The sequence below is a fragment of the Uloborus diversus genome, chromosome 1 (assembly GCF_026930045.1).
Source record: "Uloborus diversus isolate 005 chromosome 1, Udiv.v.3.1, whole genome shotgun sequence".
In the NCBI taxonomy this organism is placed as follows: Eukaryota; Metazoa; Arthropoda; class Arachnida; order Araneae; family Uloboridae; genus Uloborus; species Uloborus diversus.
The window spans coordinates 99,095,443-99,167,531 of NC_072731.1; the positions used below are offsets into that span (position 1 = coordinate 99,095,443).

Consider the following 72,089-nt stretch of genomic DNA (forward strand, 5'->3'; position numbering starts at 1 on the left):
AAAAAAAACGTAAATAAACCTATAAAAATGGCGAAGTAGCATTTCCCGTTTTTATTCGGTATTGTTTCTAAAATATGAAACTGTGTGAGCTAACAACTGCATTTATTTGGGAAATAAAATGAATGTTTGCATATTTGTAGCTTTCAATTCATGTTGCGTAATTATTTTTTTAGGAAATGCTCTACATTTTTAGCTTGTTTTTTTTTTTTTTTTTTTTTTTAGTTGTTAGCTACAGAGTAACAAAAACCTAAACAACAAAATAACTTTGCATAACACAATGAAATAAAACTTCTTTTTTCCATTTATACTTCAAAACAATTTCTTTGTTTACACTTTTTTCGCCCGAAAAAAAGCTGAAGCGAAATTCTTACTATCAATACTGGCTGCTTTAAAAAAGGATTTTTTAAGAATGTACTTTTTCTTATGCACTGTCACTAGAGCACCGTTTTAATGATTTTGATGAAGTAGAAAAAAAAAGAATAACGGTGGAGTAAAAAGAAGCGTGATTTTACTAAAAAACAAAGTAATAAAGTCAAATTTTCCCTGTACAGTTACTCTCACAGAGCGTAGTCTGAAACCCAATGCACAATATTTCATGCCTCAAAACATCTAAAGAAAATGGATGATTTAAAATTTGAAACATTGAAATGATGTTTCCCAAACATTGAAATTATGTTTCCCTCTAATCTATGTAAGCCTACGTCATTTAATGTGGAACCATAATTAGAAACCATGTCCTCTTATTGCTAAATGTGGACTTTACTGCAATATAATATTTACTCATAATCTGAAGTCAACTGGTGAAATATAGTATGGTTCTTTAAAGCGCGTTCATGAACGTATACTAATAAAAAAAAAAAAAAAATCCGAAACGTCACTGGTTATTTTTCTGAAACGTTTCGGGATTTCATAAGTTTTCACCAATTTCCAATTAAAATTAAATGTCTTTGTCAAAACGTTTTCTATACTACAAGTTGAAATTTCTTACCGCTGGAAAAATAGTTTTAACTTCCAGCTTAAAGATTCATTGAGCGTATTTATTAAGTGTATTTAATAAATACGCTCAATGAATCTCTAAAGCCAGACTACAATTCTGAAGTGTAGTCTGGCTTTAGTTCGATCACGACGGGACCAAAATGACCAAGCTCCGAATAAGAACGAATAGTTATTTGGATTTTGTAGCTTTGTGATAACTACAGGTAGGTGAGATTTCTGGTGCTTCCTTCCAATTCTGTTTTAGCTTTCCCATGGTTGCAATAATGTGTTTGGCGCTGTCTTGGCAAAACAGGAAGGCGCCAAGTTAGAACTTAAAACCTACTTAAGTTTTCTCTGAAGGTTCCAGAATTAGGCTGGCTTTAACCTGTGACGTTTCTGCATTATTTAGAAAGATTTAAGAATAACTTTAAGAAGGTGGCAAACTTTTAGCGAAAAACATTCCTGTTTACTGCAGTATATGTTGCTAGCGAAAATTGGGCACATTAGCTGCGCGTTATTTTCCAGGAACATTTCGTAATTCATTTTACAGGACATGTTCACTCTTTCCCCAATGGTTAACAACATTTACTTGCGAATGCTCCTCACAGACATTTAGAAAGCTTAGTTGTAACGAACGGTGCATTTAATCTAATGAGTATCCGTCACTAAATTTTAAAAGGTCTGTGTTTGGGAGTTTCTTCTTTTAATCAGCAAGAATTTTAATATTTTAAGATTACATGTTAATTTAGTTTCGTGCGTTTATTATTAAGTCACAATCTTATTGGATATAATATATACTCACGTACTCAAATTATACATTTCCGATGAAGTGGCCTATAGGGTTTACTAGGGCTTATTACCCTCTCGAGTCATCAGTAAGGCAAATAACGTGTAACCAGGCTGGTTATAATTCTCTTTTGTCGAAGAAGCTTCCTACTAAACAGCATTCAAATAACCGATCAATATAGTAGCAATGAACAATAACTAACTTCCTTGCAATGTTTTCTTAGTATTTGAACAAAATACTTCAACGATCATTGTTCATAAGAAAGGTTTTAAAGTAGTAACTTACATTACGTGTTAATAAAGAAGTGGGGACACTTCTCTTCAATTTCCCCGTTAAAACAGTGGTTATTTGATGCATTCTTTTAAAAATTGTCTTTGTACACTACTACCTCTGGAAAAAAAATCAAACAAGTGCACTATGAGGGTAGAATTATGAAATACAGCCACTTGTACGTTTAAGCTAGCAGGGTACGTAAGTCGGCCTTGCCCTGATAAAAATAGGGTCATTTAATTTTTGTTTTAGGTAGGTTTAAGACTTTCAATTTTTACGTATCTGAAATTGGTATATGTGGCAGTTTAACTGTGCTACATAATAGTTTTACTTCTGCAAATATTACTTTTTAGTAGATTCCAAAATTTCACATATGGATTGGGCTGTAGGAAAAATAAATCGTTGCCTTGTACTTTGAGTAGCCATGTTATTTTGTGCCATCACTTTTGTCTGAAATATGATAAAAGGAGAAATTAATAAAGAAAAACACACACAAAGAGACATAAACGTTAATAATTTAATATAAACTATCGACATATGCAATGGGTATGGTACAGGACCAATTTGAAGGAAAGCAATGAATTTCAATTGATTGAATAAACTTATGATTAAAAAAAAAAAAAATGTTGAAAAACTTAGTAGAATTGTGCAATGCTAAGAGATACATGTTTGCAATGGCTTCTGAAAAATAAATATGTTTTTCTTGATGCAATAAATATAAAACATGATCAAATACTGTAACAAATTCTTGCAATCAATAGCTGTATAAAAGCACTTCGAATGTAGTTGTGATATTTAATGAAAATCAGATATGTTACTGTCCATTATGTGTTTTTCCGCGTTTTAAAACAATATGTGAACTCTAAGTAGTTCCTAGATTTCCTTAAAATCTGCAACCAAAACACCATAACCTTTCTTTGAAGTTTGCTCTTTGGCATCCATGGTAAGCTAGTTAGTACTCATGAGTAAATTATGAGCTTTCTTCTGATTTTAGAGCCTCTGTCAATGCTAGGTCTTTTATATCTTTCAAATTTTCTAAACATTTCTTGCAAAACACCATCATATCATCCATCTCAGGAATCTGACGTAGTTCAGCTGCAACAAATATAAAATATAATAAGTTATTTCATTGGAAAAATCGTTATGCTTCGCGTAAAATATGTACCATAATTAGAAAATGTGAAAGCTGTACGATAATAGCCTACATATCATTATTATCTTTTTGTATTTTTTAAATTTACTTACAGAGCTCGGAAATGCCGAAGCACTGACTAAAATATGGATTGTCTTGTGCCAGAGTGAACTATGTGATTTTTTTTCTAAAGTTTCTACTTTTTAACATTTTGCAAATGTTGCTTTCTGTCTTAAATTAATTAAGTATAAGCAAGGCAAATATTACTTGAAACTGCTTTCCTAGTTTATAAAATACAACTGAACATTTTGCAAATGTTGCTTTCTGTCTTAAATTAATTAAGTATAAGCCAGGCAAATATTACTCGAAACTGCTTTCCTAGTTTATAAAATACAACTGTGTATTATGTGTATTTTTACATATTCTAATTCCATCTAATTTTAAATCATTTTATTAAAAAATATACTTTATGAATGATCGTTTACCCTGGAATGATACCACTCATTTTATTCATCAATTTGCATCATTAAGACGAAGGTGTTTAATGAAATTGCAATTGGCGATACATTTCTGTTTAGATACATTTTTTCTTTATATGTATAAAATATAACTGGTATTTAGTTTCTTATTTTAATTAATAAAGTCTCTTAAATTGGTGTTTTAGTTCCATTACTTAATTCATTTGTTATTTTTGTTAAATTAGCGATGCATCCTAAGTATTACAGAAAGCTATACATATTGGCTTCCAAATTAAAGCAAAATATAATATGAAGTTCATTAATATAGTACAACACTCATTCTCAGTTCAATATAAATATAAAAGTTATACGAAGATGGCGAAGGGTCGCAATTGCCCGGTCAGGTACATCCTTAAGAAAAAAATTCCATAAAACAGTTCTTGAAGCTTCGCATTTTAGTTTAGATTTTTTTAGTACACGCTAGACACACACATCTTGTACCGTTTTTAGAATAAACTAAGAACGTAAAACTTCTATGCTGGATTTCTATTAGGGGTTAATTTTCTTATACATAAGTTCATAGCAAAAACAGTTTCTTATTCACTACTCCACTTTGGTCTGACGAATACAGGAATATATAGGATGGAGCAGTACAACCGATTTTATTTATTTTTCAGAAGAAAAACCTGCGTGTTGCAAATCTAATAACTAATAATAGTCTCGTTTCACCGGTGAATTGATTAAGGAACGTGAATTTTAAGTACTGAACTCAAATTAAGAAAGAAGGGAAATTTGAACACAACAAAGAACTTTCCAATCACAAGATTAAATATGCTTGATTTCCTGGAATGTAAACAAAATAATTGAGATTCCACTACTTGCAGCTGACTCATATGAAACGACTCATATAAAATTAGTTAGACAGGGAATCAGTCGAAATACAGTCGAGCTTGCTTGTAACGAGAGCAAAGAAACTGCGATCTTTGCTTGTTATAACCGAGTACTCGTAAATAGAGTTCCTGAAAAAAACCTAAAAATAATAATAATACTAAATAGTTTTTTGTTTTCTTTTCAATAACTGTTCAGTTCTAAACAAGTTGGTTACTTTGTTTTGAGCTGTTTGAATGTATCATACTTCTGTTTTTGATGAATACACACATATATATAATTTTAATATGTTTCTTTACTCCACAAGTAAAAAAAAAAAAATGCTCTCATCGCTTGTTCTCAGGATTTAAAATTTATCACTAACTTTGTTTGACTATGGAATGTTAAAGAAAATTTACCAAAGAAAGATAAGACTTGCTGGAAGTCGACAGAAATGTTACGAATCACAAAAGTATTGCTCGCCTTAAGCTGGGTTTGCTCGTTAAAAGTGGGTTATGCTCCCTAGACTTAATATGGTACCAACCAAGTATTTCTGATATCCTCGCTGAATCCGGATTGTCGTTAAATCAGCGTTCGTTATAAGTGAGTTCGATTGTACCTCTATTCAATGCGTTCTTACCGCCTGGCATAAGTAGTAACATTTGCCGCAGAAAATGTACGCGAAAAAAATTGATTGAATAAGATGTTGAATACCATTTGTTACTCAATTGTGGAGTTTTGATCACAAGTTCCTAATTGAAACTCTAAACGCAAATATAAATGCAAAACATCCTTTGGAATGCAATATGATTTTATAATACTTTCATCCGCCCGCAATGTCTGGTTGTATAGGTAGGGTTCGGATGAAACTCGAGGGCACCTTAACTAGTGGTGTCTTCTTAATTGTTCATTAATATATTGGCGACCGATGAGCTGCACAAATTTGAACATGTTCACTTAACATATAGTATCGCCTTCAATTATCGAAAAAAACATTTTTTCCCGTTACAAATAATAATAATAATAACAAGCAGAGGCATGCACTTTTATAGGGACATCTAGTTATCTTTAAGTCAGTATTCCTTTTACTATAGAGAATACTTACTATATAAATAATGATGAGTTTAAAACGATTTTTTTCAATAAAAATCTAGATCTAATGTCAGTATGACGTCATGAGGGCAAGGTCGTGTCGTATAGATTCACAAAGTTATCTTCAGAAGAAACCTATGTTATCATTCTTTGGTAAGCCAGACGATTTTTTTTACCGCTATTCTTTTTATCAAAGAAAAAGCAGTTATAATTATGAAACAATCTGTATTTTCTGGTTTGTGGAAAAGATGGTTTCGAAATACCTATACTGTAAAGAAGTACCCTAAAGCTAATTTCATACGTTGATAGAAACAAATATTAATTCACATGTTTTGTTTCCAAAAATATGATATTATACAATGATACAGTCAATGGCTTTATGTGTAACTTATTGAAAACGCACTGCGTATCACAGTAGCGCAACCATTAAGAGCTATTTCATCATGAGGAAACTTAACTGAATAAAATAATATTGGTGAAGAGGAGTACTAATACCAGTGCTGTGACAAAATACGAGTAAATAAAAATGGGTATAAAAGATAATTGCTATGATATAATTTGAGAGCATGTTAATATGCTATTCAAAGTATAATGCTGAAAGTTTTTAGAATACACACAGTAGGATTACACTTGCAATTGTTTCACAATAATCAAAGCGGTGGGGTATAAGCAAAATACATATTTTTTTTAATAAAAAAATGAAGATAGTGAGCAATAAGGAGACGAAATTGCAAAGAAAGTTAAACTCTATGAAACTGTATAAGAGCTTAATTGACAATTACAAGATTAGATTAGGAATAAAATGTGTTGGGCAATAACTTGAAGTAAATAAATGGAAAAAAAAATGCTGCAATTTATTTAAAAAAAAAAAAAAAAAAAAAAAAAAACGAGCTGATGTGTGCATCACATGATTTTCCTTTACACCAATTTAATGTTATTTCCCCATTATTGCCAATTTAATGTGATTCAATAGTTAACTCCCTAAATATTACCAACAGTGGTCAAATTAAAATCAGATTAAAAAAAAAACTTCCAAGTTTGTAATTATGTTGGCGACAAAACTTGGGGACCAAAAGCTTGGCGATATATCACCAAGTGTCCGCCAAATTATAACACCAACTCAGTTTGCATCGAAATTGACAATGATTCCCCCCCCCAAAGGTGCAAAAGACCCCTTGAGCAACCAAACGACACCCGAATGCAACCAAAAGGAGAGGTGCACATCCAGACTCCACTCGGAGTCTACGTACCAAATTTCAACTTTCTACGACATACCGTTCTTGAGTTATGCGACATACATACGCTTATACGCACATACACTATATGACTAGGGTTTCCAATATGTCCGCGGGGTTTTGGGATAGTAAGGAGCTAGTCCCGCGGGATCCCGGGATCCGGGTCTTTTTGGTAGTGTTTTTTTTTTTTTTTTTTTTTTTTTTTTTTTTTTAAGTATTCTGAGAAGCTTGAGTCGAAACATCATCTGTTACTTCATTAGTCTTTTTTGATTTTTCAAATTTTTGTTTCTGATTGTCCTTTACTGGGGTACTTGTCAGAAGTGCAGATCTCTGTAGCTTTCGTTCTCTTGTTGTTATTGGTTTAACATGCTTAGGATTAGATCGTAAAACTGAAGGACTGTAGTAGTTCCTAGAACATCCAGGTTTAGGTGAAGCGGCGGGAACATCATTACTTCGGACTTATTCTGTTTATTCAGATCCCATGGGAGTATAAGGACGGTCTTCAATGGTAGCATTGTCTTGAGATCTTAAAAATGAAGAATTTCCAGGTTTGAATAAAGTGATCTGTCATGACCGGGCATAGTGAATATGGTATCCACTTTGCCCAATCCGTTTTGCCCTTCAGGTATATTTTTGAAGTTACTAAAAACTCTAAAAAACCAGAGCATCTAAACACGTCGTCTACGGATAATTGAAAGCTACATAATTGTACATCAAATCCTACTCATAACAAAGAACATGTCACAAACAGTATTAAAGTTATAAACGAAACACTAACCTCGGTAAACTAATATTGTTTTCCCCAAAACATACTTTATTCGGTCACTGGCGTCGCGTATCGCGAACTCGTCCCGACGTGTTTGCCGCACACGGAGTGGCAACTGGCGACCGTTGCTAGGACAACGCGACTGCCGACCAACTAATTATTTGGGAGTTATAGGCAAAATTCGCTTTGCCCGGGGTGTCCACCTTAGCCGGGTTTCCCCTACATGGGGAAAAAATAACGGGATTTGGCCCTCAATCCCGCAGGATTAATAACGCTGAATATCATGCGGGATTCGGCATCGGGATTTCGGGATCGGAAACCCTATATATGACTAAAAGTATTGGGACACTTTCAAAAATTCATATTTCTAAGGATTTCTCAAAAAATAAAATACTAATTGCTTTTTAACTTATGACACGCAACAGATATGCTCCGGCTGTCAATTTCCAATAAAAATTATACAGCACTTGCGTTTCTGGGGTCAGTAATTGTGGAAAACAAAAATGTTTTTTGATCATCATTCATCGTAAATAGCTCAGAATAAGCTGTAAATTTCAGAAATTGTTTTAGCTTACTATGTACAGTTATTTTTATACTTTTGGGATGGTAGCACTGATGTTCCCGAAAATATAAGCATTTCTTTCAAAACTACAGCTTTTATTTTTAAGGTTTTTGGTTCATAACATGCAAAGTTTTTAATCAAAGCTTACGAAACCTTCAGAAAACATAACAGCATGTAAGAAAAGCATAATACTAAAATTTGAAATAAAAACGTTGAAATTTCGAGAAAATATGGACATTTAAAGCAATTAGTTTTTCTCTGCGCATGCGCGAAATATATAATTTAAAATTTTTCATAACCTAAAGCCCAACTATCTTCTTCAACTCATAAAAAAATTCCAGTTCAATACCTTAAAATTTCAGAACGTTATCAGCGATCTAATTAGCCGAATTTCAGTAATTCTAGGTAGGCAACGTACCGTGAGGGAACGTTCGCAAGTTTCTAACATTTGCTTGCAGTCGTTTAGTGTAATTCATGATAAAAACAGCTTACTTGCGAACGATCCCTCGCAATTCGTAGCTCATCCAAGAGTTATTCATATTCGGCTCATTCCTTTGCTGATAACTTTCTAAATTTTTGAGATAGTCAACTGGAATTTTTTTATGAGTTAAGGAATTTAGTCGGGTATTAGGTGATGGGGGGGGGGGGGGAACGTTATAAATAGATATCTTTCGCGCATGAGCTGTGATAAATTAATTGCGTTAAATGTCCATATTTTATCAAATTTTCAACATTTTTATCTCTACTTTTAGTAATATGCTTCTTGTGTATGCTGTCACGTTTTCTGAAAGTTTCATACGCTTTGATGAAAAACTTTGCGTGTTATGATCCAAAAACCTTCAAATAAAATTTGTAGATTTGAAAGAAATGCTTATATTTTCGTGAATATTAGAAATACCATCTCAAAAGTATAAAAAATGATTGTAGAGAGTAAGCTAAACAATTTCTGAAATTTACAGTTTTATTCTCAGTACAGGAGCCTGTAACCCACACTGAGCGCGTCCCCAAGTGGCGGATAGGGGAGTACCTCCACAGGATCGACCTGTGGGTGGTAGGAGGGAAATAAAATACCTCCCGCGGTCCAAACAGGCAGAAGTCCAACCTCTTCGGAGGCAATGGCACCCCCTTTCCAATATAGTCTTTCTCGACCTGTCTTCTGCTTTTGACCGTGTTTGGGGACAAAAGCTCATCCACATCGCCCATGAAGCTGGCATCGAGGGCAATGCACTTGTATGGATAAATGACTTCTTGAGAAAAGACGCTTCGCAGTCAGATTCAATGGAGCAATCTCTAAGACCTGCAAAACTCGGGCTGGTGTACCACAGGGCTCTGTCTTGAGCCCTCCGCTGTTTCTCCTTTACATGAACACAGTTGATTCTATATTCATAAGAATACCAAAATCGCCTGCTATGCAGATGATATTGCCATTTGGTGTCAAGATCTTAAAACCTCCCAGAAATTTCTGAATCTTAGTCTTAAGGGCATTGCAATATGGGCTACAGATCTCAAACTTACTATTAACCCCAATAAGTCTAACTACTGTGTTTTTTCAACTGATCGGAAAAATCGTGGAACCTTCCAACCGGATTTAAGAATTGAAGATTCCGTTATTAAGCGCGTCGAAAAGCCCAAATACCTGGGAGTGTTTCTAGATCCAGAACTGAGATTTACAAAACATACGAAAATCACAGCAAACAAAAGTCTAAAGAAATTGATTATCCTCCACAAACTCTGCGGCACCAACTGGGGCTCAAGATCATCAACGTTAAAAAGTACCTACTGCACCGTCATCAGGCCAGCACTAGAGTACTGTTCTCACATTAGGGCACATGCATCCGAATCTGCCAAGGATACTTTAGACTCAGTCCAATATAGAGCTTCCAAAATCCTCATTGGTGCAGTATCCTCTGCTAATAACACCAAGCCTGAACTCGAAAGTGGTCTTGTTTCCCTCGAGAACAGACGGAAACTTGCTACTGTAAAGTTCACTAATAAAATCAGAAGCCACAATAAAGACCACATTGCCCACAGTGCCTTCAACGCTTGGACAGGCACATCAAGGCTTCAGAGATCATCAACGCTGCAGTTAGACAGGGATATCAGAATAGCCATTGGTCTTGCCCATTCCTCCCTGGACATAACTCAAGAACCACTCTCTACTTTTAGACCTCCTAAGAGTACTAAAATCAATACCTACCTACTTGAACCATGCTCTAAGAAGGAACCAAATCAAATGTTATTACAGAAAGGCGAAGACACTATTCGTTCACTTGCAAAAGAAAACAGTGTATTAATCTACACAGATGGTTCCTCTGACATTGACTGTAATAGAGGTGGAGCAGGAATCTCCATCATTTATCCCTCAGGAAATAATGTCAAGCTTAAAATACCCACTTGCCAAATCGACTCAAACTTTACTAGCGAACTTGTTGCTATTAAAGAGGCTCTTGCTCATTGTCTTTCTTCCCCTACTCCTGAAGACCTAATACATGAAATCGTGATTTTTTCCTACTCAAAATCAGCACTTGAAGCCATACGTAACGGTATGACAAGACTGACACAAGAAATTAATTTTTTTCTCCACTCACTCAAGACAACCTGCATTTTCCAGTGGAGCCCAGCTCATGTCGGAATCGAGGGAAATGAGTGTGCAGATGCCCTTGCAAAGGAGGCACGTGATCAAGACCAACCACTAACAGCCACCTTCAAAGACGTTAATGCTGTAGCCAGGCGAAGGATCTATAATCAGCTTTTCAGCAAGGCAACAATCCCTGACCTCCACTGCCCAAGAAACCTCTCTTCTGCAATAGCTAGGCTACGTACTGGACATTTCAAGGGCATGAAGATTCTACCAAATAATATTAAATCCTATCCCATCTACAAGCACTGTCCCTATTCACAACTAACCCCGGGCCATGTCTTTAATTGCCAGGCCATTATTCGCTCCCTCCTCCAACTTGGAGCACCACCACATGAAATCCTTTACAGTCATCGGGCTCCAGAATTAGCGGATCTTGTTTTTAAGACTTTTGGAGCCATTTAAACCTTTCGCACTCTGCACTTCTTTGGACACGACAACAACAACACAGCTTTATTCTGAGCTATTAACGATGAATGATGACCAAAACTTTTTTGTTTTTCTCAATTTATTACTGACCCCCGAAACGCAAATGTGATATAATTTTTATTGGAAATTGACAGCTGGAGCATACTTGTTATGTGATAAAAGTTGCAAAGCAATTGGTCATTTATTTCTTGAGATATCCTTAAAAATATGAATTTTTAAACGTGTCCCATTACTTTTAGTCATATAGTGTACATACGTACATACAGACGTCACGAGAAAACTTGTTGTTATTAACTCAGGAATCGTCAAAATTGATATTTCGGGCGTCTATACGTTCTTAGGTATACACTGATGAGCCAAAACATGACCACCCAGTCAATAAGGAATTGTGCCACCTTTGGCCTGCAAAAGAACTGCGACTCGCAATTGCATGGATGCCATAAGCTGTTGGTAGACGTCTGGAGATAGATTGTACCAAATGTTAATTTAACAGTCACGCAAAGTTGAGATATCTTTACATGGTGGTGCTTCAGCTCTGAGCTGCATTTTCATGAAATCCCAAATGTGCTCTATAGGATTCAAAGCTGGTGAATTTGGTGGCCAGGGAATTTAATTATTTTAACTTCTGCATCATGCTTCTGGAACGGCTCCAGCACATTCTAGCCTTCTGACATGGTGCGTTGTCCTGTTAGAAAATACCATTTCCAGTAGGGAAGACCGACGCCATGTACAGGTGCACCTGATCTGCCCCGATGTTCAGATAGTCCACAGCCGTCATGGTATGTTCCACCACAACTAAGGGTGCCATAACCTGCCAGAAAAAAGTCCCTGACACCATAATACCGGCACTACCTGCCTGTTTACAACCAACGATACAAGACGAAAGCAACTGTTCGCCTGGAAGACAAAGAACCCTGACACGGCCATTAACTTGAAGAACGAAAAATTGCGATTCGTCGAACCAGACAACTATCTTCCAATCATCCAAGAACCAATCTTAATGTTCGTGGGCCAACTGTAGGCGTATTTGACGATGATTATTTATCAATAGAGGCAGAAGAGTGGGATGTTCACTGCGCAGTTCCATATTCAATTGTGGAAACACTTCCACTCGCACCTGCATTGTATTGAGCTGCCAGTTGATCAACTGTCTGCATCCGATTTTGCTTTACCAAAAGGCCTAGTCTCTGACGTCCCTCATTTTTGGTGACACGTGACCTTCCAACTCCTTTACGCCTACTGTTGGTTTCACCGTCCTTTTTCCACATTGCGTAAGTACTAACAACAGCAGACCGTGAACAACTTACTACAAAAAACCTCCCAGTCGGGCAGTTTCTGACATACTCGTTTTGAGTTTTCGGGCCATCACAATCTGCCCCCTATCGAATTCACTTAGATCGTTAGCCTTTCCCAAAATTTTCAAAAGAAAGTGCTCGAATGCAGTCTGACCTTCTCTAGCCTCAGTTGTATAACAAACCCACTTCATCACGTGGTCTCCATGTCATCCATAAAAGTTCTTTAATATATTTAAAAAGAAATCAATTTAATTGTCTTATGATAACATGCATTTAAATGGCCTCATTAACACACTTTGTTTCACACAACTTGGCTTCATTATGATCCGAAAGTAGAATAAGTGTAACAGAATGGTTGGTTATGTCTTTATATCATTAAATGAACGCAATACATACTACAGAATATTAACATAAAATGTATCTTTAACTTAGTGTATCATGAGATGTTAATTAGTTGTTAAACCAATAGAAAGAAACTATTATGCTAGGTTACAAAACCATTACGATGCTTTGAGTGTAAAACAATAATAAAATTAGTAGTAGAAAATGTGCCTCTATCGCTACATTTTGATAAACAATGCTTCTTCCTAAGCATTTATTTATTATTCTTAAGTTTATATTCATATTCCTCTCTCTTTTTTTTAATAAAAGGAACTATTCACAAGTGATTTTTTTTTTGGACGCAGAAAGATTTGTATATTTTTAGAGACACTCTTAAAGTTCATTATATTAACTTTTCCGTGATAATATAAACTGTTGCAAAGGGCAAAATATTTTTAATAAGGAATTTAACAGCTAATTAAATTTTAAATCTGTCTAAAATTATAAGATAATTATTGCATTTCATTTATTTCGTAAAATACATTAATAACGCACAAACCGCCTTTTTTTGGGATCGGTATTTCATAAACATTTTGATTTTGTTCTCCAACATATAAGAATTATCTCTCACAGAGTTAAAATGAAATGTTTTGTATCTTTTAGATGATCAGGTTTTTACCTTTATGTCTGTTAAAAGTCAAATCATTAAACACCCAAAGTTTCTCGTGTTGAAAAGTTCCCCAGAAATTGAACCGAAATTATAGCAAAATTTTGATCAATCACTTATAAATAGGTAATGGATCAAAAATATTATTTTTTTCTTCAATTTAAGAACTTTATCAACATTGGCAAACGTTCAACTACTTTCGAAAATGTTCATAAATATATACTTATACAACTGACAAGAAGACTAAAGAATTATTGTTATTAAAAAACTAACAGTTGTGAAATTGTGAAGCAATTATTGTTTAACATAAAAATTCACACTTTCAAAGAAATCCTATAGATTTAAACACCTTAAAGTTTTTATTATTAAACGAGTAATGTTAAGTTTGTTAGTCAGAACATTAATTATAAACAAAGCATACATTCGTTATTTTTTGCGTTATTTTTGGTCAATAAACAATCCAAATGAAAAGAAAAAAAAAGTGCATAAATATTAATGGATTTAAGTTATGAGTAAGATATAAGTTTAGTATTGCAGGAGAAATAGAAAGATGGCATATTTCTTTTTTTTTTTTTTTTTTTGCATTTATGTCTGTTATTACAAATTTGTTTCATTTAATTAGAATGGTTATTTATTGCATTCTTTTTTTCGTGGATTCAAAAGAAAAAATATTTTCAAAGGAAAATATTACGTGCGTTGGATGTGATTGTATGAGTTATTTATGTAATTTATTTAAAACTTTAATTTACTTGGTTTGAAGTAATGCATTTTTTTCACTTATTAAACTTTAGAGTTTTAGAAAGTAGTAGCATTCGAAGTATCTCTGCTGCTGACTTTCTTTTCTGCTGAAAAATCTAAAGTCATAAGCTTCATTGTAGGTTTTTTCTTCTTTTTAAAAGTAAATGTCATATATTTGCGAGAGAAAGATAGTTCACGGAAAATATTTACAAAAATGAAGTCTCGAAATGTACTTGAAACCTACCTCTTTGAGTTGCTGTTAGAGATAAAGCGATGAAAGCGCTTGGCAGAAAACAGAACATAGCTCCCATTAGAGAATTGCGTAGGAAACCTTGCATTGCTTTAATCCCTTGCAAGCCGTTATTGAGAGCTGAAGGAGTTAGTGGTTTGTTCATAAGAGGCGAGATTAGAGAAGTTAACCAAGGCATGAATGGTAAATTAGGTAGTACCGTTTGAGCAGCAGAAGGCCTCAGAGCCCCTCCTTTCACTGGACGAGCCCACGATGGTTTCGATGGAATCGGAATATTGGACCAAGGATCCATGACGGGCGCCACGGAAAAGTTGCCAGGTCTTTCAGATGGCCGGCTATCGGAATTATTAGTAGATTTTTTAGCCACCAGGATTTTGTTGTGCTTCAGGACGGTCTGCACGTTATCGTCACTCACGTGTATTGGAGAAGAACGAATAGTTTCCGGTGGCTTCAGTCGACCTCCCAAGATGTCCGTCACGCTGTTTGCAGGAAGCTTGCTGTCAGACAGCACCGTCACAACAGACATGGGTTGTTGAGGTCGCCTTTTCACCGGCTGGTTAGATTGGTGATTGTTGACTGTGATCTCGTCTGAAAATACCTCTTCGTAAATAGGCTTTGGGGAGGGTTTTGATTTGTGGTGCTTCTTCCAAGTAGAAGGAGCTGAAATATAAAAAAAAAAAAAATAATTAGGTGCGTGATAATGTGTTTATCCTAGGAAAATGATTTATTGGTAAATTAATTACTTCCTGTAAAAATACTAAACAAGGTCTTAAAACCATTACTCTTAACACTATAATTACAAAGGGTGTCATTTTCACCCCAAACAAACTTTTTTTTTGTTGATAAATGCTCCTATATATTTCCGAGAAAGCTTAATCCTTTCTTGATTTTCTTTCAAAATCATCGTACTGTGAATTGTATAACATTTGCAAGAAAATAGTATATTTTAAACCGAAACTAAAGGGTTATACCTAAGAATGTAGGCAGGTATCATTTTGACCCGTTTAAGAAAATGGAAGAAAGTTGACTGATGCTGAAATAGAGCCTCTTGAAACAAATTATTGCATGAATACAAATCATTTATTGTTTTATACGTAGAAGGGAGCATTTGTTGTTTATGAAATGTAACTTAACTCAACTGAAACAGCGCAGAGGATTTAAAGGGCATTATTTATTTTTTATGTGCCCGATCATATTTCTTTTAAACCTCGGACTAATAAATTTGTAATTTATTATAAGAAAGTTTATTTTTTAGTATATTTTACAAATATATAACATTCTGTATGGAACAATAAATATTTATTTTCCCGAGGGTCAATTTGACCCCCCCGCCTTTTTTTCAGGTATATTCGCATTGCCGTAATTCTAGTGTTAAAGTTTGATTCGTAATAAGGTAGGTCTAGTATTTTTTTATTTATATTTTAGCTATTGCTTCTTGAATCCCTAGTATTTGTCACATTAAAACACGCTAATAAAATTTTAAAAACTAATGACATTTTTTCCTTTTTTTTTCACTTTCCTCGTTCAAAATAAGAGGACTGAAAAAAAAATATGACACCAATATCATGAAAAACGAAATTACTATCAAATTTCCCACAAAACAGCCATGTATTGAACCTAACAATATTGCAGCCTAAAATTATCGTGAAATATTTATTATTAAATGTAATTTGTCAAATCTTTTGGTGCAGTCTCTTTAATTCAATTTATGCTCTCGTAACACGGACACTATTATCTAAAACGCAAAAAATGTCATTGAATTTGGGAAAATAATGCCTGAAAGTTTAAATATTCTTCACTTTTATGATATTACCAGACGTCTGAATCTATGACGATGGCACAATACGGCCACTAAAATTAACTAATATATGATTAAACTTTAAAATAACATCATAGATTAAAAGTAGGGTTTACCGTCTGGATATAGGCTTTGATATTGAAAATAGGCTTTTCAATTATGGAAAATGTCTTGTGAAGTTCTGCGTTCTGATCTAAAGGAATATACATTTTCATGTGCTTTCAAAATCGTTTCTATGTGTTCAGTTATTTTAATAGATCAGTTTCAATGTAGGTGAGAAGTTTAAAAATAACTACTATTACTTACTATTTGATTTTATGCTAAAATTTCAAAATTGTTGTTGCGCTATCAGTTTTAAATAATTAATGCAATTTTACATTTTAAAAGTTTTGAACTAATTTAAGCAATGAAGATTTCCTAATAAAATATTTCGTAGCCTTAAGCACATTGTCTTTAAATCTAAACGAATAAAAGCAGAAAAATTAAAGGAAATGTAAAAACGTATTTAAAAAAAAAAAAAGCTGGTGTGTGCATTACATGACTTCCTTTAACACCATTTGTATGACTATAGTGCCTTGGAGTAAGCAAGAAAACACTTTAATTTTCACCTCTAGTTCGACAGGAAACGATGAGAAAAAGCGTTTTACAGAATTTAATATCTCCAATATCGACACTTTTATAACTCCCAAACTTAGCGAACATAAGCATGGTGATATATTGCCAAATGCTCACCAAATTATAGCATCAATTGAGTTTAAATTGATCTTAATACTGATTTTCCCGGAAAAAGGTGTAAAAGATCCCTTTTGGAACATCGGAACGTAACCATACCAAATGATCGTAGCCAGAAGGCGCAGGGACGGGCAACTGCCCCTTCCTAGATCAGGGCCAGGGACTCTGTGACCTTCCAAAAAATCTCTTTTGCCATTTTTTTTCTTTCTTTTTTCAAAGATGCTTGATGTCTCCTCTCACTGCATTTTGGTACATGTGAGCAACGTCATACTTTATTATTTGATAAAATTTCGAACTTCATTCGGTAAATTGAGAATTCTCCTCCCCAATTTTAAGTTCCATGAACAAAGATCAAAACATACTTAATTCGTTATATTACACTACTCCTTACACTAGTTCTTCCATTTTTATGCAAATCCAGTTTCAAACACCGTTCTTTTTTTTTTTCGAAAATTTTGCCTTTTGCGCTTTTATTTGGGCTTTTTGTATGTACTTTGTTATTATGTCTAGTATTACCTACTTACTGAATGAAACTTTAAGTTTTACAGAAGGATTAAAAAACAAATAAATAAAATACAAGCACGCATACATTCCTTCCTACGTCTATGAAAATCGACATTAGGCATCATGAAAAAAGATTGAAAAAAATGACTGCAGCATTGCAATTACTGTCTCACTGTTCCGAAATGTGTCGAATCATCAGTCAAGTTTTGTGGGCTAAAACTTTTTTGGAAGGTCGCAGTGACCTCCCGTTGTCTGTCGTCAGGAAACCCCTGTTTGCCCCTCTAACGCGACAACTTGCTACGCTCATGTATGCAAAACTGTCTCAATGTTTTCAAACTTTTCGAATCGTGAGTCAAAAATTGTTGGATAAGAACTTTTTGGGAGGTCACGAGAACCTCTTGTGACCTCTCACTGCGGTTCCTCTACGTGCCTCCCTTTATACGTGAGCCCTACATATGCTGTTTTTCTTTGTACCAAACATTTTATACCTTATTTCTTAATATTTATAAAAAAGAGTACGATGCGACCAAATATTTAAAATAAAAGCTGCACTAATAAAAAATAAATAAACTGCACAATTTTGAATAAATTGCTTAAAAAATCAAATTCCCTTTTTAAGTAATAGCGATGTTTTTCTGATTTTATTTGTTTATGTTTAATATTACATACTTCTCTCGTCCCTCGGCGTACTTACACACACAAATGCTGATTGGACAAAACCTGCATTCAGCATCCAGTACACAGCATTCCGCATCGAGCACACAATCTAGAATCCAGTCCTAAGCATACATACCCTGTCATTAATTTGAACTTTTTATATCTTGATTTTATATTATATTTTTTCGCGATGATTTCGATACTAGCCATTTGGTCTGAAAGTATCATACAGTCTTATTGTTTAAATCATGACCTATGCAGAGAAAATCTGCGTTATTTCTTCCTTATAACAGCAATGTGTTTTCAAATTAAGCTGACGTAAATAATGAAACTAGTAAGATGCTAAAAATATATTATGAGATTACAAGTGTTAGCAAGATCGAAACTTAAATAAATACACAATTCAAACAAAGCATGCTTCTAAGCATCACTACTGTATTAAAAGTTTGCTCAGTAAATGTACAATGTAAAAAAGAAAAAAAAAGCATCACCTCTTTGTTTGATTTTGGCTTTCAACTGAAAGAAGGATTTAACTTATTTGCTTTAGATTTAAAAGTATAAAGTATTTATTCGAAAACTTTGAGCCTTCTCACCCGAAGAAAAAGATTAAAACATGTTTTAGCCACTGCAAGCAGAATTTTTTGCTAATTGCTTTTAATTTATCTCTCAGCCGTGAGTGATTGTTTGGCAAATTGTTTTAGATCCAGTAACAACTACTTTAAGAAATTTAATAACGAGGTTGAAGTTGCATTTAAAGTACTTTATTATAAATTCACTTAGTTGGCTGATCTTTGCTTTTTTTTCTGACCTTCGCTCATTTCTAAGGATACATTACCTTTTTAAAGCTGTGTTTATAGATGAAAAACATTAAGTTAAAAATAAGGAAAATAAAAAGTTTTATGAATTTTTCTGTATGATCGCTTTATAGATTTTAGTGAGGGATACCGGGGATGGTTGACTAACTTTTGACTTAAGCTCATATATCTCTGATGTTTAACTTAATATGACAAAAACAACAATTGCTGCAGATAGAAGACCTATTCACGTACCTAAAACTCTATAATATGACCTATATATTTATACCTATAACACTAATTTAGCTGATTTTATAAACATCTGACGCTTGGTCAACCTACCCCATGTCCGGGGTAAGTTGACCATACGCATGCAGTAGGTTGACCTAAGTAGTAATTAGTGTAAATAAAGAGGATTAATACAAAGTAGAACACCAAAATTTACTAAATGATTAAAACTTTTTATTTAATGTAAGCAAACTTAAGTTTGAGATTCAATCTCCGTTCATAAAAAAGGATGATAAATGTAACAATTTTTAATTATCTTATTTTGAAGACTAAAAAAAATAAAATAAAAAATATAAATAAAAAAAAACTTAAAAATAGCAATAAGTAAGATAAATTCTTTGTATACTTTCTGTTCCAACCTTAATTGTAACTTGAATTATTGTAATAAATTGCTAATCAATTAGTCTACCTACCATCATCATTATTCTACCTTCCCCGAACAAAATTTGTCAACCAGCCCCTGACGCCATTTTGAATTTTACCTGCCCATCATACGCAAACTCTGGCCCTAACATAGGTGCAATACTGTGTCATATATAATAGAACTATTATATTTAATTTGGCATAAGAACACAATTGTTTCTAACATATTTATAGGCACAATAACAAAAAAAGTACGAACGAAAAAAATCACTTAACGCGACCAAAAACATAACATGTGATCTCACTTACGAACGCCTCGAGACTGCCGCGGCTCACTTCGCACAAGTTCGCAGGGAGACATCGACGCTCGTTATTAGTTGACGAAAATCACGAGATAGTTACGAGTTATTGTTGATTAGCCTACCTGCCCCTATAGCCAATCATCCCGGTCTCCGCTAAGTTAGCTAAAATGTTAATACTCTCAGTCATGTTCAATTTTATCAAAAAATATTTTCTTCTCTCTTGATAAAAAATACTTAGATTTTTAAAAGAAAATTCCAGTACTGTTGCGGTTAATAGGAAAGATTAAAATGCTTTGAAATATAATCAAATATTAATGTATTTAAACTTTAAAAATCTTCTTTTGATATTACCTTTGCAACACAAAAATTATAAATATGCTATCTTACTTATTATTATTGAAACCTAGTAAGTTGTCGCCATCATCAAAATTTCTTCTAAATTTTTCTTTTGAGTTATTGGCTCGTAAATAATCACTTACACTAAATTTTACTATGAAACAAAAGCAAAGCGTGAGAAATGAAAACCAATCTGTTCAAGTTTTGATGTAACTTTTATTTTAACTGTAGGTGGCGCCGTCGGACAGGCGCAGTGGGAAACTGATATATATTGCGTGTCTGTTTAATTTCTCTTTTTGCTATTTTGTTTCTTCTGAGTTCCTGTTCTTAGTTCATTTAGCCTTGTTTTGAAATGTATCTCTTGACTCTTGAAATCTTGGATTGTTATAATTAACTTAATTTCTTTAGTATTATTTACAAAAGTTTTAGTTATAGTTGCTTTTAATATTTTAAGTAAAATCAAAGCTGTTTTAATAAAGTTTTTGAGTTGTGGACTGAATTGCGAATTTTCGGAAAATAGCACATGTAGTTACGATACACAATCTGAACACCTTGCTTTAATTTATAACATTTTTTTTGCAAGCAAATAGAAGACGGCAGAAAAATATTTAAAATCATTGAGTTTTCTCCAGTTAATTACCAACAATTAAATCACGCGAAAGGCTTTCTCGATGAATAATAAGTGAAAAGTTTAAAATCTGATTTGTCTTTTACAACGTTGAGTTAATCTACTGTGCAACTCGCTAAACCTGTCTAAAATCAGTCCCATTTGGAGAGATTAACACCAACTTATGACTATTTGCGTGTTTCCGTGTAGTTTCACTTTTATTTCAAATTGCATCTAAATAGTAACACTACTTCTTGGGATACGACAGTCGCAACGAACAAGAAAAAGCTTTAATTGCAATTTAACTATTTTTGTTGTACATCTGTTCATTACTTTTTCAGATGTAGCAGTCAAAAGCAACGGAAAAACAATTCGAATGCTGCCCCCTTCCCCCTTTGAGAAATCGGCACCAAAATTGAGTCCCCTGGGGTCTGTATATGGGCTAATTTATGCTTGATTCCATCCGTTAGTCATTATCAGTCTCACGTAATGGAGAATTTATCGGTTGCTATATCCTCTTGGAAGGATTTAGAATTAAAACCTAATGAGTACCAATTCAGATGAAGGCACCAAATTTTTTTCGATTTCATGCAGCCACAAAGGAAAAAACTCACGCCCAAACAAACAAGTATACCGACAGAATGATACACATTTTCCAGAAACAGTCGAAACAAGCTCAGCACACCTTAAAACGAGGAAATTTATCAAAATTAGAAAATGTTCCCAGACCCAATACTTCCATATATATTAGACAAAGTTTTTTTTCAAACGCATACTTTAAGTCGTATTGCTTCTTATTTTTCATAGCATAAAATGTGATCACGTACCAAAAAAGCATCACACATTGTTAAGAGAGAGAAATGTGTACACAGACTGCTTAGGATACCAACGAGAAGGTAGACTTAAAAAATAATAATAATAAGATTCCTTGAAACAAAATTTTGACAAAATATTAAGACAAAGAATAATTCAAAGGTAAGAGGAAAATACAGGAAAATAACCAACATTACTAAAATGTTTGATTGCGAAACAAGTTTATGATAATTAAAGAAGTAAGAAAATATTTTACAAGGATATCATGTTTCCCTCGAACTAGTACTGTCCTTCCTACGCAATAAAAGCAACCTTTTAATGATCATTGCTTAAAGAAATTATGTACATCTTACGATTTTTGAATAGAAGCTAAGATGAATGTAGAAAACCGCAAAATTCGAAAAAAAAAGTTGCTGGAGGACAACTGCTGGAGGAGAAAACTTGGTCTCATACGCAAAGAAAAAAACACAGCACACAACGTCTAGCATCCAGTCCTAACCATCCAGCAACTGGCAATATTTTGGATTCTGATATCTTGAATTTGAATTATGTTTCTCGCATTCACGAATTACGATAGGACCTTCTCATTGGGTTTCTTCTTTCCACAATGAGTTTCTATAGCAATCATAATCACAAAAAGCATACTATAAATTAAATAAGTTAAAATTCAAGTTAATGTCAGGGGTTGGATGATGAATGGATGTTATTTTTGTCTGAACAGGACTGTTTAAAATCAAGTTGGTCAATTCTAAATAAAGCGGATTAATGATTATATGGACGAGAAGCCGGTTGAGTCCGTCATCACCTAAGCCCGGAAGGAGTACCTGCTCACAGTGGCTGTCGGACATTAAAATTAAATTGCGACATATTTGACATATTATTAAAAATATATTAAGTAATCGCAAAAAACGCGATGTCAACGGAATAAATTCGTAACGATTCGTTTCATATTTGTTTGTGCCAAGCCATCTGACAGTTGAAAATCGGATGGACGTTTTTACTGCAAAACAAGGTAATCTGTGCAAACTTTAGTTTCAAATTACCATGATTTTAAAATAACAAAAATACGTACGAGCATATTTATTTTCAATTTAAATAGAAAACATATGTGTAAGTAATTACACTTTTTTTGAGCCATCTATTAATAAGCAATGAAAAGCATATTCCTTTAAACTCTATATGTTTGTTTTCCATCTTAAAATGTTACTTGTAGGTAAAGGGACAAATTCATAAGCATATATGTTTATTTTCTCTTTATAATACAAATTAAAAGTGGTGTTTTTGAACTATTTAATATATTAATGAATACGTAAAAAATATGCTGATTTTGAAAGATTGTAAAAACTAATAAAGAGAGCTTTAAAGTATAACACCATTTATTTCTCTGAAAAAATGAAATAAAGCCATGAGATAATTTAAAAGAAACGACGTAAGCATCTGCATTATTATTATTATTTATTTTTTTTTTGATATTTCTAATTTTTTGAAGTAAAAAAAAGTCACTATCCAGAATGTATGAAAATACGATTTTTCACAACGCTTATGAGTGTTGATATTAAAATATTATACATTGTATCACATTTACGGAAGTAAAGCAACTATTTTTCTCCAAAGATGAATATATTTTGACAGATGGTAGGTAAACACTTCAATTAATTTCCTAAGGGAAAAATTGCAAAGAAGTTTTTATAGAATAAAATCATTAATTCAGTTTTACAACAAACCATACACGTATCCAAACCAGGAGTTTCTATATCCATATCGTTGGCTGCTTTGATAGGTAAAGTGCAATGATAATTACCGATGAATGGCTTTAGTGAATCTCTTAAAACATTTACGCAGTTAATGTTGTGAATTAAAGTTCTTTAATAAGTCAAATTTTTCAGGTCAATATTATATCGTTTCTATATTTAATTGATTATGTCACATAAATCAAGATCTGTGTTCTTTGAATTGAAAGCATGATTTTGACTGATAAATTTTCTCATATTCGAAACAACGTAAAGACGTGGCTTGAGTCAAGTTGATACACCGCGATTGGGTCAAGTTTATACTGTTCAATAATTCTACTTTCACGTTTTAAGTGCTTTTAAAATCCCAGAAACTGAAATTTAAGAAACAAAAATAGATAAATAAATAAATAAATAAATAAATAAATAAATAAATAAATAAATAAATAAATAAATAAATAAATAATAATAAATAAATAAAAAATAAAAAAAATAAAAGAAAGAGTATTTCTCTTAAAATACTTGAAAGAGCTTATTTTGAAGGTAGTCTTTCTTATACAGTGGTTCCCAAAAGTGTTCGTACCTCTTAAAATTTTGTAGTAAAACCAAAATAACGCAAACCTGAATGCGAATGTGAAGTCCAATTTTTTCCACACCATTCCTATGCCATTCTGAATAAAACCCAGTATTTTTTTTTTCAAAATATTGATAGATCTTATTTTTGAATTTGTCAAAAAACGAACAGACCGAGAAATAACACACCACAAAAGTCATCGTACACTCAATTATTTTCGAATAAATTCCTGATTAAAATTATCATATGTCGTTTTTTTTTATTATTTTTGCATTGTGTTGACCTTTAAAAGTCATTTCGCTTTAATTTTTTCTTTATTTATTCCTTAATATTTTGCTTATTAAGTTAAAATGGATAGTATTAAAAAAAAACAACAAAAACTATTCGAAATTGTTTTTTTTTTCGTCACAGTAGAGGTAAATTGGTTTGAAATGTATCTAAATTAGTGAATTTATTTCATTCAATAGTAAAGTGCTTGATAAAATAATTTAAATACAAGAATCGGATCGAAAACAAGGTAAGAAAAGGTTAACTGACAAAGTTACCAATGCATGATCGGATTGCAGTTTAAAAAAAATATGAAAAATACACATTCGATTGCTGCAAATGTTTCTGCAGAATTGAATGAAGCATTTTACGTTTAATTTTCTCCTAAAATTGTTCGCCATGTTCTCTGATTAGCTGAATTAAATGGGACCTCTTCCAGCAGAAATTTTCGAGTTCGTGTGAAAAACAGTAAGCTTACGCTTTCCTTCGCAATATCAATGATAAATAAGCTCAAAACGTTTTAGAACAACGTCTTACTTATAGATGAAAATGAATTCAACATTTTGGGTTAAATTGTTGTATAATCGTAAATAGAAGAAAATATGAGGAATTTAATCTTAAGAACTTAGTTGGATCAGTTAATCAGGACGGTAAAAGGCGCTCTAGTGTGAAGGTGCATTACAGCATCAGGATTTGGAAATTTGGAATTTTTTGATGAAATAAGGAATCATGCTGTTCATTTAAATATTTTAAACAACAATTTTAAATTGATAGCCCAAAATTTGACAATCGGAAACAACTTTGTTTTTTATCAAGATAACAATAAGAAGCACACGTTTGCGTTTGGTGCCTCAAAAATTGTCCTCAAGCTTAGAAATATCTCCTCAATTCACAGGTTTAAACTTAATGGAACATATTTGGTGATATCTGGTAGCTGGATTACGAAAATACACCATTGAAACGAAAAGCGAACTAGAAACAGTAAGACTGGAAGTGCGGCTGAACTCTTACTCAGGAATTGCACAAAAAAAGAAAGAACAAGTTCTGTCTAGAACTATACGGGCCTATTTTCCCGTATATCCATACTACTTTCTAGTACCTGATCAATATTCACAAAAATAGCTAAAATCGCAAATTGTTTCAAGCATATTTTAAAACATTTAAAGCCAATTTATAGGAATAAAATATTTTTCCCTCATCTAAAAAATTAGATGGGTAAAAAATAAAAAAAAAATTGTAAAATAAAATTGAAAAAAAAACAAACAAAACAAATAAAATAGCAGCACCTTTTAAACAAAGCAGCTAATACACTTTTTTTTCATTAAAAAAATCTTTAAGAGAAAAAATAATAATGAAAATTAATAAGCTCATTAAAATAAATACATCATATCAAAAAAAAAAAAAAAATCGTTTCTTTTTCCCCTGTTGCCAAAAATAATTTTTTAAATGAATTAATGCACTTACCAAAATAAATAAAAACAGTAAAATGTCAACTTAAAGAAATACTTTTCATTGTCAAAAAAAAAAATAATATAATAATAATCGTCTGCGCATATCTTTATGTAGAAACATATACGATTTCGAGTTTATTCCCCGAAAACTAAATACCTAAATTGAAACATTAGAGAGAAAATAAAAAAAAGAGTCATATCAACAATTATTATTTCTAATCCAGTTGATTTCGAGCACATCTTGTCAGCAATTCAAAGTCACGTAATTTGCATGGTGCTCACAACAAAACACCATCGCTACATTTTAACATTTAAACTAAGTTTCAGTATTCTAAACATAAATTAACATTTTTTGTTTAGTATTTAAGTACTTAACTTTACGTTTTTAACTTAACTTATAATTCATATAAATATGAAATCCTCACGGCGGCAGAGAAATGCTGATTTTTGCCGTTATGAGTCCAAACCCAATAAAACGATTGTCAAGGGACTGGAAAAATTTCAAGGCTATCGTTAAATCGTGGAACATATACAATCAATGCAGTCAAACTCGGACGATTGAAATGATTCAATTAATTGGGGAAGTCATAAATCAGGTATCGTTAAATTGAAGTTGTACGGTATATGGAAAATATAACAATCGACAGTATTAAACTACTACATGTTAATTTTATTTATTGTGCAAAAATTAGTTGAGAATGGGGGGGAAATTGAGTAAAAATCTGACCTTTGTGGTTGCTGAAACTCGTAGGTTTTGCTTGAGGTCTTTTCCATGTTGCCCCAATCTTTTCAGGAACGTGATGATTGTTAATCACCGTATCATGTTTTTTATAGTCGTAGTACACAGGCCCTCCAGAGTACGAAGACGTAGTCCCTTTCTTTTTGAGAATAAGCGTTGAGTTGTAAACTTGAGAATCAGCTCCGTTGTCATCAATGAAAAGAATGGGTTGGCTCCCAATGAGGTATCGGCCTGGATCAGAATTTTCGCATGTTGCGAGAGATAAAAGGCACTGGATAAAAGCAATCGTAACAAACATCTCCATTGTATAAAATGGTTTCTTTTGGATTCAAATTGGAATTACTTTTGTAAAAGTGCCAAGATTGTTGGAAATTCTTGTTTGTCTTTAAGGCCTGACGAGAGTTAAATCATTTTGAAGATGAGTGACGAGAGAAAGTCGAAGATACTCCAAAGAGTTACTTCAAAGTGTCGCATCATACGTTGATTTAAATCGCGGCAATTCTCCGAAGCTAACTAAGGAACGATCCGAGAGAGTGTTCCTCTTTTCTAACTCATTTTCTATAGCTCTGTGGGTAAATTCTCACGATTAGCGCGTACAGCTCAATCAGTGTCTCAAAATACAACCAATGGTCCAAATCCGACGCTTGATATGGGTCACTAGAACAGTAGGACTCAGAAGAGAGAAATGGCTCATCTGCCATACGCATCTGGAAGACGACTGCTGGGCCCTTCGTGTACAACGCGTGCGTTACGGTCGAAAGGGTCAAGCCGGCCAAGCATGTCACCCAACAACCATGTTTGCAGTCAAGTGGGTCAAGCCGCGATGAGCAATTCGCTTCGATGGTCCCGGTTCATGTTTGATGATAGATCAAACTAATACGATTCTTCTTCCGTCACAAAACCAACAAAACATCCGAAAAACTAATCTTTTCAAGTTCCCAGCGAAGGCATTATCGAATCTAAGGGCCAAAGGCGAAAGGATAACAATAAGTGAAACCGGACACGCAAAATAGAGCCAGCAGGCGAGGGAACATTAAGGGACTTAGAATTGGAAAAGAACTTCACGCTTCAGAGGGTCGGGAAGTTTCGTTCTTATGTGTTCAATAACCTTCAGGAAGATTTTACAAAGGGCGTAAACAGAAGCGGAACGGAACCGCACCTTCAGCATGCCCCGACCCGAGATGTCAGGCGTGGTCGGTCAGCTATCAAGGAGCTGTATGTGTAAGCAAATATGTGTTGGTCAAAAGGCCATTATCCAAATAAGAGGAAGATAAAAGGTGAATAGGATGAGTGTTATCTTAACGCTTGTTAACGGTTATAAAATATTATCTCTTTATGAATAAAGCATGTGAAAGTTCTGCCGGCAATGAATTTAAGACGAAAAATAAATAATGCTTTGCAGCGAGGAATAAAATAACATAGTAATGAGGTCTACTTACGCGCAAATTTTCTATTACGGGGAGTTAAATAATGTCTCAAATTTCGCATATTTATTTAATTATTCTCTTCAAAAATACAGGGAAACCCCTCCCCCCACCCTCTTTTTGAAATGGCATGTTTTCCGCAATTAAAAATATAAACATAACGTTTATTTTAGTTTACTTATGTATTTTATTATTTATAAGTGAGCAAGAAATAGCATTCTTATGATTGCTTTCAGTAGCATGGTAACATTTCATTCACGAGGAGTGCTCCAAGCATTATACATACGGGGGGGGGGTACCGTTTAATAGGCAACACATATTAATCGGTCATAATCGGTTAATTTTCCGATTACTTATAATCCTTCAAATTTTACCGATTAGTCATTTATTTTTTTCTTCAAAATAATATTTTTTTAAGTATCAACAGTAAATTCTGATGAATACATTTTTCAACAGTAAAGAAAAGTATTTTTCTGCAAACATTACTATAACAAGTAGAATAAAAGAATACAGAGTATAAAGAAAACAAATAGTTTAGAAACTTCGTATAACTGAATGAAATATTAAAGGATCATTTCCTAAGTTTATGTCATGATAACCTCACCCCAGCTTTTGATGATAAAGCTTTTTTTTCATTATTTGTTAATTCTAACTATACAGATGATTACATTATACATTTTACATCGTACTGTTTAAATTTTTAATATTTGATCCAACAAAATATATATATATATATATATATATATATATATATATATATATATATATATATATATATATATATATATATATATATATATATATATATATATATATATATTACTGAATTTCATTTGATTAATAAAAATATGTACATATATTCTTTTTTTTTTCGTTTACACACTAATGATTGAAGTAAAATGTCATTTTTTAAATTTACTATTTCAATTCTAAGTAAATATACACATGTTTAGCATTTTTCATGTGTCGATACTTTTCTCCTTTAGCATAGTGCTTTTACATAACCTTATATATTTTGTAAAGTATAAACATCTTGAATTAAATGGCAACTAATTATTAAAAAATAAAATTTAATTAAATGATCTCCTAAATAAGTTTGATGACCACTCACCCTAAAAAACTTTTATGTTCATGTCTAGTTAACATAATATAATTGTATTAAAAATAATACGAAAACTGGCTCGAAGAAATTGGATGAAATTTTGAAATTATTTTCGGAAAATTAGGAATGCGAAATAAAATAAATCGTCTCTCGGAAATAGATTATATATTACTTCTAAACTCGAAATTTAAATAGAACAAATATGATGTAAAAATTGACAGTGCTAAAAATAATCATTATGATTAGTCGATAAACAACAGCTGATTAATCGGTAATCGGTAATCTGCCGATTAGCTGACCGGCGCATTCCTAATAAATATAATAGCAAAAAATACAATAATTATCATTCAATAAAGATAATTAACTGCTCTAAGTTTATCAAGAGAACCCGAAAACATTTTTTTCAGCATGGTTTGTAAATCATGAAATAGAAAGTGTTCATTATATTCAATATTTACACTGTACCGAAGGTTTGAAATTAGAAAGCAATTTTTGCATGATTCTTGATAAATAAAATTATTGCTAAATCTAGCAGCGTTAATATTTTGTTAAAATGTGTTGCGTTGTTTTTCATATTTTAAAAAAGATTTTTATAATTTAGTCGTTTTGACTAGGAATGATGAAACACAAAGCTTAACGTTCGCGCAAAGCAAACAATTGGTGCTTTATGGTGTTTTTGTGTGTGAAACTTGTTTTTAAAAACTATTCTTACGTTGTTTATTTTTTTTCTTTCACACTCCATTTGAAATTTCATATTGGACGTATTTCTTTGTAATACAACAGATTTTCTTGTTTTATTGAAATACTAGCAAAAATACCCGGCGTTGCCTGGGTCAGTAATAATTATGAGAAACAATCGTTACTTGCCCTTGTTTTCTGTTTTAAGCGAAAGAATTTAAAACAAACCTTTTTGACGTGATTAAAAATCGAGCTTCTTCCTTACTCATTACTCTAAAATAGCAATAAGTATAAAGAACAAAATAATATCCAATTAGAAACGAAAGCACGACATTTAAGCATATACAAATTTGAAGAATTTCCGAAATATGAAGTTCTGAAGCTGAGAAACATTATTAAGTAGTCTTTGGGCTCAAAAACAGCGACAGTGGAAAAAACTGCCAAATGCATCAGCAACTGAAATCTTTCTGAACAAATTCTGGCGATATTTCTGCTGGTTGGTTGGATATAGTGAGCAAGTGTCGAATCAGCATAAATAATAATAATAAACAATTAACTACATAAGTTCCGTTTAAAAGTAAAATGATCAGCCAAATCCATTTATTTTTAGTCAATCATGTGGAAAAACGTTACTTTAAGATTTGACTTAAGAAAAGCCTCAAAAAGTCAGACGAAACGCAAAAATATTCAACAATACAACAATGCTTGGGAGTTGAGATGACACATTAAATAATGACTTGGGTTGATGAAAGCCTTCGAACAGGGAACAAAAAAGCTCATAACTCGTTTTTTATACAACTTAGAAACTTCGAACAGATGCTATCTTCAGCAGAAAAATTGGCGCTTTCGATGGACATATAATGTTAATATGTGCACGTTTTTTTCCACCCCCATATTGGGGCATTTATGCGAAAATTGGGACTAAAATTAGAATAAAAAGGGAACTATCAATCGGATTTTTTTCGAACTAGTCTATAAACCTTCCCAGTACCAAACTGAACAAACGGTGAAAGTTTCAGCCAAATCTGTCGGGTAGTTTCTGAGATCTTAGGGAACAAATTTACCAAACTCCATTTTTATATATTAAGATAAGGAGTAACAATTTTAGAGAGGGAATCTGACTTGATTTCGCAATAAGTATAAGCTTTCTTTTTTTTTTTTATCAAGCTATGCAGCTTTCTGCTCAGAAATAGTTTTTTTTACTACTAGGGGGCTCTGCTCCCTGTTCTCTAGCGATCACCAACCCCCGAAGATTGCTTCGCAATCTTATTTGATTCGCAAAGATTTTAATAGTCAGTTAGAAACAGATTAAAAACGCATTATGAGCTCCCTTTGGATAAAAAAGCACCCCTTCCACGGGATACAAAGTAACATGTACCAACTTGCAGAGCCGTGAGGGCTAAGGGGCTCCTGAGCATTGCAAAACTGCAGTTTTATACGCTTGAAATGTCGCTTTCATATTTGTGATCTCTATTAGTAATATATTTTGCTCTTTAGCTCGAGGCTTGATTTTCCATTACAATCGAAATCATTTTAAAGTTTGAATAAGAAAGAAGAAACATGCGATTCGAAAAGACGTAACTATGGCAACGCCAAATAAAACATTTCTAAATTTAATGGAGATGAAATTATTAGAACTTAATTTTTAACGGCTTGTAACTTTTTTTTCCCTTTGGAGATAGAAGCTTAGTTCTTCGACCATCGGTCGTGTTAGATGTGGAGTAAAAAAAGCCGCTCTTTCCAATGGTGTCAAAAAGAAAACTGTATGACAACTCCTTCGCTTTTTACTGATAGATTTAATGAAGAAAATAGTGCCTAAATTTTAGCTAAGCATAAAAAGGGTAAAGCTAAAAACGCAAATAACTCCCACCGTATTTAAGTTAGATCATTGAAACAAATTGCGTGGAACGCGGAAAATTTGGCAATTTACGCGAAATTTGAGCTTAAAAAAGTAATTACAAAAAACAAAAACTTAACTTGAATCTTAAAAAATAAAACCCCAGGGCTCAAAGTAATTTCGTTTAAAACTTCAAGGTTGTAGGTGCTATGGCGCCTCCTGGACGCAGGCCCGCCACAGTCTTCCTTCCAGAATTTTTTTGAAACCTCACTTTTATTTACTATAAAGAGATTCAAAAAGAGTATATGAGTTATATAGATTATATGATTATATGAGTTATATTATATTGATAATATGATTTATATTAGTTTCCACTCTAATGGTATCTAATGTGATTAAGCTCACAAAGGTATGAGGAGAACAAACAATCGCTATTTATAAAGCGAATTTTTTTTTTTTTTTTTTTAACCGATCCGTGATAATTACAGGAAATTAATTTTTAATGGCTTGATGAAACTGGCGCTAGATTTTGAAAACCGAAATACGTATATTATCTTGGTGATATAAGTAGCTCTGACATTTTATGCATAAGAAACCATTAGCCTTGTATTAGACAAAACTCAATTTCAGTTAAGAAAAAAAAAAATCTACTTCGCGAAAAAAACGCCTTAATTTTTTTTTTTGATTGACTTATCTTTGCAGCAATTCTTGACGATAAATATTCATAGATTTTGTTTTGCACCATACTATTTTCTTTGTCTTCAAATAATGGTGTAAAACATGCACCTCTCGATTGGTGAATTTGTTAAAGGCAATACTTCAGAGACTTCCTTAATTTATGCCTGTGGTTGTGAAATTATTCATTTCTTGAAGATACTAGATTTGGACACACATTTCTTACAATATAATGCGCTTCTTCCCATATAGAAGAAACGGAAATCAATACTAAGTTACATTCCCATGAGTAAATGGATTTGTCTTTTTGCGACGCATTATATCTAAAAGCAAACATCGTAAAATATATTTTCATTCAAAGCAGAATAATATTCTTCCTAATTCCCCGAGATTGCATACAAAATGTGAAAGTAATCTCTTAGAATTGTTCGAAAATAGTTCGCTAATAATCGGGAAAACGTATCGCTGGCATGAGTTTCTGTAGTTAATGTATTTTTCTCTGTTCTTGAAAATTTTGCTTTTTATACCTCTTATTTTGTTCTGGAATTCAAAAAACGGCTAAGGAAAAAGTCTTGCTGCATGTATTTGTGGTAAAAGCCTGAAAGTAAGTTCGCGTGAGCAGGTAAAGGACAGTAGGACAGTAACTGTAAATATTTCTTCTTCTTTTTTTTTTTTTTTTTTTGCATTTTTGTCATATCCTGTACTTTTTCTCTTTTTACGAAATTGGTTTTTTGGTATCCGCAGAAAAAAAAGTGCAAAAAAAAGTATAATTCCGACATTTCCATATTGCTAGTTTTGAGTCCAAAAAGCGTTTCTTCAATTTTAAAACTCATTTTTGCAGATACCGCCGTTTACCTACCCACGATTGTAAGGATCCACCGTATACGCTTCAACTGAAAATATCTGAACTGCTTTTTGAAAGCTATATCTTCGTATGCATAGTTTGCATTCATAGTTTTTAAATTTATGTGCACAACATGTGTGCGACAAACACAAATAATGTTTATAACAAGTGTTAAATTAAAAAATTCAGTAAATTGACTTGGGGTAAGGACGCCGCTGCTCCAAAGTGACGTTAAGGTCGTTTTTTAGTTGGTTCATTATACTTTTGTAGTTATCTTATACATGTGTTTGGTTTTTAATCCAAGCAAAAAGTTCTGAAAAACTGTTTTCATGCTTTTATTCGATCCTTTTATAGAATTTGGTTTAAATGGCAATTAAATTCCTGATTAATCATTTACGTCCTTTGCATCTTTCGGGTTGCTTAATTGTTGGTAATTAGCACCATTAAGATAAGTAAGTACACTGACTTCAGAAAGGTTTTTGTAATGACACATTTAGTCACACGCAACATCTAAAACTAAATGAGATTCAAAAATTTCCAAATTTGTTTTTTGCTATAATATATAAAGAACTTCCGTTATGAGTGTATCAGTTTTTTCAAATTCAACTTGGCCGGCTGTAGACATTCTTTTCTTGAATATAATATCACAAAATACTGGTAATAAGGTAGCCCTGGAAACGTTTACGCGGATTTTTCTCAATGAATTTGTTTAATTTTGTGTTTTAACTTGGGAAATTTTAGACATAGCGGTTTTATGAAGCAGTTAATGCAGTCAAAACTGTTACAATCAGTTATTGCTCAGCTTGTGTTTTGAACCGTTAAAAAAGATATTTTTGAGTCTAAGTCAGTTACGTAAACTAGCCCCGAAAACGGGGTCGTTTACGCATAGTTATTTTGACACCAAACATGTTCTGTTAGTGTTTTGAACATAATGGCTTACCATCGTTAAAATGAACAAATTTATTACAGACTGAATAGGGTATAAAGTAAAAGCTGAACGAGCATGAAGACAGCACTACATGAGTACTATATAAGATACACTGCAAAAAATAATTGTTGTTTTTACAGTAATATACTGCTTTTTCCTACAGTTTAATACTGCTCAGCTAAATAACAGAGAAAAACTGTAAAAATATTTTAGATTGCGCAAAACGATGCGCAAAAGGTGTTTCTTTCATACGGGAACAGAAACTAATGAATTCAAGATATTGGCAGCCATGTTTTTTGATGATTCGGGTGTGCTGAGGCAGGACTACTGAGACTGTAATCCATGTTAAAGGTAAGTGCTGGTTATATTATATTCATTCCCTTTTCCTCAAAATATAGTTTTCTTTATCATCGAGAATGTATGTAAAATAACAGTTTATTTTGAAATCGCAATTCGTATCCTAATATTCGTTGATGCTGACTTTGCAATTTCTTATAGTTGCTAAGTTGTAGCGATTGCTTTCTAGCAAAAATCCGAGTAGTTGTTGTGATTCTGAATATTTTATTGCATGTGTGATAGTTTTTAAACATTTTCTGAAACTCAAATTTTATTTAAAAATAAATCAATTCCTTTCTTGATCGTATTTAAAGCTATTAGAACATTAAACTTTGTGTACGATTATATTTTGTGTTATATACTATGTCAGTACTTAAAATTTAAATTTTTATTTTCTCTAGTGAATTTTTAACATATCGCGATTGACTTCTTTCTTCTGTTTTTTTTTTCTTTCTTATGTTCAGTTTTAAATTCTTTAACATTTTGCATTTAACCATTTTATTGAAACACTTTACGTTATAGCATCAGTAGCTTTTATACATAATTCGATGAATAAAATGAAAATAAATAAAATAACAACGTGACAGAGAGACATGCAAACAGTATACAATTTACTGATATTTTTTGTTGAAGAATTTCACACTGTGGAAATACAATACTCTGATGTCTGAACGACTCAAAATTCTCTGAAATCTGGAGCCAGCTTTCATACTTAACGGTCGAAAGTAAAATAATAATAATTGAAAAAATCATCAATAAAGAACTCAAAAAAAAAAAAAAACCTCAAAAAATAAGCATCTTAAAATGCAAACACGAAACCCTTGTGTTTTAAAAGTTTTATATTTGCGTCAGCAGGAAATTAAAGTTTTACTTCAGGAAAATTGCACTAGTACCGTTGAAACTTGGGAACGTAAAAATAATTTTAGAAACTATATTCAAAGGCACTCGATTGGAGGTCACGGGAAGTCTCTATGACCTCCCCAATTTTTAAATTCTCGAATGTGCAAATTTCATTAGATATTGTACTTAATTGTGCGTACTTAATGTGTGCATTTACCAGTATTTTATCAATCGGCAAATATTTAAGTTCCATTTGGCAAATTGAGATTATACGCCTTCCCAACATATTTAAGTTCAGGCCGTGCCTGGCTATATTTTAAAATTTTCAGCTTTTCATTTCTGATCTGGCAGTGTTTCGTTCTCGTCAAAATTACAGCTTTTAAATTTAAAGTAGAATATTTACATTATTATGCATTGTTTGTCATATTTTATTCGCTTTGAAGGGCATGCTCATTTAGAAAAGTAGATGCTCGAGAACTACAGTAGAATTTGAAACTCTTACAACCTTGAAACTCATCAGTTTCCTTACATTTTAACTTTTGAGTCTTAAATTTTGGCATCAACATGTTCAGGATGAAGACAAAAAGTATATTATAAATAATGAAAAGTGTGATTCTGTACTTCACTGTCTTTCACTGCTTATCAAAAGTAAAAATATGTCGGATTGTTATCCGTGTAAAATGAAAAAAACGGAGAATTTCGTTTAAACCTGTAACGGAGATTCAAGTCAACACCCGGTAAGATCTTTTGCATTTGAATACGATGGGTTCCTTAGCAGTTGAGTTCTTTAAAGTGGGGGGGGGGCGATTATTTTCACAATAATAGACGATTTTTCAAGAAACTCTCCAGTTTATTTCTTTAAGAAGAAAAGTGAGGTTTAAGAACATTTTGTCAGGTTTCAAAAGATAAGAGAGATTTGTGGCAAAGCTCCGATAACGGAAAGGAATTTCTGAACTCCCGGTTTGAAATTTACCTTAGCAACCAAAGCATAAGAATCGAAAAAACCAACAAATCCTCTAATTAACGAAGTAGCGTCATAGAAAACTATAAGTCAACATTGACAGCGGCTTTAAAAGGAAAAACCAAACCCTTTTTTGAGCTTTTTGAAGGAAGAAAGCCATCTATTAAACAAAACCTATTTTGAGCTATTTGGGGTAAGAAAGCCATCTATTAAACACTCCCGGGGTTTTTTTTTTTTTGGATGCATTTCGTATATTGGACTTCCAAAACAGAAAATAAACAAATTGGATATGAGAACTCAACAAGGAGTCATGGTAAGATATGCGTTTCATACGAAAGGTTACAGAATTTGGGATCTCAAAAATCGCGAAGTGACAGAAACGTTGAATGTTAAATTCGATGAAAATAAATTCTGGACGAACCCCCCCCCCCCCCCCAGGAACGAGAAACAGAGGGACAACAGTTTTATTTCACTACTGAGTAAATCTGAAGTAGAAGAATATCCTGAAAATTATAAAATAGCATGTTGAGAATTAAATGGGTTAAAGCAAGTCCAAGGCAAAATAAAGAATACAGGGATAAGTATTATTCTATTGACACGACGGTTCTAAAGTCCGAATCGTGAAGCCGAGGTTTATTGTTCTGAAAATAACATTGAATATGACACAAAATATTTTAATTTCACCTTGTGATGATAATTCAAGAAAAGTATAGAATTTTTATGAAGATAGGGGGGATAATTCAAGTATGCTAGAAGCTAACATTTCCGAGATTTAAAATTGGCAAAACGGAATGGCTCAAGAAATTCAGGTGATATGAGAAAGAAACGTTTACGTATTGGTTCCACTGAATGAAAGTTTTAGAAAGAAAAAAGGGTACAGATGTTTTTTTTTTTAATTTAAAAACAAATGAGCAGAATGAAATAATGCGCTTCAAGACCAGACTGGTAATTTTAAATACCCACCAGGTGGGGGGGGGGGTACTTTTCGAAAGTGTTCTCTCCAGTAATTTCCTTTCCTTTGATTAAGGCTTTCTTTTCAATTTTTTGTGTATAAGCTACATTGAGTCCATTTCCATGTAGATGTTTGCAATGAGTATCTATATGCGGATGTAAAAGAGGAGATTTGTGAAACAACCTAAAAGGTTTGTCCGTCCCTGAAATCTAAATTTTGTCTGTAAATTGAATAAATCATTGTCATTCTGAAACAGATTACGCCTCGAATCACGACGACCGGATTTCAATGGGGGGGGGGGGGGCTTGTAGTGTTTTTGGATAGGGTACGAATAATTGGTGGTACATTCAAACAAAAATGCGTACAACTGTCAACGATGGAAGCGGAGTATATTTCAATTAGTGAATAATCTAAGGATGTGAGTTAAAGGAATTTTAAATCAATTGGCTACGAAAAGAGTTCAGAATTTCAGATTGTCACAGTACAGAGTACTATTAATCAATCTAGTTGCAATCGATTTTTCTAGTTCTGCAATAGAAAATTGCAGAACTAAGCAGATGTTGGGGATTGATGTGGGGTACTATTTCCTAAGGAATTTGATTGATAAAAATGAATTTCGAATACAATTTGTTGAAACTAAAAATAATGTAGCTGATTGTTTTACAAAACCTTTCTCTAGGGAAAATTTACATAAAGCTTGAATTGCAATGACATATTTTTTCTAGGTTTTTTTTTTCTCTTTTTTTGAAATGTTTCAATTATTCCATTATGTTTAAGTTATAATTTGTGCACACAAACGGATGGCCTGTAATATATTTCTATTTCTTTTATTCATGTCTTAAAGTATTTCATTCCAGCCGCCGGAATTTCCTTCATCTAAATTTATTCACTAATGCAATATTATTTCTATGAGTTTAGTGGTGTGCAAATGTAAAGAACTACGTAACTTGTGACCAGAATTGAATGGATGGTCTCATTTTATCAAGATGGCAATTCGTGGTTGTGTTCCGCTTGGAATTTCAAAGAAGCCTCTAGTCTGAACGATGTTGCGATGATTCACTTAGTGACATGAATGCCGGTAATGGAAGTTTATAAGTACCTTTTTCATTTATATTTTTATGTTTCAGGATGTAATTTGTAATCACAAATGCTTTTGAGCTTTAGGGCGTTCTTAGCCACTAAAGCCTATCCTACGGTCTGTGTGCCATATTGGGCCCCTGAAGCCGATTTTTGTGTGCCCGTTGTCAGGTTTTATGTTACAATCAAGAACTATGTATTGGAACAAGATAAACTAAATTTTGTTTTGATTTAAATGTGATGGATCATACAATTCATTTACGTCTGGGTTTTTTAAACTTGTAATTCAATATTGGTTTTTATGAATAATATCATTACAAGAATCACCGGAATATAGAAATTTCTGTGAGTGCTAAATTGAATGTAATTTATTTCATTTTTTATTTATTTTTTTTATTTTTATTTTCCAGTAAATTTTGGAGCACTGATTCTTTGTTTTTACATGTTAGTAAAATTGAAGGAACCAAATCAGAATGTTAAGTACTTTATTATTTAATGTACGTATGTTTATAAAAATTTAAAGAAACAAAAACTTAAAGTCAACTTTATAATGAGAGCAACAATAAAGATTCGAGTTTAAAGTACGATGTATTACAGCGTATGAAACTTTCTTCGTATATTCAGACTTGTGACACTTATCAAACAAAATTATAGATTATTTTGATTGTAATGTAAATAAAAAGCAGTTATTTTGCAAATGTGAGCATATTTAAATTTACAGTTAAAAGAGGTGCGGTCTTCTGGCAAGCATTTCCAAGAAGGGTAGCATTGTTTACAACAAGAACGGCGGGCCAAATGTTGACTTGCAATTTCTTAATGATTAGAACTGGCAGTATCAGATTTAATCTATTTCTTGACATGTTTGTCGATTTATTCTTTTGTTAAAAACTTTCAACTTTTCTGATCGATTTTCACTTTTTACTAAATTGACTTTAACTAAGTCATCTTGATTTGGGAATATAGAATTGTTTCTTCCGAGTTTCTGGTAAATTCTGAAAAACTTAAAGATAAATTGTCTAAATCATATCAAAAGAAGTAGCACTTAAAAAAAAAAGCCGCTGGCGGATTAAATGGGGATATCGATAGCTGTTCAAAACGGGGGGGGGGAGGGGCGTCCACATTTTAAAAGACATAAAATATAAATGAAACATCTTAAATTATGCTTAAATATTAAAACAGATATAAAATAGAATGCTCTTACGGTATTATTTTATTTCAACTCAAATGATTTTTTTATGCAGTTCTTTAGTACTTAGAAAAAAAAAGCTCCAAAAAATTAAATTTAAACAATATAATAACACAATTGTGGAATAAAATATTTTAAAAATTACAAGTAAAATATTTCATATTAAGTACAGAAATCTAAATTATTTTACATCACACATTGTTTCATATTCAGATTTCTAATAATGGGCAGCTGTCGAAGAAAAAGAATATGAAGCTGGTATCAGTTGAACATAGCTCGAGCTGTTAACAAGTGTTGGAATGGAATATGAGTTAAAGAAAAAGAAAGAAAAAACATCTACGGTTTTCAGTGCCTCTATAGCAACTCGGGGAGGGGGGGGGGGGGCTAAAAGAGGCTACATGCAGTATTCATTATTTTAAATGAATACCTCAATATTTCCCAATTGGTTGTCCTAAACGTCGACCTTGCTCCATTTTCTAAAAAAAATAATTCTCTACCGCATCCTAATTATTGCTTTGAAGTAAAACATATTGCAATCCAATAATCTGGAGCCTATTATAAGAAGAAACTAGTTTTAAGTTTTATTATCCTTAAGATATATATTCTCCCAATCACCGATCACTTCAGTTATCCGATTGAAAAAAATAAATATTTCTCTTAATCAACGGTCTCCTATGTATTACAAAATCCTTCAAAACTACCGAAAGTTAGAAGGATTTTTTTGAATTGTATTTCAGAAACCAGTATAAATGCATTTCTTGACATGGAATATAAAATGTAAGATTATGGTCTTTCTTTTTTCTTTTTTGAGTTCTTATGTAAAGTATTCAGATTAGGTCTATTTTAATTAGACACTAATAAACCACCGTTTCAATTGCGTAGTTTCCAAATTGCTGCACAGCAGTTTTTTTTTCTCCTTAAAACAACATATTTAGCGCTTAACTGGTTCCTGAAATAAACGATTGAATTACAATTTAGGTATATGTTAAGCGGTTTCGAAATAAAAGCAACTCCCAAGGCAATCTTAATTTCAGATCATTCAGAGTCATAATTTTAATCATTTTAGGGCGTATTTTTATACCTACGTAATTTGATTTTTCCATGAATGTTTTTTGGTGTCCACAAGTTTTATGAGATTCTAACAATTTTTATTTTGACAGATGCTTTCATGATATAAGGCCTAATGATGGCACCTAAGTCGACAAAGATGTCACAAAGAAGAATCAAGTTTGTAATGTAAAAACATTGGATTTGAAAAAATTAGCATTCGGTTTTAAATGAATTTCTGCAATTTCACTGTAAAAACTACTAATAGATATTTATAGGTGATGTATACGAAATAAAATAATTTGGCAATTTTTAATGGTGTGAATGTTTCATTTTTTCTCATGAAAACAGTATAACATAATATAAAGTTATATAATTTTTGTAGTAGTAAAACCAATTTTTAACTTTAATACTAGTACTCATAAACCTGCAGATTTTATTATACCGAGTGAAAAATTCTTTCTGTTTAGTAGCTCTGAAATTTTAAACCGTCACATATTTATAGTTTGTATCTATGTAAATTTTAAAAGGTTAATAGGATAAAGTATTATCTAATCTATAATAATCAGTTTAGAATAAAAACCATTCTGTGCAGTCTAAATGCTGCATACTGCACATATGGTGTGAAATAAAATTAGTTTGTTACTAGTATTTTTCAAATAAAGTAGGTCCAAATGCAACTTATAACATTAAAAAAAGAAGAAAACCATGAAAATATTCTGTTTTACCATAAAAGAAAAATAAATGCATATAATTGCATGCAATCAAGTTAAAATAAACTTAAAGGTTTAATGGACTGCATATTGAAAAACATTTCTCACGTTATGCTGCACATTTTAGCATTACAATAATGCTGGAAGTGAAAAAAGTACTTTTAGTGAAGATACGATGTAGTATTTTCAGGTTATATATAAAAAAACCTTTCTCATTTTTACTACCTCCATGGATCAAAAAGTTTTGTATTATGAAAAAGCTATAACTGTTCTTAAAATAAAGCTTCAGACCATATTTTGCAATTTCCTTCAATTTGTAAATTTTTAAGTCTGCAATAGAGCTAAAAGTTTTTTGTAGAAATGAAAATGCACCACTTTTTCTTCTTTAACATGTGTTTATAAAATATTGAGATGGGGCATTGATTTATTTTGTGTACAAGGAAATTAATATCAATAAAACATATATTTAGCAGCAGTTAACTATTTTTATGTAAAAGTGTTTTATATTTCTTTATTTGTCGCTTTTCATAGCCTAAAACATTATTTTTGTTGTTGAAAAACTTAAGAAAAGGAACAGATTTCGTATGTAGGCTGATTTATACAACGTACATACTGACTCAATTGCTTTACTTTTCGATATTGTTCTTCAGCTGTAAAAGCAGTGATTTCGGCTATGAAAAGAAACGATAGGGTGAAAAAACCCTTTTGCATAAAAATTGATAACTTCATTTTATGGTTTACTGCTGTTAATTTTACTGTACAAATCATTTATAAAACCGTATACTACTGCTGCTTCTATGGCACAATTCAGTTGATTCCGCAGCATAATACTGCTAACTTTACAGTTTGATACTGTTGATTTTGCAGGGCAATTCAGTTACAAAACAGTATATAACTGTTAATTTTACATATTATCTCCGTTAAATTTACAGGTCAAATCATTCCTAAAACAGTATATTACTGCTGATTTTACAGTTTGATACTGTAAGTTTTACAGGGCAGTTTTATTAAAAAGCAGTATATTACTGCTAATTTTACAGTTTGATACTGTAAGTTTTACAGGGCAGTTCTATTAAAAAGCAGTATATTACTGCTAATTTTACAGTTTGATACTGTAAGTTTTACAGGGCAGTTCTATTAAAAAGCAGTATATTACTGCTAATTTTACAGTTTGATACTGTAAGTTTTACAGGGCAGTTCTATTAAAAAGCAGTATATTACTGCTAATTTTACAGTTTATCGCTGTAAATTTCACAGTAAAAGTCTGTTATAAAACAGTATATTACTGCAAATTTTACAGTTTAGAATTGTAATTTTTGCAGTTTTTCTTTGGAATGCGAGCTGCCAGTATTTTACTGTAAAAACAACAGCTTTTTTTTTTGCAGTGTACGAATACTATAAGATACTATACTATAAATACTATATATACTACAGTCGAGCCCGCTAAATGGAATAGGCAATTTGCCACGGAAAACTATTCTAATAAGCGGGATATTCCATTATCCGTGATAAAAATAACACCTATCAACGATGTAGTACACTGGGATTTTATTACATTAAGCGGGATATTCTATTATCTGATATTACATTCAGCAGGCTCGACTGTATAAATATTATTAATACTATATATACTATAAATACTATAAATACTATATATTAAAAATACTATAAGATACGAATTTGTAACTCAATTAAAAATTAAATGGTGATTTTCAAAGCTAAGTAGTCTGAAAATATTAAAAAATATTGAAACAGTTCAGAGCGAAAAAAAAACACTATAAAAACGATTCAGAAACGTTCCTGGAAAATAACATGCTGCTGATGTGCCGAATTTCTGCCAGTAACATCTCTTGCAAAAATCAGGAACGTTTTCCGTTAAAATTCAGTAACCTTCCTCAAATTATCCTGAAAAATCCAGAAATCTTCCCGTATAAAGCTAGTCGTGTCGCTGGAATTTCAGAATAATCTTAGGTAGGGATAATATTATAGCTCCAAAAGCTGTATTGCATACACGACAAAAGCTAAGCCAGAATTGCAAGTAAGTATCAAGCATCTCACTTCATTGCAATTCTAGCAAGCTACGTAGTCCAAAGATTTATTCTCTCCCTTTGGGAGCTTAAAGCAGTCTGGACGAGCCGCGATCGAATTAAATCTGATACAAGTTATAAATACTGTCAGTTAATCTTTAAACTGGGAGCTAAAAATATTTTTTACAACAGTGAGAAATCTTCATTCATGCAACTTGTAGCAATTCAGGAAACTTTTTGACACTGTTACTTGATATTTCTAGGAAGTGTAGAAAAACCATTGAAATCTCAAAACGTTACATGAAAATGCTCAGTAACGTTTCGATTTTTTTTTACAGTGAAGTCAGGGCACGTTTAGAAGTAAGACAAACAAGAACTTGCGTAAAGGTGCTCAGACGTCAACGCGTAAACTCGCCAAGATTGCATTTCTTTTTACCGTGCAAAAAATATAATAACATTTCAGCTCATACAAATACAATTCTCAAAAAAGGAAAAAATTCTGCTAATTTTTATATATATATATTTTCTAACTAAGTATTATTTATTAACAATGAGCTTCAAAGCGTTCAATTCAAAATTTACTCGACTTGGTAAAAAACATATTATTCTTTCTGCATGCTAGACCGAAGCTCGACTGACGCTCAAAAACTTGTGAGGATATTTTCAAGGGAGCAGCATCAATATCTTATGACTGTTGAATTTCCAGTTATAATTCGTTTTGAATGCAGGGCACTGCATAACGGTGTCCTGGTCTACCCTAAATGTCATGTAATTTCCCCATTAAATGAATAAATATAAAACCCATTGTTACAAAAATTCGTTGCCTTACAGCAGCAATAGCAATAGAAATCATTGCGAAAATTTTGAATCGAGGCTTCTCTGGAACAAGCATGAAATTTATTGCTTTCTTAGGATTTTTATCCTCATCTATGCCAATAATCGATAACGTAACGAAGTAAAAAGACAATTGATTTTGGCAAAAGTTAGAAAACAGAAAGTGTTTATTGTCAAAAATTACACAGGCCTGCAAAATTCGAGTCATGAAAAAGTGATTACGGTACTGAGTGACTTTTATTCTACTGAATGTGCTGATTTTAAGTATGACATCCATTTTTCTCAACCGTAAAGATATTTTCACAAATTGGGCTTTGACAAATAGGCAAAAAAGCCTATTTTTTCCTATTCTGCGAGAAAAAGTCTTTGCAAAATATGTGTAAGATAATTCCTTACACTTAAAAACGAGTTTATGCATCAAACATACAATTGAAAATCAATTAATAAATATATATATATTGATTTCATAGAAATAAAAACATAGTAATAATTAATCATAACGATTCAATTATAATGGAATGGCAATCTTTTCAACTAGCGCTGTTTTTGCAGCCAAAGACTACGTAATAATGTATCTCCGCTTTCATTTGACCATGTGAGAAACATATCGCAATTAAAATAATCTTTAAAACTTTTCTTAAAATGTAAAATAATCCTCTAACTAAAATAGGCAATTCTATAAACCATAAAATCCTCCATTAGTTTGTCTTTGTTCACAATTTCAAACACTGGCCAAGTTCTGCTACTCATTTCGGAAGAAAATTTTTAGTGTCATTTTATGATCACCAAAAACATCTCAGTATTTGGCGACAATATCTCTTTGACGAAAATTAGTAACAGACAGTTTTACAAAGTAGGGAGGGGGAGCATTATCTAAGGTATCCCAAAAGGATTACCTCAAATTTGATAAAATTTTAAATTTATCAAGCACCAAGAACCCACAATAATTGTAATTTCCCAAAACAACTGAAGCAAGTGTAGTGGGATTACGGGCGGCTACATTTTTTAAAAACCGTTTGTGCTTCAATAGCCATATAGAAAACTTTAGATTATGTTTTAAAAAAAATGGAAATTATTCAAATTTTTTTGCATAAATCTAGTGCTTTCGTTTCTAACTATTTCGGTCTTTATGCATATTGTTATTTTACTTTTATGGGTGAATCACTTCAATGTGGGGTGTTTTGAGTTCTTTCAGTTAAAACAGAAAACGAATGAAAGTATCGATTGTTTCTCACAATTATTACTGACCCATGCAACACCGGGTATTTTTGCTAGTAATACTATAAAAGCAATATTCCCAGTTCACAAATTTTTAGTATTATTTTACAAGATACAAGTTCTCAAAATAAGATCGAACACGTTTTGAACACAAATCACATCGTAACTCATACTATGCAGATTGAAATGTTATGAAACTTCATCCTCAAAGGTTTCAGACACAAATCTTTGTATTTCCACCGATAGAGTGTAGCACAGAACTTTAAGCTAGATTTTAAGCCCCCGTTCCAATTTTAGCAGAGGTTCAATAAAAGCGGTCTTCCCCTAGATTAAATATTTAAATTGTTTAAAGTAAAGAATCATTTACTTCAAGAAAAGTGAACTGAGATAACGTTTTTACCTTGAACATAATACTGATTTTCTAATTCAAATTATGTCATTGAAAATCAGTCATTTTCTCCGGATGGTTCTACTTGAAATTAACCTATCAGTATTTTTGCGCTTCCTTTTTAGAACTAAAATGAGTTCTGTCTGAAGATAGGATCCTTTTTCATTTCTTTGTTACATTGTAATGAAATAAATTGTTTTCAGCAACATCTAGTGTGTCAACTTGATGAATACGTACCTGTGTATCTGCTTCCGTAGGTAGGAAAGCACCGCTATGTGTTTTACCGTAACGGCGTTCTATTCCAGGGGTTCTCGGGGTGCTCTAGGAAGATTGGTCACTGTCGATTGGGCTCCGGAAACATTAGGCGTCGAGAACTTTGGACACCGGGAACACTGGGCGCCGAGCACTTTGGCCACCGGGAACATTGGGCGCCGGGCATATTGTGTGAAGGGACCATTAGACGTCTGGCATATTGGGCACCGGGAACATTGGTCGCCAAGCATTTTGAGCGCCGGAAACATTGTACGCCCAGCATATTGAGTGCCGGGAACATTGGGCCCAATGTGTTCATCGCCAAAAATGCCCGGCGCCCAATTAACGGCACCCAATCTGCGGCGCCAAATCTTCCGATTTCGTCTCGAAGAGAAGGGGGTGAGGTTGTAGTCGGAAAGGTATGTTCTGGGTTGAAGTGGTTGAAGCGCTTGATTAGTGATTGGAGCCAAAGTTTTGAATTAAGTTGTGCGCTTATTATTTAGCAAAAATATATATTGTAGATGCTCATTGTGTTCAGAATTGTAATCTCTGCAAGTAGGGGAGAAGGGGGTACAGTGGGTCAAGGGGTACAGTGGGTCAGTGAAGATATTTGCGCCTCAGTGAATAGTTTTCAGATAAAAAATTTTTTTTAAAGTAGGTATCAAGCAACTCAACTCTGTGGAAAAAGGTAAGCAGCTCACTTTGATTGTGGAGGGAAGGGAGAACCATTTTGTTTTCTGATCATCTGCAGGAAATTTGAAGTAAGTACAACTTTGTGTTATTACACTTGAAATTTGTCTATTAAATATGAGTTATGTGGTATGCTTACATAGTCTAACTTATCTTATTTCCTATGATATTGCATTTAAATGCATATTTTAATGATTTAGAATTTTGAGATGAAAAATCCTACATTGGTACGTATGGGGCACACTGGGTCACTTAAAATGGGGTACAATGGGTCAGTGACCCACTGTACCCCCATTTACATATTCATTGTCTTTCTGTAAGTTTTGTTAGTATCTTACATTTTAATGCTTGAATGACCTAAATTTAACTTATGTAGTTTATTAAGAAAAGAGCTTACACATGTTGTTCACAAGGGGGCATTTGGTTTTCCATGTGGAACAAGTAAATAGATAATACATTTATTAAAATAAATTATGGAAATTTATTTTGCAAACCTTTTTCTGTACAAATTGAAAAACCCATTAATTATTTTAAATACAGGCAAATAAATTATTTTAATTATTAACATTTATGTAAGAATTAAACCAGGGGATTGTTATTTATCTTGTTTTTGATGTTCTTTCTAGATCACGATGGTAAGAAAAAGAGAACGGAAAACCAACATTGGCCTGTCAAGTGAAGAAACAATGCGTGAAGCAGTAAAAGCTGTTCTTAAAGACAAGATGTCTATACGCGAAGCTGCTCGAGAATACAATGTCTCCAATACAACTTTACAACGGTATGTGCTGAAAAGTAAAGATGTTAACTGGGACGAAGATTCAAATGCAAAGGACATAAAATTTAAACCTAATTATGAAGTGCGTAAAATATTTTCTACAAAAGAGGAACAAATGCTTGCTAGCTATTTCATCCAGGCTAGTAAATTACATCATGGTCTTCCACCTGAAGAAGTAAAAATTCTTGCCTTTCAATATGCTACCAGCTTAAAGAAAAACATTCCAGAATCTTGGAAAAGAAGTCAATGGGCTGGCAGAGACTGGCTGGAAGGGTTTATGAAACGTTCCAAGTATATTTCTTTGCGCAAACCAAGAGCTACATCATTGGCCAGGTCAATGGGCTTCAATAAACCTGTTGTTATACAGTTTTATGACAAATTATATAACTTATTGGAAAAGTACAAGCTCGGACCAGAAAACATATACAATTTGGATGAAACAGGGGTCACTTCTGTTCAAACTCCAGGCAAAGTATTTGCAAAAAAAGGTACAAAGCAAGAAGGGCAATGACCAGTGCAGAAAGAAGAGAGTTGGTCACTTTATGTTGCATCATCAATGCATTAGGAAACTCCATCCCACCTTTCTTCATATTTCCGAGAGTGAAGTTCCTCAATGCTATGTTGCATGGTGCACCTTTAAGATCTGATGGAGCTGCAACAGCATCTGGCTGGATGAATTCAGATATATTTTTATTAGTCATGAAGCATTTTATTAAATTTTCAAAGTCGTCTCTACAAAACAAAACACTCTTAATCATGGACAACCACTACACCCATGTAAGTATTGATGTCATAGACTTGGCCAAAGATAATGGTGTAATTTTGTTCACCATTCCTCCCCACTGTACCCACAAGCTGCAACCGCTTGATAAAACAGTTTTCGGTCCATTTAAAAGATACTATAATGATGCTTGTCGAGCCTGGTTGTTAAATAACCCAGGAAAACGCATCACTATCCATTAAATCGCAGGTCTTGTTGGCAAGTCATATCCCCTTGCATTTTCTACAAGTAATATTTTGTCAGGTTTTTCATCGACAGGAATTTTTCCTTTTGATAAAAATATCCACAAAGATGAAGATTTCACTGCATCTAATGTTACAGATATTCAAATGGCATGTGTCATGGTTGAAGATCAACCTCATATTTCTCAAGAAGATATTTCTCTAGCTGCATTAGTCGAGCCTAATGTCGAGACCTCTCAGAAAAATGTTGCAATTCCAGGCCCATCGCAAGCACTTGATAATTTGTCAGATGTAGATGATTTATTGGAAAACATTCATGCACAAAGTGTGTTTCATGATGTCTGTAATAATAAGTCTTCCACAGAACCTTCAGTTGAAGAAAATTATTTAAGACAAGAAATAACACCAGAGATGGTAAAGCCTTTTCCTAAGGCTGATTCAAAAAAGAAAAAACTAACAAAGCGGCAAACTAAAAAATCAGAAGTTCTTACAGATACACCAGTGAAAAACAGAATCAGAAACGAGACAATTGAAAAATTAAAAAGAGGAAAAGACCTAATGATGTGAAGCGAGGGAGAAAAAAAATTGCAAGCAATTTCAAGACAGCTCAACTGAAGAGGAGGAAGAATGGAGAGAATCTTCAAATGAATCAGACTTTGAGGATTTAGAACTTGAAGACGTAGAAGATTTTAATATTGCCATTGGAGATTTCGTATTAGTCACTGTCCATGGCAAGAAAAAAGACAATTTTAAACACTATGTTGCTGAAGTCATGGGCAAAAAAGAAAATTAATTTGAAGTTCACTACATGAAAAGAATTCAGCCAGGTTATGCATTTATCTTTGATGAGGCAGACATTTTTACAGCAGACAGTAAAGATATCGTGAGAAAGTTGCCAAAACCAAATGTATTTCAAGGAACTGAGAGAACAATGACAAAGCTGACTTTTGCAGTAGATTTTCATTCATTTAATGTCCATTAGTTATTGTAAAATAAGTTTTTGATTTAATGTCATAAAAATAACTATACAATCATAAAATTTTGTAAACTTAATAGGATTTAAAATGAAGTAATATCTAAATACACCTTTTTTCTTTTATTTTGTGAACAAATTTAGTGTTTGTATATTTTTAAAGCAAGAAAATTAGCTTTTAAGTTATAAATTTTGCGCTACTTTAATATCTAACTTAATACTAAATATTGTCACGCTGTAAAATATGTTTAAAATGCTCAATATTGAATGAAAGAAAATTATTTATTGTACTTTTTATTAGATGACCCAGTGTACCTCATTTGTTGACCCACTGTACCCCTTTAAGGGGCACAGTGGGTCAACCAGTAGTACTTCAGAAAAATGCTTTTTTATTGTACAAAAACGTTTTGTTAAATTGAAATAAAATTAATTAGGATAGCCAATAGATTGGAAAACATAATACATAAGTTTGATATTCTGTTTTTAAAATATTTTTAGACTTACATTTAAAAATCTAAAAATTGACCCACTGTACCCCCTTCTCCCCTAACCTGTTGATATGTATGGCCATTTTAAGAGTTATTTTTGAGATATTGCTATATTAATGGAAAAACAGGTGTTTTTTGTCACTAATTTCGCCGTAACGGCTAAAGCTCAATTAGTGGAAGGGGGAAAACTTAGTATGGTCATTCCACATCCACAGGGTATTGATTAAAGCAATTTTCAGCTTTCCACCAATTGCTTCCGTATTCAACCTTTTTTCACTCCCTAACCACTGGCCTAATATTATATTTTCGAATTTATATAAATTAGTAGAGGAACTGGTCTAAAAATGGGCCACCACCTTCAATTTCTTCCTACTGATTTACCTGTTCACGCTAAATTGATACTTTTAGTGCCAATAACTCTTAAAAACATTCATGAAGGTGATCTTAGGGTTCAAAAACCATAACACCCAGGGCCTGATTAACGCACGGTCCGGCGGGTCCACGGACCTGGGCACCACAAATTTAGGGGCACCAAAATAACCTAGCCTAAATTCACTTACTTCCTTCCTTTTTTTTAAAGCTCATTTTATTTTTTCTCAACTTTAAGGGAGAGGGGGCCCAAATTTTTTTAAAAATCACCTCAAAAACTCATAAAGTTAACAAAAAATTCGCGTAAAGAGGTCCTTGTCCCTTAGCTCTGGAATTTCAAAAAAAAAAAAAAAATTACTCGGATGACATAGATGAACATTTTCCAGAAGAATTAACACGCTTTCAAATTTTTGCAAAAGGTAATCCTTCTGCTGGAGAATGTTTTAGAAGGATAAGATCAGTAAACATTACACCTACATTTCCGAATGTGGATTCACTCTTGCAGCTTCTTCTTACCTTGCCTATCAGCAGCTGTTCCAGTGAACGTTTATTTTCATTTTTGAAAAGAATCAAAAATCATTTGAGAAGCTGCGTTTCTCGGGATAATTTATACAGGTGTTTTCCTTATTGACCATTGAAAATTCTGTGACATCAAACATAGGTTTCGATTATTTGATCGACACATTTGCCTCTGTTAAAGCCAGAAAGAAGCCTTTTTAAAGCTTAAATATCAGAATTAGTAAGATTTTTTTTTTTCAGTTTTAAATTGTTTTTTAACTCTTTTTCGCCTTAAGAGGCAATTTTAATTGTGATTAGTTTGGTGACTATCAAGTGTTTGGTATTCAAATCCCAGGTTTCCTTTTAAATGTAATGTTCCTTTAAAATGTAGTTTCTAGTATATTAGGCTTCTAGCATGAAACATTGACTTTAAAATTGTGCGGATTTTCTCATGGGGGGGGGGGGAGGGGCACCAAATTCTACTCAGGACCTGGGCACCAGTTTGGCTTGATCAGGCCCTGAACACCAGTTTTAAGCGTTTTAAATTAAAACTTCATGAATACGAAAAAAAGGCAAAATCATATTTTTCAGGAAATGTTTCAAAAACGGGCCACTTGAGGAAAAACTATTTTATCTCTTAAAAATAAATGAAATGCATAAAATTTTTATTCAAAAATTTTATTAAATATCACTTTAAATATTTTTAAGAAAAATAAAAGTCATTTGTTTCATTTTTTTAGTTGCGGAAGTTATAAATGTAGTAGATCTTAGTTTTCCATCCCACACACTCGGATGTAAAGCCTTTCAGCAGAGAATTCACACTTCCTCTGTAATGTCATTTGAAAAAAAAAGCTGTCCTAAAATATGCATATTACATTGTCATCATCCGATTTATCAAAAACAAGAGAAACCAACTTGTCATCCTTGTCGTTGCCATCAGTAGCAAGATCAGTGTAGTCTCCTTTCCAGTTCGACTACTGGGCGAGCCTAACTACTTGTTGGGATTTCCTCTTTGACTTGTTGGCTTGACTTGAAGATTTTGGATGTTTTCTCTTTTCACGGACAACTGATTCCCCGCTCACAATTTTTCCACTGTTCAATGAACGCTCTACATTTTACACCAGTTTGTCTTTGTAAGGTGATCCAGTGATGATGAAAGTCTTTGCTAACGTCTAAAATTGAGCTTTTGGAACCTCAATGCCTAAAAATTGACATGGGAGAGTCTCCGAAAACTTTTCGCCAAACGCTACCAAAAGATGGTCTATAATCACGATTATAGACTTTCTATTTCGTTTCCAAACTTCTCTCCCAACATCATTAAAGTTCTTGTAAAAAGATTTTAGAAGTGTAAGTTTGAAAAATTGCTTTCGAAGCCCCCCCCCTTCTTTCCCTTTCCCTAATATCTCTGAAAACCGTCTAAAATTGTAAAGCTTTCATTTTGAAAAATTGCCGCGGAGACTCATGAACCTAATCCTTTCTTTTAACATTGCCACAATTGCTTACAATCGCGTTTTTAAGACTTCTATTTTGAAAAACTTCCTGAGAGCCCTACTAACGTCTTCAAAGATCCTCCAAAACTGCGTTTAATGAACTTCAATTTAAGAAAATTGCTGCGGATAACTCCGAGAGCCCCACTCCTCTGCTATCGTTACCAATGCTGGGACCTCCAATCGTATATTTAAGACGAGTGATTCCCAACCTGGGGGCGATCGAACTCTTCTAAGGGCGATAAATTTCTGGGGGGCGATAGGGGGTGACCGGTATTCGGATACCTGGTAATGGAAAAGTCTTGACCTTTCAAACACTATATTTCTTAAAACAAATCGGTACACAATTCAAAAATATCTTTCAGAATACCTATGTTGTGTAATACCGAACCAAGCATATGGCACGTCAAATCAAAGAAAGTCGTTCTCAGAAAATAAGGCATGTATGATTACAAGTGATGATACAAGCTCAATCAAATCTGTTCGGATAAAAAAAAAAAAATCCAAAAACGAAATATAATATCTTTTATTTTATTGCCGTTTTCACGAGGAAGGAAAAAAAATCTTGTAAGCACTGTCTGACCGTTGGCACCAGCATATATTTAACGCCTTAAAAGTGGATGGATATGTGTAGGAATGGATTTTTGCATTTACTTATCAGATGTCATTCAGAATCTTGCAATCAACGCATAAACCTCCTTACGTAGTTTCTATTGTTTGATTTAATTTAGTGAATTTCTGTTTAATTGTGCATGTTTCGTAGCGTGGAAGTTTGATATGAATTCGAAAAAGAAGTGCCGGCAGTATTCAGCAGAGCATTTAAAATTTGGTTTTGTCAAGTTACCGCAAAATGTGCAGTTTCCGCATTGTCTTTTGTGGTATAAAACATTTTCTAGCAATGAAGTGATGAAGCCATCGTGAATGAAAGAGCATTTTTCAAGAGTAGGGGAAACCCTGCTAAAGTGGATACCCCGGGCAATGCGAATTTCGCCTATAACTCCCAAATAATTAGTTGGCCGGCAGCCGCGTTGTCATAGCAACGGTCGCCTGTTGCCGCTCCGTGTGGGGCAAACACGTCGGGACGAGTTCCCCTCACGCGACGCCATTGAGCGAACAAAGTATGTTTTGGGGAAAATAATATTAGTTTACAGAGGTTAGTGTTTCATTTATAACTTTAATACTATTTGTGACATGTTCTTTGTTATGAGTAGGATTTGATGTACGATCAAGTAGCTTTCAACTATCCGTAGACGACGAGTTTAGATGCTCTAGTTTTTTCAGTAATTTTTAGTAACCTCAAAAATGTTCCTGAAGGGCAAATCGGATTGGGCAAAGTGAATACCATATTCACTTTGCCCGGTCATGACAAGTCATTTCATCCGAACCTGGAAGTCCCTCAATATTAAGATCTCAAGACAATACCAAAATTGAAGACCGTCCTTATACTCCCATAGGATCTGAAACAACAGAATAAATTCAAGGTAATGATGTTCCCGCCGCTTCACCCAAACCTGGATGTTCTACGAACTACTACAGTCATTCAGTTTTACTACCTATTCCTCAGTCTGTTAAACCAATAACAACACGTAAATAAAAACTACAGATATCTGCACTCCAGAGAAGTACTCCACTAAGGGACAGAGAGAGACAAAAATTTGAAAAATCCAAAAAGACTGTCATGAAGTAACTAGATGAAGTTTCGACTAAAGCTTCTCAGAAGTCTATTAAAAAGACCAAGTACCAAACAGACTAATCAAAAATCAATGCTACAAAACATAGGACTGCATAAGAGAATGATAAGAAGAAGGAAGTAAAGAAATTTGATGATGTAAGGTGCATTTTCTGTGATAAAATGTTCATTGAAGAAGATGATCAGCCAATGGAAAACAGGATACAATGTATTTGTACTCAGTGGTGTCATAAAGAGTGTTCAGCATTCGAATATGATAATGATTTTGATTGTGATAACTGTAATCATTAGTATTGTAGAAGAGAAATGTTTTTTTTTTCTTTTTATATGCTCCTAAATTTTGGATGTTGACTTTTTTTTAAATTTCTTGGCTTGTTACAATAATTACTGCAATAAATTGAGTATTGTAGAAAAATGCTTTTTAATATGAGCCTTTATTTTTCAATGCTTATTTTATTCTTAAGTTTAGTTTCTTTGTGTGTAATAGCAACAATAATTAGCACTGCAACAAAAAAATGTTTTTAAATATGTTCCTTTTATTTTCGAGGTTTATTATTTCTTTTTTAATTTAATTTCTTTGTTTGCAATAACTACAATAATTACCATTGTAGCAAAAAAATGTTTTTCTGATATGTTCCTTTAATTTTCGATGGTTATTTTATCTTTAATGTTTAGTTTCATGACAAATAATGTTGCTGTTTGCTTTGCCCTAGTAACGAATCCACTTTACCCGGGGTGTTGTGCAAAGTGGATATTTATGCCATTGTTGAAAACTGGCCTTATATCTAATAGTGCAATTAATATTAAGGACAACTGTTATTGCAGTACGCAAGTTCATTAAATGAAGACTGAGTATAAACATTTGTTTCAATTTCTAAAGTTATAGCTAAACGACAATAATCAAGAAAAGCTTAAGGTATTCACGTTGCTCGGGCTTCCCCTTCATGGTGACAAAGTAAATAAACCTCTTAGGTATTTTCACGACCTCAAAACAAAAGCGGATAAACGGCCAAAGGTGGGTGAATTACTTAGAAGACAAGCAACAAATCTTCACAAAGGGCTTCTTGCTTCTTACGAAGTGTTCATTTGATAGCAAAATGTGGTAAGTCTCATACGATTGGCGAATCTCTTATTCTACCGGCTGCCAAAAAAATAGTTGAAATTTTGCTTGGCGAGGGCTCCAGTAAAAAGATAAGTCAATCTCTCCTCCTGAGTAACAACACAGTTTCCTGGAGAGTAGATGAAATGGCTGCTGACGTTGAGTGCAAACTCTTAAATGTTTTGAAACAAAGTAAATTTGCACTACTGATTGATGAATCAACTGTGACAGATAACCGAGCTATTTTATTAACTTACATGCGGTTTATTGATGAGCTGAAAGAGACAACTGAGGAAATGTTGTTCGCCAGAATGTTGATTACTGATACAAAGGGATCGTCGATTTTTAAAGTGGTAAAGGATTATTTTGAAGAAAAAGAAATTCCATTGACGAATGTAAGTGCTTGCGCATCAGATGGTGCCCCTGCCATGGCGGGTCGTCATATTCGGTTTCTTGCACACCTTAAAAGAAGTGCCAGAAGTGGTTACCATTCATGAACTTCTTGAAGAAAAAATTTTAATTTTTATCCTAAATTAACCTTGATCAGTTAAAAAAAACATGGAATCAAGGTTTGCAGATTTGATCAACTTACAAATTCCTGAGTGGATTTTAGACCCATTTAGTTTTGAAGATGTGGATCAACTGGAAAATTGTTTGCAGACAGAGTTTAGGGATTTGAAATTTGATTGTGAATCAAAAATTACTTTCAAGCAATACGGTTACGAACTTGCCTGGGAGAAGCTTATGGGTACTTACTCATAACTTTGGAAAAAAGTTGAACAGCTCCTCATCTCATTCCCCTCAACATATTTAGTTGAAAGAGGATTTAGCTCTGTAGTGCAGCTTCTCACGAAGCAAAGAAATACATTGGACATCTGCCTCAAAAGGGACCTCAGATTAAATCTCACTAATATAAAGCCAGACATCAAAGCTTTAACGAAGTTCCATCAAACACAAGGCAGCCATTAAAAAGGTAAAAAAGAACAAATCTTAACAGTTAAAATTTTCATTTTTTTCCGGATTTCAATTTAAAATAAAGCATGTTACTGAAAAATGTAGAATTCTTATTTTTGTTAAATATGTAAATGACGTTGGTTAATTAAAGCACTTCAAATTACGTTTTTTTCTTTTTTGAAAGAGGGAGGGGAGGGGAAGGGGTTAAGAATAAAAGATTCGGTTTTAAAGCTTTATCATGGGGGGGGGGGGCACTTTTTGAAGCTTTAAACTAAAATTAGGCTTTCAGTAACACTAATCTTCTCTAAAATCAACGCCATCTAATTTGTGTTTTTAAGGGAAGAACGTGGGGGGCGATAAGTGTAGTTTAACTTGCAAAAGGGGCGATAAGCCGAAAAAAAAAGGTTGGGAACCACTGTTTAAGACGATTTTGGAGGAGTTTTTTGGGGAGGGGCACTCCCTAACTTTCTCTCGCCGCCAACGCTACAAAAAGGCTTCGTAAACTTCATTTTAGGATTTTTTTTAAAATCTCAGTTGAAGGGACTCTTAACTCATCCCTCTTAACATCATTAAATGTCACGTAAAATTGCGATTTTGGAATTTTAATTTCGAAAAAAATGCCGTAGAAGAGTCTCTAAACCTTATTTCACCCCCTAACTCTACCAAGATGGCTTGTAACCGTGTTTGAAGGTAGGTTAGCACCATAAATATTTTTTTTTTTTTTCATCATTCAAGGCAGCTTTCGAAAACTTTACACGGTCATTAAATATGAAAAAAATAACACATTTGGACTACTTATTTGTTTTTAAAAACTCTATAGTTTTTATTTTCAACAAAAAACCCATATTTTTCAGCAAAAAACAACTATTTCTTTAACCCTACCAGTTTTTTTTTTTTTTTTTTTGTCATAATTTTTAAATTTTTTTGTATCTATCTGTTCGTTAAGTACCAGAGAGTGATATGACTCTCCACTTTGATATAAGTAACTAAAATCAGGATTTATGGGTAAGTATTTGAAAAATTCCCCCTTAAAACGTGCATTGCCCCCTAAGTTTAATTGATCATTATTTCAAAACCACATATTGCATGTACATTACTTTTTTAAGGTTTATATCACAGTAATATGTTCAATTACCATGCGTGCAAGGTTTCATATCTTTAGAGTTAATACTTTTTTTCGCTATAGCTGTTTGCAAAAACGTGATTATTAGAAAATCCAGAAAGAAAAAGTAAATTTCAATTGTAAGCGGTGCATTTTAATTCAGTAAAATTCTTCTAGTTTACTTAATGATTCATCGATTAAAAAAAATGCGGATTTAGAAAAAAGAACACTGGGGCTCTCTAAATTTCTCAAAGACTCAAAATCGATTTTTTTTTCGAAATTAGGATGCGTTTCAGTAAAAGACAAACCGGGTAATAGAAATAAATCAAATGTTTAAAGAAAATATTCGCTAATGAATATCTCTGTAACTCATAACAGCACAAAGACCAGTTCTATACACTATAACGCAACAGCTTTTACATTGCACTAAGTGCAGAGCTATTTTTAGCGGAGATGAGCGTTCATCAGACGAGAGATCAGTTTTTTTAACCTGTTCGCAAGATTCGTTCATTTGAAAAGTTACGTGTAATATTTCTATGAGAAATACTCCCATTAATTGGAAATGTTTCATTCTATAATTGATGTTATTTTAAAGAAAATCAACTAAAATTAGCTAACATTAAGAAAATATGTTGGTAAAAATTTCATCAAAACTTTTTATTTAGGTTTAGATGTATAAAGCAATTGTAGTTCATTTTACAACACATTTATCGGTAGACGAGTGGTAAGGTATCTCTTTCTCTTCCAACAGTCGTATATTGATTCCTGCTTGGTACAAATTTAAATAAATAAATTTTATTCCATAAAAGTAAAATACATAAATAAATAAAATTGACATGGCGTCAGAAAATTAGCAAACTTGACTTTTGAAAAAGATTACCGAACACCGTTCCCTAAAACATCGTTTCTCAACCTTTTGTGACCGGCGGACTGGAAAAAACTTTTGAAATATGTTCGCGAACCGGTGAGTCCCCCCCCCCCATTTACTTTCTACTCGTTCACCATTAAAAATTAAAGAAATAAAATTCGGACGTGCAAGGGCTTTTTCCTTTTTTTTTTCGTTTCTTAGCACAAAAAAAAAAAAAAAAAACAAAAAAACAAAAAAAACAAAAAAAAAAAACAACAACTCGCATATCATTAAACAAGTTCAAAAAAGGATTTTGGATCGGTGAGGTTTTTTTAAACATAAATAAATGAATAAATAAATGAATAAATCTTTGCGTGTTCTTAAAGAATTATCACAAACGATGCATGTTTAGATAAGTAATTTGCAACAACTAGGTAGCACCGCCCCCTGCTTGCGGTTGCTCACAATCCCTCGAAGATTACTTCGCAATCTTTTTTCGTTCATGAAGATTTAAAGAGCCTGTTAAGAAGAATCTGATTAAAATGCACGTTAGTTATCTGAAAGATGAAATTGGCTTGAAAGTATAAAAGTATTTATGTAATTTCTTGAATATTTTTTCAATACTGAATAATATTAGAAAGAATACTATGATATTTAAATAACGTGAGTTCGTTTACTTTAGCTGCTCCCCTAAATAAGTGCCGATGAATCATTTTTTAAATTAGTTTATCACAATATAATCTAAATAAAGGTTGAATAGAGAATTCAATGAAATGTACTTTTTTTTTTTTTCATTTTTCATCCCCGCCCCCTCTATACAGGCACAAAAAAAAAAAAAAAAAAAAAAACTTTTAAGGCGACGAATATAGATTTCAGTGAAAAAAAGTCTTTTTTTAGACCTAAAAAGTGAAAAAGAGTTAAAAAAAACACGTTTTTGTAGCAAAATGAACTAAAATTTAGAAAATAATCTTCGGATTATAAGTATATACAATTAATGACCAAACATTTAAATTTAATGTAATAAAAAAACCGTGAGGTTTTGTCAATTTACATTTTTGCATGAACAAATGGAAGAAATTCGAGACTTCTGATAAAAAGCCCCCCCCCCCACACATTTTTGCATTACATTATAAAATTTAGTGTTTAGTCATTTATTTTACATACACATCATCCAAAGATTATTTTTTTCTTTTTAGTTTATTATGCTACAAAAACGTGTTTTTTTTTAGAGTTTTTTAAACGATTATTTTCTTTTTCTTTTTCTTACTGTTTATTTTAACTTGTTTTAAGAACAAATAGTATTTTTAACATAATTCAAAATCTCTTATATTCATGAAATCCCCTCCCCCCAAAAAAAAGCGGCTAAAGGTCTCAGGCAGCATTCGATAAACTGTCTGTCGAGTAATTGTTTGATCCAGCTAATCCATTTCAGTCATCGATGTATGTGTTCTGAAAGCATATTTATATTACGTTGAAAATCTGAGATAGATTTTAATAAAAGTAATGTTCAAAAATGGCCTGATCAACAATATATTGCCACTTGAAGACTCACCTAATTCTTGCCTGAAATTAGTTAAAAACAATTATAACTCATGTTCTAATTACCTGGAACATTGTAACAAATTTTGTCTGATGCAGAGAAATCAAAGGTTTTTATAGATATTTTTCAATAGATTTTGCCAGCATTTTTTAATACATTTTTTTTTTCAGTTTTTCTTCTTCACATTGTTGGATTAATGCCAAAATATTTATTAAAATTTTAATAAACTAAAAATTAATAGGTAATTAGTTAATTTGATTATAGAATATTGCATTGTCATCAAGTCTGAGGTCGAGTGCCAAATTTCTAAAGAATCAGATCGTAGGAAGAGTGCGAAATTTGAGTTGCAAGATTTCGTTACCACAGGATACATATATATATGGTTTGTCTCAAAAGTAATAAAACTTTTTTCAAAATAAATTGTTTTATTGATCAAACATGCAATAAAATTTAATACTCTTCAAGATAGTCTCCTAATGCGTCTATTAACCTTTGACTATGTGTTTTCCATGCATCGATGTTCCTCTGGAACTAACTCGCTTTTGAGAATAATGTTAAGGCACCTCGTCGTGGTCTTTTGAATGCTGCTCAACGTCACCAGGTGCTTTCTTTTCAACTCCCTTTTCACCTTTCGGAGCAAGAAGTACGGGGTCTGTGGCACCGTTGAAACACCGGTCTGAGTCAGATAGGAGTTGATAATGAAGGCGGTCGGACAAGACTTTTGGTGCAAGTTTCGCGAAAATCTTAAGCATGGCCTAGTCTTCCGTAACAATTCGATGAACATCTGTTTTTTGGCAAACTTAATTGTTCTAACATCAAACAAACACTCGTTCGGCGGTCTTTGTTCAGCAAATCTTGCACACGATGGACATTCTCGTCTGTTCGCGATGATGATGGACGCCCGGAAGGAGTCTCACCGGTGACTTTCTGTCGGTCGTCTGTGAACGACTTGTGCCATTTTTTGGCCTGCTAGTACGACAAGCAATCATCCTTGAAATCCTGAGTGAACTAATCAAACGTCTTCATTGCAGTCATTTTGAGTTTGACGCAAAATTTTAATCGCATAGCATTGCTCCAAAGTTCTCTCCGTGACGAGGGCTCTGCGAGGAGGTTGACTAAAATTGACCTCCCACCGCTCCGAGAGCTCGTAGACAACTGAACCTGGTATCTCTGGAAATCTTAGAGTCCCCCACTACCACTTTCAACCGTCGCACAGCTGTGGGCAATATAGTCTTGGGGCAAAAAATCAGTCTTATTACTTTTATAACAAACCGTATACATATATACAAACAGGTGAAGCTAATAAAAGCATGTTAAAAATAGAGACTTTTAAAGGATTTTAATTACCATACAAAAACCCTGAATTTGGCATTTCGAGCGAACGAAAGAGTTTTTGCTGCAGTTAAAGTCTTTAGTTAAGAGCCAGATTAAATGTCAGGCTATTTAGTTCTATAGTGGTAACTTAGCAAAGTTAAGTAAAAAAAAAAGGATTTTCGATTTTTTTTCACGAAGAAAAATTCCGGAAATTTTATCCCGCGGCAAAGAATGACACCCTCCCCCCAAATTTGAGCATTGTTTTTTTGTACATAACTGTTTGATTAACACGTTAACATATGCGGTAATTATTTCAATTCAAAAGCGTAAAATTCTTAAAACTCTCAACAAAGTAATTGTTTGATAAGTGTCTGCTATGTATGTTGTGAAAATTTCGGTAGTGACTCAAAATTCGACATGCTCCGAAATAAAAAAATGGTGTTGGTCTCGTTGCTGCCTGACTTCGAGCCTTGTATTTACTTTTAACTATGCAGTAAACATTAGATAAATAAAAGTTAGGTTTTTTCCCCCTTCTTTAAAAAAACCACATTGGCCATACATCGACATTTCAAGACCGATGGGTAGATGTTTTCTCCAAGTTAGCATCGGCCACCAATGCCGATGCCGATGGCTAAATATTTGAACCATCGGCGCCGATGCATCAGCCCAGTCGATTCCTAGTATCTATAGTTAGTACTAAAAGTATAACGTGAATTAATTTACATAAAATTGTGTAATTATATGTTTTAACGATTACTTTTTTTTATTGTAGTTGACAGAATGTCTCACAGAACTCCCCATTCTGACTATAAGAAGTTCAAAGGTATTTTGCATACCCCCCTGGGTATGCAAATATCTATTGTGCATGCACGTAATTTATTGTTGATATAAATATGTGAAGAACAATAATTTAACAAAAAATAAATACGTGATTGATTTTCGTTATGTATATGATCCTGTACTCTTTACTTTCGTACTTAAGTTTGTAATTATTATTTTTAGCGTAAAATTTTTACAATTAATGCTGCTTCTAAGCCAATTTGCTTTTAATATTGCTATATTCACAAGTCTCTAGATACTAGTTAATTCAGAAAGGAATATTTTAACAACATCAAATCCTATCATCAAGCATATAAATTTACATCAACCAAAAGCCTCTTCATCCTGCTTAGATAATATTCAGGAAAACACAGAAATGTAAATCCCTCTTTTCACAGCGGTTTCGATTAAGCAGCTTGTGTAACATAAGATAAAAGCTATGGAAAATATTTTTCATTAATTAATGGCAGCAGTGCGTAAAACCAGACTATATTCGTGGCAATAACAAACTTTTAATGAGATTCAAGAGTTCTCGTTACCTACAAGATAATGAGGTTGGCTTCTCATCCTAAGGTGATTAATGTCATTAATACAGTTTCAAAGCTTAAGCTCTACCCTCCCCCTTATGACTGATAACTCCCTTCGTACCATATTAGACTCGAGTAAGAAGTAAAAGTTTTATTTATAAATTTCTAGCCGTGATTTGTTCAAGAAAGTCTTCGGAGTTAATATTTTGATTAAAGGAAACGGAATTTTATTTCGCTCAGTATTTTCTCAAAGATTCACCTCTTCGATAGAAGAAAGAATTTAACTTATATTTTCAGATAAATATGGACATGGCAATTGAAATATCAGTTCTCCCTTGTAACGCACATAACACCTCAAACATCTAAACATAAACTGACTCTAATGACAAATTATGTTCTGATCAGTCAAATGAGCTTGAACAAGTTGAAATAGATGTCAAGTCTTTGTTCGAAAAAAAAAAAAGATGATTTTACTATAGTTAGATTTACAACAAAAAAGGGTTGCCCATTATGTTGACTCATTAGCGGATAGAATGCAGAGTTGAATTTCTAGAGTTTGAAAAAGTTTCCTGAAGCGGAAAGGTAATATGTTTATAATCGATCTATTTTTCCTGAAAAATTGACAAAATGTGTTAAGCTGCACACATCCAGTTGGGTTCAGTGGAACTTAAAGAACTACAACGAAAGAAATGTTTGCATTTGGCTTTTCATTTTTTGAAAACATATAAGCTAGGCTTTCTTTTTTATGAGTACACTGATACTTACATTTTTCTTCCCTTTTTTTTAAATGATGACACTCTTAATTTTATTATTGCAAGACAAGAAGCAAATAAGATGATGTTCGTGCTTGTCATCCTATTTTTTTACATGTTGTAATTTTAGCTTCATCACGCTACGTATTGGATAATAAGTAACTTATCAAAAACATCATAAGTAAATGAAAGTTGTGTAGTTTTTTTTTTTCTTTTACAAATGTCTAGTGAAATGTGAAACTATATTGTTTTGAGTTCACATTATTATAATCTAATAAAGAAAATTAGAAATTGTGTTTTTTTTAAAGAAACACTACGTAGAAAACTAAACTCCATACATAAATTGCGGATTAATGAAAAGTCTATGTATTTTCTCTGTGGGATTTACTATTCCCCATGAAGAAATCATGTATCCCTTGATGTAGGGATACATAATCCCTTTATGAAATTTTTGAAAAAAAACCCTAAACTATATGTTTCATTTCAACTAGCAAAATACTGTCAGATAAGGAAAAAATTACCTGTTTTACATACTTAAAAAAAAAGAAAGAAAGAGAACTGATGATTTTGCAGGAGAGAAAAAAAAATGAAAACTAAAATGGGGATCAAGTATTCGCAGTCTCCCCTACAAAGCATTTACTTATATTTTGTGTTAAAAAATACATTTTAGTTTTATTTTAAGTAATATTTTATTCGTTTTTATTAAATGTATGCATAGTGGTTACACAGTATTCATTTATATTTTGTGTAATAAAATGCAATTTTATCTTTTTTTTAAGGGGCATTTTATTATTTTATATAAATTTACATCAATAGACGTTACATCAATACACGGTATTTAATTATGTTTTTAAATAAAATATATTATTTATTTCGCAATAACATATTTCGCAATAAAGTATCTGCTCCGTATTTTGTCGAATCTGTAACTACTAAACATTTGATAGTAAACTGTGCAGTTACTGCTAATTACCAGTCAGCAGTGTATAACAATTACCAGGAGAATGGAAGGTAAACGTCAGTATATATTTTTACCTATCTAGGTAATTGCAAAATCAAAAACAAATCAGCAATTGAGACGTATTTCGATATCAACATACGGAATAGCCTAAATTCAAATTTTAATACTTTATTGATATTTTTTTGAAAATAAAAAAATCAAGTTTCTTCAATTATCTCAAAAACTGATTTTTTTAGATACTGATGTTTACCTTCCCACGGAAGCATAGTACTGTGTCAGTTTTGCTGACTGCGTTTGGATTTTATACTTAAAAAAAAAAAAAGAAAAAAAAAACATAATGTACCGAAGAACTGTTTAGTTAAGTTTACGATAAATATTTATTTTTAGTACAAATACTTTTTGCGTTCAATTTAATGTCAAACGTTAAATATAAACGTTATATAACATAAACGTTTATATAACATAAATATAAACGTTTGTTAAATAAGAATTTCACTACTTTAGATGCATTTAATGAGCCTGTTAGCTGAAGTTCATTCACCAAAAGGATTGTTGTTATTCTCGGAAAAAAATGAAAGAAAAAAACGAAACGACTTATAAACTGTGCCAAAGTCACGCTTCACTGGGCAGTCGAAACTAAAACTGCTGTAGTTCAAACGTCGCTACATAATTTACAAAAAATAGACCGATGATTATCCAAGCGTGGAAAGTAAGAGAAAGAAGATTCCCCCTTTTTACCCTGCAGTATATAAATAATCGAATAGTTTGTCATAAGAAAGTGGGAGTAGTTTTAACCTATTTCCTTTCATCTCTAACACGAAACAATTTGCTCTATAAAGATAAGACTCGCTCCATTCCTTTAGGCAGATGAGTTATTCTTGCCAAGTGATTATAATCACTTTTATTGAGTTAAACTCATGATTCATGGTTCATTTTAATAGTAGTTATTGACACTGGATTGTTATACGGGATATTCTGCGTCAAATGCTCAAGCGAAAGATTTGAATGCAAGTAATGTCATATGAGGCAGTGGGAAGCTTAAGGAATCAAGTGGCAAAATTAACAATTTGGAGATAACCAGTACAATTGGTAGGTGAACCCATCCTCTATCTTGGGACAAGATAAAATACTTGTAGCCCTTTTAGGTTCCGGTACACAGCTTGATTTAGAAAAAAAACATAACGAAAGCCTACCTAGGATCTGATCTTTAAACGCGTTTTACTCAAAACTTCAAAATGTCCGCTTGCATCCCTTTGCTTCTTACTGCCTCATATGTTCTTGACAACAACCTGTCACAATCTTGTTGAAGTCTCATAGTGATGGACACTGTATATTCTTTCAAAATATATATACCTATTTTGGTATGTCGGTTTTCCAAAAACTTCAGAAATCACTATTTTACTCGGAGATTTGTTTTGTGATTCATTTTCCTTCTATCTGCTATATTTCAGTTAGAGATTGGACAAAATAATGGGTGTTTTTATGCTCCACTTGATGTTCTCACTTTTGACAGATTAGGTCATATTCACAATGTATGTGTTACAACGATTTTAACTCTGAAATGCATCGGTTTTATCTCGGAATTTAAAATTATAATTTCCGCGGTCTTCGCGTACCTAAAAAAACGGCGGGTGTCATTTTCAGCCTCTGAGAAGAAATCTGCACAGTTCTCTACTGTCTGACCACGGATTGTACGGAAAAGCAAAAAATCTGGTTTACATGTTTAAATGGACGCATCTGCAATATTTTTAGAGAGGTCAGCTTTTGCAAATGCATGTTAGCCTCTAAGTTAAGCAGAGTCTCATTCAAATGATACGCGCATCAAATTTTCATTCTTCTCTTTCATTTAGATAGACTCGTCTTCACGTTTGGCAATTCCATACGATCCGTGGTTGGACAGAACATAATGTTATAAATTTTTTTAAAAATGCTAAAAATGAACAAATATGTAATAAATACAGTTTATTTAAAAACTATAGAATAGATAATGAAGTTTTTTAAAAAAATTTAAAGTACCCTTAAAATAACTAGCGCTGTTTCCGTTCAATTTCAGAAACTAGCCGCTAATGCTCCTTTTTACGTTCAAAATCATTTTTTTTTTTTTTTTGCTTCATGTTCTTGCAATGATATATTTTAAGAGGCTTTTCTCAGTGTTTACTCTGCTCCGGCACCAGTTTTTTTTTTTTTCTCAAAAAGGCCAAAATGACACCTGCCCACACTTTAATGTACAACCCTTTAGTCTGGATTTTAAAAAATACAATGATCGTTAAAAATTATATTATTGATAGGGATTGAGATTTTTATGAAACTGTAGAGGAATGTTTTTCAAAAAAAAAAAAAAAAAAAAAAATGCTTAGAGTCAAAATGACAACGTCCCGTAATTCTAGTAATGATTTGTGAAAAAACACTTTTTATAAATACATATTAGAAAATACTATGCAATTTAGTTGAAAAATATATTTAAAGAATAAATTTTCTAATATTAACTTACTAGCACAAAAATTGTACACTTATTTATGCATTTTGTTATTATTAAACTTAATATGTTGGTAGCTTGTGTCAGTTATTTCTGGCAATACTTACTTAAAAAATAGACATCAATAGAGAAACTAATATAGCTGTATATATATATATATATATATATATATATATATATATATATATATATATATATATATATATATATATATATATATATATATATATATATATATATATATATATATATATATATATATATATATATATATATATATATATATATATATATATATATATATATATATATATATATATATATATATAGTATATATATATATATAATGTACACATTACAACAAAACGGCATTTTTGTAACCTAGGTATGCGTAATACTTTCCACGCAAGATAAATAGTTACTTCATTTATTTGTTTATTTTTTCTTATTGTGTTCCTTTACAACGTATGTATCCGCCCTCTAGCAAAATTATGTCATGTTACACATTATTTTTTCTTTTTTTGGGATATGCTTGAGCTAACCTTAATGTCCTTATCAAACAAAGAAGCTTTACATGCTAAGTCTATTTTTATTATATGGTAATAATATGCAAACACGGTATAAACTTGTTCACCGTTGTAAATCACATTTCCTAAAATAGTGAAGTCATTGTCGACGAAAAATCAGCGATGCATTTTTAAATGTACACAAATATCTTTTTTTCGCGTGAAATCGTTATGGTTCGGTAATCTTTCTTTATGGATGATGTATTTTTATGAGATAGAATTAAAAAAGTGGCCGTTATTAGGTCATAATCAAACGCATATGAAAAAAAAAAATCCAGTCTGTGTGATATACTTTTTTTTTATGTACTGAAGAAATAATCAGGAATATTTCAGAAGCAAAATGCTGGAAAACATTTTAAAATACATAATTAACAATAAAACTACAGAAGGGGTTATTTTGACCCCAAGCAGACTTCTTTTGCTTACTGCGTCTCTGTTTTTTCACAAAAAGCTTGATCCTTCCTTGACTTCTCCAAAATCATTTTACTGTCTCATAATGTAAAGTTTTCAAGAAAATTGCAATTTTTAAATCCCAAACTAAAGGGTTACACTAAAAATATGTGCAGATATGGTTTTGACTCTTTTTATCAAAAAAAAAAAAAAAAGAAAAAAAACGCATTTACCGATGCTGAAACAGAGCGGGAACTCAAAAATGTTTCTCAGAACATACTGCAAGATATTGACGCACTCATAATAATGTTGTTCATAAAAAGTAGCATGAGCCGCTAGTTTCTGACATCCAATTGAAAAAGTGCGGGGTATTTCACGGGGTATTTTAAACTTTTTAAATCTTCTTTATTACACATCCTTACAATATCAGCACCCTTTAACTAAACTTCAATTATTATAAACATATTTATATTTAACTAATTTTTACAAATATATAATATTAAGAAGTTAACTATGCAGGATTTTTTTCTCAGAGGGTCAAAATGACCCTCACCGTATTTCTAGGTATACGAAGACCACCATTATTCCAGTGTTTCGCATTTCCCTACAGTTTTATAGCTTAACAAAGGCTTTGTTCTTTTAGACATTATAAACAACAAATAATTTTAAGAAATCTTTCAATTTACCTGGAATTGAACAAGTTAGTTGTGTGAAACAATGAGTTAATCCGAACAGTAATTTTCTTGGTGGAATATCGTACTAAAGGCAAAGTACTTTTTAAACCTTTTTTTAAAAAGGCAAAAGTAGCAACCCTAAAATACGCCTTTTTTTATTCCGGAGTTTTCAATTATTCCCATTGTAGAACGATGTCATTGCCAAACTGAAAATTCTGAATGATTTTATTTCTGTAAACGTGTGTATTATTATTGATTGTAGCATTTATTATACTCACACACAAATTTTCAAGTTTTTATTCTTAAAAAAAAGTGTTTAATAAGTCGAAAACTATTAATAATCTTTATTCATTAACACTAGAACAGACCAACTTTGGACGTCGTTTACTTTGATCCTCTTAAGGAATGAAAATGAATCTACAAAAAAAAAAAAAAAAAAAGGAAAAGCGGTTGATGTGAATTCGGTGCACATGTGAACTTGTGTTTTACTAAGATCGCTTCAAGCAAAAAATCGGGAAAAATTCTCAGATAGGGACAGTACCAGTTGTACCTCTTGGGCAAACATTTAGAGCAATGAGCCATTTTATGTGTCTGTGGTGTCAACATCTTAGTTTCAGCAGGTGTTGAAAATTTTTTTTCAGTTTTCTTCCCAAGAGAACATTTTTAAAACTAACTGCAATACTAAACTTAAGTATTACGAACCACTGTATGAACACTCAAGTAAATTTATGACAATGTTCAAATTTTTTACTTAATTAAAAATTCTTTATTTTTTGCGCGTTAGCTGTAACGTAGACGATGGGGCACTTGTGAACACAACTTCTAGGGGCACAAGTGAACAGTTCTCATAGTTGCTCTCCGTAATATTATTATTAGTGCAGGATATTCTAAATGTTAAAAAATGTGTGAATATTTATAATTATTATTTTCCTATAATTAGTTTGTAAAATAATTGTTAATTGTTATTAATATTATTAGGTAATTATTTATTTATTTTTATTATTTTTATTTTTAAAATCTTTTGTTACTAAATTAATTGAGTAATTCAATGTTTAATTAAGTCAATAATTTAGTGTTATATAATGCAGGAAATACACAAACTATTTTCATTTAATTAAAAACTGAAATTCAAAATCATTTTAAAATACATTTTTAGACAATCTATGAAGCTTAAGAGCAAAATATGTATAAAGCAACCCTTACATAATAAAACGTTCTTTGTAAAATGTTGTCATATTAGTTTTTTTTTTTCTAGTCTATTCAGTGATCGGAACAGGTTACGAGGTTTAAAAATTTGACAGTGAGCAGTTATATATGTGGAGAAAAATATTTTCTTAGTGGAACAAGTACTGTGAAATTGAAACTGAGGCAGTATAGGTTACAAAACCTTCAACGTATTTGTTATTTAGGTATATGTTTCATATTGATGAATTTTGCTTTAAAATGTTGTGCTTCTGCATTTTTTTTACCCGTGTTCATATGTGCCTCTAGCCTGTTGTTCACATGTGTCCCTCTATGTAGGCACATAGAAACAATTGAAGACGTTTCTTAACTATACCAGAAATAATAGAAATATTTTTTTTAATTCCAAAAAAATTCATGACACAAAGAAAAGTTTATTCAATCATAAAGACACTTTTGTGTTGAGAAATTGAGAATTTTCGAAAAATAAAAAAAATGACATCTTATTGAGTAACGGGAATGTAGACGAGTTTTTATAAGTTTATTTTATTTTTATTTATTTTTTTTTCAGTTTTAATAACTTATTGTGTTTGTTTGTTGTTTTTTTGTGTCTTTATGAGAGTTTTTTTCCTCAAATTGTGATAGAAGCCATGTGTTGCAAATACGTTTTTTACTGTTCTTCTGAAGTCTTATATAGGATCTAAATACAAACGAAAGGTGTCAAGGCCGACAAAAAAATTAGCAGATAATGTGTTTCAATCTTTTTAGGTTTTTGAACTCAGGTTAGTGCGTTAAATGTGGCCACAAGTTATGGTGAATTTCTATATATTTTTTTTTAATTTCGTGCATGTGGCACTTATCTGCAACACATTTTCATAAGTTAAAATGCAACTTTTTTACTATACGATTTCAAAAGTGTAGCTTGCGTGTCACCTTTGGATAAAAGAGTTCCGAAGTTAACCTATGTGTTGAAATCACTAGCGAAATGAGAAAAAAAAAATTATTGAACTTTTTTGGTTTCTGGAAGACTAACACAATGTTTAATTCAAAAACGAGGAAAAACCCAAGGAAATAATAATATTTTTTTTTCGATTCTGATAAACAATCTTGCTAAATTCTGCCATGCGCAGATAAAGGACAGTAACTGCAAATTTTTTATTTCACATTCTTGTCATCTTATATGTACGTTAAGTTTTTGTACAAGCTTGTTAATTTGGTATCTGCTGGAAAAAAGACTCAAAAGAAACGTCTAGTTCCAACATTTCCCTGTTTGTATCAAATCTAAAACGCGTTTAATCGAATATCTCAAAAACTTATTTCTGCAGATATTGCCGTTTACCTGTCCACTGCAGAATATTAACATTTTTGTTTGTTCAGGTGGCCTACTTGGGAACATGCATATGGAAAGCATTTGCAATGCGTGAAAGTCTTAATCCGCTAAATGTATTATAGTTAGTTATTATAAAGTAAATTAGTAACCTTTCAGAAAGCGCATCTTAACTCAGAATTCTAAGAATTTATGCATATGTAAACACATTACGTTTTAAAATGTATTTAATTAGAAATACAAAAATTTTTATAAAGTATACTCTTCGTTCACGATTTTTAGTGGCATTAAAGAAAAAGGAGAAACTTTAAATCTAAATCCAAGAACTTACCTTCATGATTGACTTTACAGAAAAATGATACGATGATTTGCGGTCGAAAGTCCTCTCTGCAAACCCTGCTCATAAAACTAGTCAGCAAAAAAGAACTTTTTGTTTGCATCCTGGCTTTAATAAGTTGATTCCTACTAATTTTCGGTCGAGAAAACCGAATATGGTAGTTTATTTTTTTTATTATTAGCTCTTGTTTGCAAGATACATAAAAGCCCGCTGGTGAAAGATGCACAGCAACCACACATTTATTTAAAGGTAATGTTAAAAAGCGGAAAAAATCATGTGCAATAAATGTTATTAAATAGGTCCTGTTTTATCAAACAATGCTCTTTTTTTTCAAAAGCAGTGGCTGCTTTCGGCTTGTTGCTGGAAACGCTTGATTTTGGATTTTTTTTCGTTAAAGAATGACCATCTCTTGTAATAGAATTTGGTGAGCATTAACTCAGTCCAACCTTTCAAAAACACTGATTTTCATAATTACGCGTATTTGAAGGGCCGTTAAAAATTTTCTCTTTAACCTCAGCTTCAATATATCTTAGAAATTTCCCTCTAAGGTATTGCAAAATTGTCTTTGTTCACAGCTTTTTAGAAATTTTTCATTATTTCAAGCAGAATGTATAGGTGGAAGCAGAAATGGATGTATCTACCTAGAACTCCAAATTTTGGCTGATTTTGAGCATTTCCCTTCCCAGAATTTTGATTTTGTGTTGTCCATTTCGGTTTTCATGTTGTGAAATTTTCTATCCTAACCTAGGATTGTCGTTTAGAGAGCATTCGGCTCCTTGGTGGTGGTTTCTATCTGCCAGGAAAAAAAGAGCATTAGTTTGAATTCACTATCCTAGTTGAAAACTAGAACTAATCTCAGCTTTTATCGTGATTTTCGTGTTTAGCGGGAAAAAATAATTTAGAAATAGATATTTTAGAGCCGGATGCATTTTTGGTGTTGACTGGTGTAATTAAGCCTTCCAAACTTCATTTTTCAGTTTCACACGTAAAGGTTTTTTCAAAATTGTAGATGAAGATGGTGAAAAACAATTTTTTTCGACTTATAAACCGTTTTGTCTGTAAATGCTAAATTTCCCATTTACAATAGCTAACTTTTGATGATATGCAGGCACCAGGTCTTATTAGTTATATGGTAATGAGTTAAGCCCCGTTCTTTCACAATGATTAATGCCGTCAATGAATTGGCATTAGTAAAACTTCTGCTGAATTCTTTTGCGTTGAAAAAGGCGTTCTTTGTTACGCAAAAAACGCGCGTCGGCAGTAATCTGCATAATTAATGCAATTTAACGTTGTTATTTTTTATTTCACTTTTAAAGCACAAAAATATATAAATAACTCAATCTCGTCATCGATTATGTAGAAATGAAAATGAAACAACTTCCTTTTTTCAATGAACGATTATTTTCTAGTTTCAGCTAAAACTTAAAACAAAACAAAAAAAAAAAATCCTAATAAAATTGATTATTCTGTCACGATTTTATGTGGCATCAAAGTGAAAGGAGGATCTGCATGAAAAAATCTTCTTTATTGATT

The 72,089-nt window shown here is 32.5% G+C and overlaps 1 protein-coding gene across 1 annotated transcript; it reads right to left on the reverse strand.

The window, feature by feature from the left end:
• Nucleotides 1–2,944: 2,944 nt before the first annotated feature.
• LOC129233950 (uncharacterized) lies at nt 2,945–26,741 on the reverse strand. Its single transcript, XM_054867898.1, has 3 exons — nt 26,426–26,741; nt 14,477–15,142; nt 2,945–3,127 (listed from the first exon to the last, which is right to left on the reverse strand). Exons 1-3 carry the CDS (start codon nt 26,739–26,741, stop codon nt 3,003–3,005), a joined length of 1,107 nt encoding a protein of 368 aa, XP_054723873.1. The 3' UTR covers nt 2,945–3,002.
• Between the last annotated feature and the right edge of the window lie 45,348 nt (nt 26,742–72,089).

Coding starts and splice junctions, on each gene's coding strand:
- LOC129233950 (XM_054867898.1), bottom strand. CDS start 26,741: ATGGAGATGTTTGTTACGATTGCTTTTATCCAGTGCCTTTTATCTCTC. Junction 15,143..26,425: donor GAGTTTCAGCAACCACAAAG/GTCAGATTTTTA, acceptor TTTATATTTCAG/CTCCTTCTACTTGGAAGAAG. Junction 3,128..14,476: donor TCTAACAGCAACTCAAAGAG/GTAGGTTTCAAG, acceptor TATTTGTTGCAG/CTGAACTACGTCAGATTCCT.